This window comes from Schistocerca serialis, chromosome 6, assembly GCF_023864345.2.
Source record: "Schistocerca serialis cubense isolate TAMUIC-IGC-003099 chromosome 6, iqSchSeri2.2, whole genome shotgun sequence".
Classification (NCBI taxonomy): Eukaryota; Metazoa; Arthropoda; class Insecta; order Orthoptera; family Acrididae; genus Schistocerca; species Schistocerca serialis.
This window is the reverse complement of record NC_064643.1, coordinates 688,190,866-688,262,954: the sequence shown is the minus strand read 5'-3', so window position 1 is coordinate 688,262,954 and position 72,089 is coordinate 688,190,866. Positions and strand designations below refer to the sequence as shown.

The following is a 72,089-nucleotide window of genomic DNA, read 5'->3' as shown; positions in this document are numbered from 1 at the left end:
TGTATTGCCAAGTTTAGAGGTGTGTGCAAGAGCATTTCAGACATTATTATTATTTGTTATAAGCACAAAAGCATGCATTTGAAACAAAAATCCAATCAAGATAGGTATCTACATTTAGCTAACCCCAATGTAGAATCATTCAGAAAAATCCAAGCTATCACCACTTATGTGGGTGGTTAAATTATTTAAAAATTTCAGACTATTACAGTATCTGACTGGCATGACCAGATTTTAAAAACAGTAGCCCAAGGATCATAAGTTTATAACATATACATTCCTTGTAAACAATATCAATATTTAAAAGTTCCACATGTAATGCCAAGTTCTGGCAGACCGTTTAAAAAACTGATTTCGAGTTGTAACCAACAAGTAATCATAGCTCTTAAAGTATGCACTTTAACAGTACATGGTTACTGGGTTTGTTTGGTCCAAACTATTACATTGAAAAAAGCAAAACACTGCTGTGTAAAAGTTTTGTATTCCAGTATCTAAGATGAAGTGATCATAGCGCTTAACGTATGCACATTAGAGCCCATTTCAAGAGGTGTTGCTGTGTTAGTTTTATTGTCATTCTGTTAATATTAGGCAATAAACAACATTTTGAAGCAGAAACGTAGCAATGTGGAATTACTGTATGCTTCTACCAACGATTTTTTGAGATATAATCGTCACACACGAGTCGCCCTGCTACTGCCCTTCGTTATCATTCAAACACAAGGATATCTGACTTTCAACGTTTGCTAACAGATGTGTTTACTGTTCTCCAATCACCTTTTGTTTGTGTTCCGATGGCTACATGCATTTCGATTTTGATTTGACAGTTAAATAGGTGCGTTTGTTTTCTTTGTGTCGGAGGAGGCTACGAGAAAGGAGTAATTTAATTAGATGATCACTAAGATTGTTTTAAACACAGATGCAACTGTCAGTAATAGAGAGATCGAGTAAATGACAGTTTACTCTGATTATGCTCTACACCTCACTTCGTTATTGTTTAGTAGGTGTATTTTAGCAGCTGATCAGTGAATTTGCGAGATATCGGGGTGGAGAAGAGTTTGTGCCACTTTAACCCTGGCGAATTTTGCATGGTAACTGGACATGAGCTCAAACCCCCTCCTTACATACCACCTAATTGATTATGTGCACAACGGTAACGAAAGGAATTTATAGTGGACCCTGATAGTTGGTAAAATAAGGAGTGCACGCTCACAATAATTTAAAAAAACTCATTATCTACTCAGTACTGTAAAAGGAAATTTTATCTTAATAAACTTAACTAATGAGGAGGTACTGAATGCAATTGGAGAGAAGAAAAATTTGTGGCTCAACTTGACTAGGAGGGGTCGGTTGGTACGGAATATTCTGAGGCATCAAGAGATCACAAATTTAGTATTGGAGGTCAGCGTGGAGGGTGAAAATCGTAGAGGGAGATGTATACACTAAGCAGATTCAGAAGGATGTAGGTTGCAGTAGGTACTGGGAGATGAAGAAGCTTGCACAGGATAGAGTAGCATGGAGAGCTGCATCAAACCAGTCTCTGGACTGAGGACCACAACAACAACAACAAACAGTAAATGGGATTCTGCAGCTACCGATGAAACGATATGCTGATTAAAAATGACAATGTGATGTATTATACAGTAGAATACAAAGATATTTGTCAATACAAACAGTAGGATAAAGAGTAGGTTATACTGAACTATTAAGAGAATAAGAGTAGGCTCGAGAACAAGGGGCTCCTACCGTCTGTGATGCAATAAAAAAATGGTTCTGAGCACTATGGGACTCAACTTCTGAGGTCATTAGTCCCCTAGAACTTAGAACTAGTTAAACCTAACTAACCTAAGGACATCACAAACATCCATGCCCGAGGCAGGATTCGAACCTGCGACCGTAGCGGTCTTGCGGTTCCAGGCTGCAGCGCCTTTAACCGCACGGCCACTTCGGCGGCTGTGATGCAATAGATTGACGATACTGACTGGAGGTCCTAATGAATCAAATATTGTCCCCCAACTATAAAGCGGTATCCCGATTAGTGGTTAGAGCTCAAATTGGAACACATCGAGATAGAAAAAGGTGGACTTTGTAGCAAAGTTAGGACTTCAGTACAAAAACGATAGGTTCTACAGTGCCGGAGCTGTAACACACTTTACCAGTCCTGAAACCTTCAGCATGTCGTCGCTGCGCAGCGTTTTGATGATGTAGGCGCAAACTTCTGCTGTGCAGAAACTCTGTTTCAATCCGTGTGCTCGAAGGTTGTCCGATAATTCTAAGTTTCGCCGAAAAAGTGCGACTAAGTCGCAATAGCGTCCGATTATTATGAGGATCAGATCCCTAAATACCGTGTGTCCGCGCAATGCAAGACCGAAGCCAACGTTACTCAAATTCCCACTAACTTCGAAAAACCGTGAATCAACATTCAATGCTGATTCCAAAATTCCCCCACCCTATCTTAGAACATCATTCGAGTCAATAGCGACCGTTCCCTAAAATTTCGAGCAGGCCTTTATGATGTCCACTGGCCTGAGTTTAAGTTGACCAATCATGCCTCTGCTCTTCAGCTAGGGGCACTGAACCTGCCCTTCGACCAGCTACGAAAACTACATGCCTAGACCACCGGCCATCCAGTGACAGACAGTCGCTCCCAGTAGGGCATGGTCCACAACTACTCTCAAAATCATGAAGACAATACAGACAGTCGGCGCCAGAAGTGTGTTCCAGACGCGCCGGAACTATAAATACATAAACTCCGGCGACACTCGTACGGCTCACAGGTCGTTCCGCCCTGCATACAATAGGTGAAGTTCGACTGAGGTCAGTCGTCCCAACAGGCGCTCAAGCCCATTGATGTACGACCCGCTCAGTATTTGCAGATGTGCAGCCCCGCCCCGGAACGCAGTGTGCTGCGTCCTCTGGACCTCTCCTTGCAACAGGCCACCCAGTGAAGTAACAGGAAACTAAAAGCAAAACCACATACAGTTCACCATGAATAGTAATAAAGTGAGAAGTACTTTGAGCTATCAGTACAAATACTCAGATTAGAACAGCCTTATTTGTCCCTTTACCACTGTGCAGTGACTTGAAACATTAATAAAATTTGTAAGGTTTTTTTTAAATTACCGCTACCAGTCACAAACTTTGTCAACTATTGTATTACTCATTTATTTAGCGACATGTTTGGAGGAAATACCTCATCTTCAGGCATTACAAAAACTACTTTATAATAAGGCCATACTGATGTTACATAGACTTTTCGTAAATTCTGTGCTCATCTTTTCCTTTCTAGTGTGTCAGTCTCGTTGTGATGCGCTGGAGTGCATCTATTTCCGTGGCTCTCCTGGTCACTGTTCACAAATTGCCACTAGCATAGCAGTAACTGGGAAACACGATCACCAACATTTCTGTAGACTACAGAAATATGTGAATTTGTGAACAGTCACCACGAATTTTCACCATGACGAATTTTCCTAATGTATTCTTCATAAAACTGGTAAACAGTAATGGAATCCTAAACTCAGATTGGAACGTATACCGCAGAGACAGGCTGGACAGTGAAGAGGGAGGCGTGATTATAGCGATAAGAAGTGCAATAGTATCGAAGGAAATTGACGGAGATCCAAAATGTGAAATAATTTGGGTGATGGTCACGGTTAAAGCAGGCTCAGACATGGTTATTGGAGGTCTCTACAGGTCCCACCTGAAAGATTATTTGGAAAATATTTCTAGTAGATATCCCCACCATGTTACAGTTCTGGGTGGAGATTTTAATTCGCCGGATGTAGACTAGGAGACTCAAACGTTCATAACGGGTGGCAGGGACGAAGAATCCAGTGAAACTTTTTTAAGTGCTGAAAACTACCCTGAGCAGTTAAACAGAGAATCGACTCGTGGCGATAAAATATTAGACCTTCTGGTGACAAACAGACCCGAACTATTTGAAACAGTTAACGCAGAACAGGGAATCAGCGATCATAAAGCGGTTACTGCGTCGATGATTTCAGCCGTAAATAGAAATATTAAAAAAGGTAGGAAGATTTTTTTGTTCAGCAAAAGTGATAAAAAGCAGATTTCAGATTACTTGATGGCTCAACACGAAAGTTTTATCTCAAGTACAGATAGTGTTCAGAATCAGTGGAAAAAGTTCAAAACCACCGTACAATATGCGTTAGATGAGTATGTGCCAAGCAAGATCGTAAGAGATGGAAAAGAGCCACCGTGGTACAACAACCGAGTTACAAAACTGCTGCGGAAGCAAAGGGAACTTCACAGCAAACATAACATAGCCGAAGCCTGGCAGACAAACAAAAATTACGCGAAGCGAAATGTAGTGTGAGGAGGGCTATGCGAGAGGCGTTCAATGAATTCGAAAGTAAAGTTCTATGTACTGACGTGACAGAAAATCCTAAGAAATTTTGGTCTTATGTCAAAGCGGTAGGTGGATCAAAACAAAATGTCCAGACACTCTGACCAAAATGGTACTGAAACAGACTAAAGGCCGAAATACTAAATGTCCTTTTCCAAAGCTGTTTCACAGAGGAAGACTGCACTGTAGTTCCTCCTCTAGATTGTCGCACAAATGACAAAATGGTAGATATCGAAATAGACGACAGAGGGATAGAGAAACAATTAAAATCGCTCAAAAGAGGAAAGGCCGCTGGACCTGATGGGATACCAGTTCGATTTTACATAGAGTACGCAAAGGAACTTGTCCCCTTCTTGAAGCGGTGTATCATAGGTCTCTAGAAGGGCGTAGCGTTCCAAAGGATTGGAAAAGGGCACAGGTCATCCCCGTTTTCAAGAAGGGACGTCGAACAGATGTGCAGAACTATAGACCTATATCTCTAACGTCCATCAGTTGTATAATGACTATTCTGGAGACTAGAAATCTACTATGTAGGAAACAGCATGGGTTTCGAAAAAGACGATCGTGTGAAACCCAGCTCGCGCTATTCGTCCACGTGACTCAGACGGCCATAGACACGGGTTCACAGGTAGATGCCGTGTTTCTTGACTTCCGCAAGGCATTCGATGCAGTTCCCCACAGTCGTTCAATGAACAAAGTAAGAGCATATGGACTATCAGACCAATTGTGTGATTGAATTGAGGAGTTCCCAGACAACAGAACGCAGCATGTCATTCTCAATGGAGAGAAGTCTTTCGAAGTAAGAGTGATTTCAGGTGTGCCGCAGTGGAGTGTCGTAGGACCGTTGCTATTCATAACATACATAAATGACTTTGTGAATGACATCGGAAGTTCACTGAGGCTTTTTGCGGATGATGCTGTGGTATATCGAGAGGTTGTAACAATGGAAAATTGTACTGAAATACAGGAGGATCTGCAGCGAATTGACGCATGGTCCGGGGAATGGCAATTGAATCTCAATGTAGACAAGTGTAATGTGCTACGAATACATAGAAAGAAAGATCCCTTATCATTTAGCTACAATATAGCAGGTCAGCAACCGGAAGCAGTTAATTCAATAAATTATCTGGGAGTACGCAATAGGAGTGATTTAAAATGGAATGATCATATAAAGTTGATCGTCGGTAAAGGAGATGCCAGACTGAGATCCATTGGAAGAATCCTAAGGAAATGCAATCCGAAAACAAAGGAAGTAGGTTACAGTACGCTTGTTCGCCCACTGCTTGATTACTGCTCAGCAGTGTGGGATCCGTACCAGATAGGGTTGATAGAAGAGATAGAGAAGATCCAACGGAGAGCAGCGCGCTTCGTTACAGAATCATTTAGTAATTGAGAAAGCGTTACGGAGGTGATAAACTCCAGTGGAAGACTCTGCAGAAGAGACGCTCAGTAGCTCGGTACGGGCTTTTGTTGAAGTTTCGAGAACATACCTTCACCGAGGAGTCAAGCAGTACATTGCTCCCTCCTACGTATATCTCGCGAAGAGACCATGAGGATAATATCAGAGAGATTAGAGCCCACACAGAGGCATACCGACAATCCTTCTTTCCACGAACAATACGAGACTGGAGTAGAAGAGAGAACCGATAGAGGTACTCAAGGTACGCTCCGCCACACACCATCAGGTGGCTTGCGGAGTATGGATGTAGATGTAGAAGCAATTTCGACCGAACCTGAGACACTGAGATTTTCATGATAAATAGTATTTCTTTATGAGTTAAGGTCTATTTTTCTTCCCTCTTACCTCTCTTGCTACCTATATCGTTCTTTTCAGTGCACAAAATAAAAGCACGCATTAATTACGGAATAATAACTGATTTAGCAAACAGTCGTGGCCGCGTATAGGTTGTTACTTTTTGTTTCTGGATGACTGGTGTCAATCTACTACAGATATTAGCATCAGATCTACATTAATTGGTGGTAACAGAAATCCCTGGCCACCAAGGAATGTAGATTTGATGATGATCTCTGTGGCAGATCGAAACCGGTCATCCACAAATAAACTAACAACTTACAAGCGACCAGAGCTGTGTTTATTAACTCAGTTATAGTATTTCTAGATAGCTGTTACCTGTAACAACGTTTCACAAAATGGCGTTGCCCTAATTTATCAATTAGTGATTACATAATTAAAATTAATGGCTTTGCCATCATTGTGAAAATATTCGTTTGTCACAGATGCACTCAATAAAATTAGTCTTCTATTTACGTAGAACAATAGAGGAAATGGTTATTATATGGAAATATTACACAAAAAAATGTGCCAAACGAATACGTGATGAATAAGAGAAACCACGCCAAGGAATAATTCGCAAACTGAGTACATCGCCTTGAAGTTTACTTGCGTGACTTCATTGCCAGTGCTCGATAGCTTTCGTAACAAAATTTCTGAAGCCACTCCATTGAAGGATATTAAGATTTTACGGCGATTTCCATTGCTTCTTGGACTAATTCTGGAAAGAATTAAGGTTTCTGCCGTAGTTACGGACGAGCAGAATGGCACCACAACGTCTCTGGAGGAACCAGTGTACATAATCATTCGTCTCTGTATGAGGTCCTCTGAGAGGAGGATTAGAGGACAGGGGGACGGGAAACGTCTCGAAATTAGTCAGAAATAAGACCAATTTCTTACGTTTATAAATTCAGATGCTTTCATTCCTTTGTCGCATACGATTAACTCACCGTTCATCCTTTGTGAAATAATAACTGCGCAATTTTCTTTTCTCCTTTCTCTGAAAGACCGTCGTATTTGCATTCAGCAAAGAGGCCGGAGCACATTTCTCGCCATTTAGCTCCGACGAGCCTTCATCTGCCGTAGCGATCGTCTTCGTTTAACCAAGATGGACGCCAACTGTGTTGTGCTTTCTGGGGCCGCCAGTTTCACGAAGATCGGTGTCCAGTCCTCAGAGCATTTCTAAAATGGTATGTGTTGAGTAAATAAAGTATCACATCTGTTTGTAGTTTTACGAGTGGGGAGGAAGTGGTAAGGTACTGAGCCCAAATTGCTTTAGAAATGTTGCTTAAAATAATTCACTACACAGGAATTCACTTAAATATTAATACCCAAGAATCTTGTTTTAACTTGCACAGGGGGCATGACACATCCTATGTACTTTATATTACAATTTATAGCGATTGCGTTCTACAAGAAGTAACATTTTAACATTGTGATGACCATCATGAAACAAAGCTGAAACCGCAAATTTTACACATTGACTATAGCTCAGGAAAGGGTTTCGAAACTGACATCAGTTTCTTAGGTCTTAGGTAACAACTATGTAAGTTAATGCCTGAATTAGAAAACTTAACTGCACTTTCGTATAGTTAAATTCCAGAAGAATGAATTTTCAAATTACCATATACTTTAGTAAAACTACTAAAGGACGTTAGAGGAGAGTTTGCTGCAGAGAACAGATTTTAAAAGGAGCAACATTAATTACATAACTTCAGCTAGTGAACACTTTAAATTGAAAGATTAAATACACAAATACCATACGATATAAATCTCAGGCACAAAGCCTCTCCAAACAGTGTCTATCTATAGGAGTTAACGCGTCCCGTTAGAAAGAGTGGTAGTTACAACAAAACCGTAGCGACACCTTACAATGCATTAGCGATTTTCTCTAACTAACATGAACATGAATATAGTAGCTTACTACCTAGGTTAAACAAGACAAATTAAACTCCAAATTAGTTAATAAAACAGCCTGGCTGAAATTGATGACAAGCAAGCTCCACTGTCGAATGGCTGCTTCCTGAGCCTTTAATGAAACGTCAGTCCTTGAGAGGGCCTTTAAAATGCGTTACCAAAAAACAATATTTGGGTAGAAATGCCAGAAGGAGATTTGTTACCACAAGCAACCAGCATAATACTAAATGACGGCAATCATACACTTGTTAAGAGCAATAGTTATTTAGTAGAATGTTAACAAAACGAAGCACTGTTCAGACGTGGACATGAGAATCAACATAACTCGGCTTTCAGATGTAACCAGGGTGCGGGAGCAGTGCAAGTAGTACGAAAGTTCTCACCGCATTCTGGAGGACTCGGTAGAAGGAAACCCCCGGAACATAGCTTATCTACTAAGGTCAGCTAGAATTAACACAGTGGCGACAGCATACAAGAATAAGAATAACTTAAGGCACCCACAGTAGTCTACCACGACGTCACCAGTCCACTGCAGACTCCACAAGGGCGCGCCCTCACACAGTTCCAAAACAGCACAGTGTCTCCTAACCTGCTCTTCAGAACGCTAATATAGCCCTTCGAGACACACGTACCTCCAGCAACGGCAAGGCGATTCATGCTACTACACAAGTGACAGCCACCTTAGACGCACTATGAATATAGTAGCCCAAATAGCCTCCCCCCAGGGGCTCAAGGTCCTTTCGTAAGTGCGTGGCGAGCACGAGGCCCTGAGATATTGCAGCCTTCCTTCTTTTCTGGGCTTCATTCACTTTCACTTCCCCTCCATTCCTGTTCTTGTTCCTTCCCCCTCCTCCCTCTCCTCTCCCTCTCTTGGTGTCCTGGTTTATGTTGGCCCCGGTATCCTCCTGGTTATGATGGCTTTCCGATTTGGTTTTGTTCAGTAATTACCTCATCCTTTTGGCATTCTGTGGTCCCCCTCTGGGTTTGACCTCCATTATTAAATTTCTATTCCATAGTGTGAGCCATTTGGGGAAGAGCACCTTCCCTAGTGTCTCTGGTGTGTGCCCTCCTATTTCCTTCCATCTTTTTCCTTCACGTCATGGTCTGATGCTAGGGTACATAGCCAGGATGGTAGCCAGCCCATGTGGTGGGATCCCTAGGTATCCTTTCGGTTGAGCCCCCGGAAAACACAGCGAACACACGTCTAATACCTGAGCTGTGACCTCCTCATGTAAGCCTAGGAGTGGTTGCTTATCATCCTGGATCATCGGAATTCCCGGCAATGGCCACCCTGCCAGACGGCCCTAGTTGTGGCTGGGTGGCGCCTGTGGGCAGAGCTCCTGATAGAAGTGGGTGGTATCAGGGCAGACGCTATGCAAATGAAATGGATATGGGCCCTGAACTCTGGCCGTTCTTCTATGGGTGTCTCTCTGAATGGAAATGATTCTGTTCATGCTGCTTCTTCTGCCCCTTTGGCCTTCCCTTCCATGGCTACCCCCTGAGAGGAGGGACAGACTCGTTAGCTAGGGGTGAAACCTTTCCTACGCTCTCTGGTTTGCACCACGACTGATTGGGATACATTCACCAATACCAAACCTTTTTATGTGGAACACTTTGAAGACAAATTTGATGAATTGGACTCTCTGAGCAAGATGCAGTCAGGTTTGTTGTTGATCGAAACTGCTTCAGCTGCCCAGTCTGCAGCCCTTTGTGCCTGTGACCATTTTGTCACAATTCCTGTGTCCATTATTCCCCATCAGTCTTTGAATATGGTTCAGGGTGTAGTTTTTCACAGGGACCTCATCCTTCAAACTGATGAGGAACTTAGGAACAATCTAGGACAGTGGGGTGTTCACTTTGTTCAGCGTGTTCATAAGGGCCTGAAGGACCATAGCATTGACACTGGTACCTTTATCCTGGCCTTTGAAGGGTTACCCTCCCGAGGTCAAGATTAAGGTTTATTGACGTGACGTGAAGCCATACATCCCACTACCTATGAGATGATTTAAGTGCTTGCGTTTTGGACACACGTCTTCCCACTGTTCGCAGACCCCTCTCTGTGGTGACTGTGGACGTCCACTTCATGAGGGGAGTTCCTGTGTTCCCCCTCCAGTGTGTGTTAATTGTCATGGCAATCTTTCTCCACGTTCACTGGATTTCCTGGCTTATAAGAAGAAGATATAGGAGTATAAGTCCTCAATTGTGTAACTTACACCGAGTATCGAAGAAGTATGCATGTCTTCATCCTGTGTCTGACATCTAGCTATACTTTAGTTATATCTTGACCCTTTCTTCCCCCTTCCTTCCCCCGGTCCCGAACATCTCTCCTGCCCCTCTCCTGCGGTTACCACACCCTCCCTTCCCAGCGCCGCCTCCTCTCACCAGTCGGAGAAGTGTCCCACTTCTTTAGCGTCTGGTGATCAAGGGCGCCCCTCCCAGGACCCCCCCTTCCCGGCACCTTCCAGGCCAAAGGTCTGCTACCACAGGACAACCACGAGAACCATGGTCTGTGGGCCCCCAGGTCGCCCTCTCTCCTTCTGTTCCAGATACTGCTGCAGCTGGTTCCGTTTTGCAGCACAGCCCTCCTCGATCTCAAACACACAAGAGAAAGAAACGTAAGTCCGGGGTCAAGAAGCCTCTGGTGTCGCCAGTGGTCCCATCCCTACCTTAACACCCTGACGCTGACCTACTGTTCATGGATGTTGATCCCTCCTTGTCAGTGACAGCTGGTGACCCAGTGGCATTGGCTGGCTTTAGCCTGTTCACACCCCATTTGAATTATCATTCTGTGGTTATCCAATGGAATTGTAGTGGCTATTATCGTAACCTTCCAGAGTTGAAATCCCTTGTTTCGTTTTACTCTGCAGCTTGTTTGGTTCTACAGGAATTTCATTTTACTGATGGTCACTCACAGATCCTCCGTGGGTTCCATGCTTTCTGTAGCAATCGGGTCGACCCCCTGTGGGTCTCTGGTGCTGTTTGTACATCGGTCTGCACGGATGTTGCTAACATGTGAATTCCTCTTAAACTACATTGGAAGCAGCTGCTGTTAGGGTCCACCTGGACTCTGAGGCTACAGTTCGCATTCCTTACTCCCTCTTGACAGGACTCTTACTCCTGCTGCCCTAACTGCCCTTCTTCATCAACTTCCTCCTCCCTTCCTTCTTATCAGGGATTTTAATGCTCATCATCCCTTGTGGGGCAGTGCATTTCCTTCTAGTCGTGGTCTTCTCATAGACCAGTTTCTTGCAGACCACGACTTGTGCCTTTTCAATTATGGCTCCCCTACCCATTTCAGTGCTGGTCATGGTACCTTTTCTGCCATTGATCTTCCTTTTTCTCCTCCCTCCCTCCTCCATTCATTACACTGGTCGCCTCACGACGACCTTTGCGATAGTGACAACTTCCCGTTGATTCTCTCTCCCCCTTCCCAATCCCCGATGGACAGGTTACCTCATTGGTCTTTCCAACGCGCCGAATGGCCTCTATATACTGCACAGGTCATTCTTTCTCCCTCTTTGTCTGATGCGTTTGTTCTCACTGCTAGCCTTGCTATCCGAAGCTCATGTGGTAAATTTCGCCACCGGCAAGTCCCGTGGTGGAGTATGGCCATTGACTTTGCCAACCGTGATTGAAGTCGAGCTTTGAAACACTTAAGATGAACCCATCCACTGCCATACTTACTACCTTTAAACGCCTTTGCGCCAAGCCCATTACTTAAATGGAGCAAACGGGTGTGTTGGGAATGCTTTTCTTCCCTCGGTCCTACTGTCCCTATGTCATGGGAATGGGCTACACTTCGCTCTCTCCAAGGTTGCTATCGGCGGTCTACCTTCCCGGGCCTTGCCCTCCCAGATGACCTTTGCACATACACGTTGATTCTCGCCGACCATCTTGCGATCCATTTTGCGACGGCATCAATATCAACCTCCTATCTGGCTGCTTTCCTTCAACAGAAACAGCATTCTGAAGCTTCCACCTTATATTTTACCTCTTGTCAGTCTAAATCTTACAACAAACCTTTTTCTGAATGGGAACTTCTTTCCGCACTTTCTCCTTCTCGTGATATGGCCCCTGACCCAGACTCCATTCATGACCAATTCTTTCAACATCTGAATGCTCTATAACGACATCATCTTCTCCATGTATTTAACTGTATTTGACTCCAGGGTGACTTCCCTCCTCAATGGAGCTATAGCATCATGGTACCCATCCTTAAGCCTGGTAAAAAAAAACATGCTTGTCGAAAGCAATCGGCCAGTTGGTCTGATGATCATTGTTTGCAAGTTACGTGAATGGATGGTAGCCTGTCAGCTCAATTGAGTCCTCTAATCTTGGAATCTAAAGTTCCCTTACCTGTGTGGCTTCCGACAGGGGCAGTCTCCGATCGATCATTTACTTCACTTGGAATCCGCAGATCGGCAGGCTTTTCCCAGCAGCGCCATTTGATTGCAGTATTTTTCGACCTTTGCAAGGCCTATGACACTGCTTGGTGCCATCATCTTACTTGCACTTCATGAGGTGTCTTTGGGGCCCACTCGCGATTGTTATCCGCCAGTTGCTGTTCTATCACTCGTTCAGGGTTGGGATTGGTACTGCATTTAGTTCTCCATGGACCCAAGAGAATGGCATCCCACAGGGCCACAGGGTACCGTATTGAGGGTACTTCTTTCCCTCATTGCTATAGATGGACTTGTGGCCTCCGTCGATCCTTCGGTCACCACTACTCTGTATGTTGATGATTTATGCATTTGGTTTAGTTCCTCTTTGATGACCTCTGCAATGCGGCAGCTCCAGGGTGCTATATGGCGTGTCTCTGCATGGACCCTGTGACACGAGTTTCAATTCTCTCCTTTGAAATCGAGGGTAGTCCCCATCTGTCGCCGTACTATGATCGGAGCTCTACCTTGTTGCACAACGATCAACCATGGTCCCACAGTTTCGTTTCCTGGGTTTGCGTTTCGACAAAAAGCTCACTTGTCTGCCTCATATCAGACTTCAGAAGATAGGATGTTTCCTTAAAATCAATGTCCTTCGCTTTCTTGCCAACACCTCTTGGGCTGCAGATCGTTCCACTCTCTTCCATCTGTATTGGGCTTTAGTGCTGTCTCGCTTGGACTATGGTTGTCAAGTTTATGGTACAGCTGCCCCTTCCACACTGCACCTCAGGGATCTGGTCCATCATCATGGTATCAGTTTGGCCACCAGTGCCTTCCCTACTGGCCTTGTTGATAGTCTCCTAGTTGAAGCTGGGATCCCCCCTTTCTGTTTGATCGTCCCAGCTTCTGGTTTCTTATGCAATCGCTGTCCGTTCCTCTTCCACTTATCCTTCTTATTCTATCCTGTTCCCAGACCAAGGACGCCCTCGGGCGAGTTTACCGGTTGGGCTCCATCTTGAGTCCCTACCATGCTTTTCAGCTTCCTTCTATTTCCGTCTCCCACGTTCCCTCCCCAACACCCCCCCCCCCCCCCTTGGTTACTTTCTCCGCCATGGATTCGGATGGATCTCCACTGAGATCTAAAAGATTCTGTTCCCCCGAAGGTGTTCCGTAGTTTTTTCTGCCAAATTTTTATTGGAGCTTCAGGATGCTGTTATTACACCAATGGCTCTAAATCTGCTGATCATGTGGGATATGCCTTCACGTCCTTTGTTTGCATGGAAAATCATCTCCTGCCAGCTGCATGTGGGATGTTTATTGCGGAATTGTTGGCAATTTCCCAGGCCCTTACCTTTATTAAACAGTCCCAACTCAACCGCGTTTTTTTATGTACTGACTCAGTGAGTGACCTTCAGGGTATTTATCGGTGTTTTTCCCGCGATCCCTTGGTCTCGGCCATCCATGACCATCTCGCTGATCCTCACCTAGCTGCTTGTTTCGTTGACTTCCCTTGGGTCCCTGGCCATGTGGGTCTCCCAGATAATGAGCTTGTTGATCGTTTGGCTGGGGGAGCAGTCACTTACCACCCCTCCCCCTCCTTTCTCCCAACTCTTGGGAGGCTACTCCCCTGTCTAATAAACTTCGTACGATTAAGGTGACACCTGTCCCATGGCGTTCTTCCTTCAGCCTCTCCCATAAAGGCTCGACCACCCTGTGTCGTCTCCACATTGGCCATACCAGGTTGACCCATGGTTTTCTGTTGCGAAATGAGCCACCCCCACTTTCTGGTTGTGGAGCCTTCCAGTCAGTAGCACACATTTTGGTAGAACGCCCCCTTTTTTTGGTTGTGCATACTAAGTACAGACTTCCCCGCACTTTACCTTTAATATTGGCAGACGATCCCCGGATGGTTGAATTGGTTCTCATTTTCCTCCGTGAAAGTGGTTTTTATTTTCAATTATAAGGTTTTTAATCTCCCTCTGGAGCAAGTGTAGGGCAGTGAGGGTAGGGGGTGTCTCCTACTGTAAGCTGTTTTTTGAGATCCCTCGCTCCCCTCCCTGGCCAAGATCCCCTTTCCTCTCCCTTTTATGTTTTTATCGCTTTTTATATTTGGTTAGTCTCCTTTTACAACACGCACTTTTATATTCTAGCGGTTGAACGCTTTTGAATACCAGATGGTCATGCCCGTAATGCTTCAGAGGTGGGATATTCCCTGCCTCTCCCATAGCCTTTGGGTTTCCCACTTGCTGACTTCCCTCCTTTAGTTTTCACCATTGACAACATGACTGCGCTTTTACGCTTTTTAGCCTTTTACCTTTTATCGTTATGACTCTTCTGATACGAAAATCCGTCCGAATGGACCATCTTTGAAACAGGGGACTGATGACCTTGCTGTTCGTCCCTTAAACCCCAACTAACCAACCAACCCAAATAGAGCTGTGGTCGTTACACAAGAAACCTTCTGACAGCAAAATTTCGAAGAACCATTGAATTATCCCAAGAGTTAGAAGGTGCAGCAAAACCATCGCAAAAGAATTTCATAAAACAAGCCGGACGGCTCACTGTTCGTGAAGTACTCGTTTAGCCGTCTGCATGTTAGCAAACCTGCCGCATTCACGTGCTTTGTGAAATATCGACGACAGTAGGAACAAAGCGTAATGCAAACGCATATTCAGTGTGGTGCTCCTAAGTCGGAACACTTGAAAATATAAGTGCAACCAAGCACCAAGTTATTTGCTGTGTCTCCGGCGAAAGGTTCGTCACAATTGGAGCGATAACATCGGTCACGCACCAAAGAGACGCCTGGAGTCAACCTTTCGGAATACTGGAAGAGAAACACACCCTGATGGGTGAAAACATCACATCGTGTCGTCCTGCTTATCAGCGTCTTGGTCCATCTTTATAATGCAGTTCGACAGCAATTCTGCATGACGTGACTAATAACTTCTTGATAGGCATTTTGAGGTATGCTGCAAGCTATGTCACGCAATTCCAGTATTCTGCAGGCTGTGGAGCTGGCGGTCGGTAGAGTACCTGATGTGCTGCATAGGGCGAATTTGCTGGCCCAGACATGGGCGTGAGTTCACTGACATGATCCTCAGAGCACTCAGCGCTGTTCCAGCTTTGTGACACGTACAGTTACCCTGCTGGTAGATACCACCGACGTCGGTGAAGACATTAGGCATAAAAAGCATTCACTTGATTCACAACTGTAATGGCAGCTTTGATTACTACCAATGGTCCATTGAAAGCTAAGGTGAATCTCTCCTATAGCATAATACTGCCCCCACCAGCAACATAGCAACTACGTTACGTAGTACTGTAAATATACCCACTCTATTTCGCAATTTTATTTAAAGGCTTCACTGGTAATTTTAATGGTAATAACGTAAGGGCTTCACCCAAATTTAAACCAAACTAATTCACGCCACCCATAAGGCGACATGAATTACTTTATTTTCATTATGAATGAAAGTAGACGTTTCTGAGAGTGCGCAGAAGCCAGTGGGCAGGCATACGTCGAACGGTCGGCTATGAGCCGTCTCGAGCAGGAAGACGCACTGCTTGACGTGCCCGGATATAGATGAGAGTGCCATTTGCGAGAGGAAATGATAGGTTTCTAGTACCTTCTAGAACAATTTCCGCGAAGTAATACGGTTCCGGTATCAGAAGGCGCGCGGGATTGTGAGTGCCGAGGGCACCTCCCCTGTACAACTTCGATGGCGATATTGCGAGATAGTGGCGTCGAGAGAAAATAGTCCCGCTTGTTCTTAACCCTTCAGGTGAACAAAAATATATGTTACATGTTATCTAAAGCATGTAATTGAGGACAAGGATTAAGAAAACGATCTCCTCTCTATCATTAGCTTATAAAATTAGTAACGAAGTGATTACCACTGCAAGAGAGGAAGAATGAATTGACTGTTGGTGTTAATAACGGTCATCCTCCTTTACCAACTCTGCATTACTGCAGATGACGTGTCACTGAGCACATTTGTTCTGTACGTGCAGTACACGTAAGGCGTCAAGTTGTTTCCACTGCATTGCGTGGAATACGAAGGTTCTGTTATAGTTCATTAACCTGCTGTCTTAAAGTTGATGTCCCCAGCGCAGAAAACAGCCCGTAGGTCGTAGGTTCTGTATCTTGAGGCTGAAACTGACTTTTAGCGAGATTCTGTTCTGAAATAATGTCTCACTTGTTTGGGATGCCACTCGCGTATTTTAATATAGCCACACGAGGAAACTACATGATCTTAACACAACACCTTCTGATACAGCAAAGTACATGATCAAACACAATGTTTACGAAAATGTATCTTTACACTATTTGTGGCACGTGTCTGTGCCTCATGACTACCGGAGTGAATCTTTTAATACTGAATACTGGCCAACACATCCTGCCACAGATAACATGACTGTACATGTCGACTGCCTAATCCAGAGTGACGAACAGCCAGAAACACTTCATGCACCATACCAGAAAAGGCGTGACCCGAACGCTTCCGAAGTGCTTCGTCTGCAATTTCGTCAGTCTTTTGCTTTTGATTTAAATTGTTTTTAATAATTATAAAATGACTGATTGATAGTCAGCTGTTCAGAGATATTTATATTAAAAAGTGAAGTCATTCCAATGAGTAGTTTAAATAATAACAATAGCTATACTTTAACGTTTTGGCGCCCTTGCTCCGAACACAGCAGCCAATCACAGAGCAGTAGCATTATGCAGGCGGTCTTCCTCACGGGAATGGTACCGAATCTAACATCTGTCACAGGTACCTCACACTACATTTCGTCATGTATATACTTCTTGCAACTCCACTGCTCTCGGAAGAGCTTTTTGGAACCTAATGTGATGGCTGACTAAGCCAGAAATATTACATTACTCACCGGTGCGGAGGTACGAATAAATTGGAGGAGAGCGCTGGTTTTGGCGTTGGCGCTTTCGCTCTGGGAAGTTGCTCGGTATCCTTCCTGATTGAGAGACCCATATCTGACCGCTCCTATGAAATGCTAATTTTATTTTGTGAATAAGTACTTTCACAGCACAAATGGTTTTCCAGGCACTGTTCAGTGTGTCTGGAACAGCAGTTGAGTAGCGACAGGTAACTTCACCATTTAATACGCCAGTCAAAGCGTACGCTACGCAGTGATTCTGATTGTGAGATACGAAGTCTAACTGGAACTGTGATGAACTTCAGAGCAACGGTGGAACCGCGTATCACAATCAAGATAGTCTTCTCATCATGGCTAAGTGATTCCTTGCATGTCTCTGTGCTGGTGTGAATTTCCGGTAAGTCTTCAAGATTTTACTGTACGGAAGATGGTAGGAGAGTCGGGTGCAATCAAACGAATCTAAATTCATTGTGTAATGAGGTAATGTCCAGGCTAGCGAGTATTTGCTGTAGTTGCATCATTGAAAGTCCCTAGTGACAGTGTTAAATTAATTGTTTAGCTCTGAGTGAAACCGGTATCTAGATTCTATGTACGCAAAGAAGACAGTTTGTTCTAGAAGGGGCTAACGTATATTCTATTGTTCTATAGAGCCTGATTCACTGCGAAGATAACTTATGAACATGAATGAGAGGTATTCCGGAGGGGCGAGTTTACAACTATTTTCGATAGCACTGTGTGAAGCAAGCTGCAAAAATAATGTCCACCTATCTCAGTATAGCGTTCGTTCACCACCAGTTGCTCTGCATTCAATGGTACTATGTGGACGACGTTAAAAGCAGCGTTGAAGAAAACCATCGTCCATACTTACGACTGCAAAGTCCGCGTAACTCAGATAACAAAATAAACCTGTACATCTCTAGTACTAACGGGCACAAATGGATGCTTCATTCCTACATTGAAAATGTCCGCTCATCGATAGTAATGTTTTTTATTGCCTTTTACTTATGGTATCAACAAGCCCACATCTACGTCGATAGCACATCTACTACTAGTACATGGAGCTTATATCACACGCTAGACAGCCATAAATGCACTGTGTCCAACCCGAAATATTACAAGATTAATATAGTCAATAAAAAATGAGTTTCACACTCGGTCCTTTTCAGTGATTCTTCAAGTGAAGACCCTCGCCAAAAATGTTCTGTAAATATATATTGAACACGCCACGCAGAATTCTGTACAAAGGCCGATAGTTCCACACGCGGTTGTCTCTACAACCAACACTCCAAAATCTCCCAAAACGTCACAGAACTGTCCGTAACTGCATCTGCTTGAACGGCGATATAAACCGAACGCGATTTATCTGTCATTTCTTCATTTTGCAAATAATTTTTTCGGACGCGTCTAACATGACGTTCTCGTCCGGCAGCTAGTCCACGACTGACCGAATGCCCTTGCTTTCAGGGCATATAACTCATCCCAATGCTCGGGAAAGACTTTATTCTCATTGGTTGACCAAAACGAACAGCCAGTCATATTAATCTTTCATGGTCATATTCGCGCTCAATCTGCTTTACTCCAATCAACATTCGCAGATGCATCTACGTCATTTCATGCTGCAAGCAATAACAAAATGTTCCACCAAATCAAGCGAAACGAAAACTAAGGGAAAACTATGCTTGAAATATACTTTAGAACTGATTATCCCCTTATTACGTTTCTGACTGCCTTATTACAAAAGCAAACGCTCATGGACATACACCATCCGCCATTTAGGGGGATTCAGTTTTTCATGACATCCTGGTGGCGTAAGACTTGATTGTTACGTAAGGTGTAATGCAATATAGAATTGACATTTGACGTATGTCCCACGTACACATTGTTTCATTTACTCTCACCCTTAACTTTTAAACAGTCATTTGCATTACGAATGAAAAATTATCGAAAGTTTAGAATTGACAATGTTTATAAAATAAATTCGCACACTAAGAGTGCTATTACTGTTTTCAAATAACAAAGGAAATAAACTGTTATTGTTACTATCTGTATTTCCTTTCTTAAATGTCAGTTAAGTACTTTTTTAATAGGTCTTTTATATCTCCGAAACTATTATAGGTAGCAGGTTTGTCTGAATAATAAAAGGTCATTTAGCAAATTTGGAATAAAACAACTAATTTTTAACGTAGTTACTTAGTTTCTTAGGTGAGGTGAATAAGTGATTTTACTACGCACCACAGTGAGCATTCCCACAGTCCGCTTTAGCGACAGGTGTGGCTATGAGCATACGGCAGACCCCATGCCGGCCATCACCGAACGCTACTGTACTGAAGGCTTCCAAAACAGCTTGCCATAACGTAACAAACATACTGCAAAAATCTGCAGTCGCGTAATAGCTGCGACGCTACGGTGTGTGATCATAAGGCGTGTAAGGGAAGACGTTAGCCTGATACTCCGTAATTTTTGTGCTCTCTGATGAACTACAGGTGCCAAACATTACTGTAATAGCAATCCCTTGCAATTGCACTCGTAACATGTGGTTTATTGGAGGGCACTGCGCCTCTGAAATATATTTTATCACGGTAGGTCTGTGTTCTTATTTTCTGCAGCACCCTGTTTCATTACAATAATACATGGTTGATTTGTTGGCTCCCAAGATTGCTTACATTGAGTAGCATCTAGAGCGGGAGAGCAGGGCTATATTTGAGAGGTCGGGGACTGTGTTACTTACGACACGTAACAAACGTTAGATGGACGTTGGCCCGCAGCGCGCCCGGTTTAATACGATCCATGTGGCGCAGAGACTCTCAAGTGACAAACCACTGGCACCGAGACATTAACACAAGTATGCAACTCATGTTATCTCATTCCAGCATTCGGTTTAGTCATAATGGTAGTCAGCACAGTACATGTTTCGAGCAGCAACTCACGGATGACGGCGTGTCACTTCATGAACGACTTTTTTTGACAAGAAACGTGATTATTTTTTCGATCAGAAAAATCCATTTAGACTGATATAGGTTTAATTTTGATAACCCGCGCCCACTGCTATCCCAGTTGAGTCGATATGGGGATACGTTGCTGACGTCATCTGCGGAGCCACGTGTTCAACAGAGTGCTCTGTGGTCTGCTCCTAACACTTGTGCCTGCAAAAGCGCTTTACGCTGGCGGCAGATCTGCCACATAACGGCAGCTATCCGGCACTACAAGGCTGCCAACTCTCCGACCTTCATGTTCTGTGATGAGGCCCGAACCTCCAACACCTTGTCACGTACCCGTAGTTTCACTGTTCATCAGTCACTTTCCATAACTACTCAAGAATGTAGCACGTGAACAACCGACCACCTTCTCCCTTTCCAAGATGCTCTTTTCAAGGTGCCAGGACATATCTCTATGCCCTTCTCTACATATACATCTGGTCTATTGTATCAGTGGACATCCTCATTTGTTACCCGTATTATTGCTGGAATGATTCCCCGCAAGTCTCTGTTATACTTAAATACTTTCCTTATTGTATCACGTGCCCGCAGAGGCATAATGTTTTGGATCAGCAGCATTTGATAATCGACTACTGAGCAACAGGTTACCAACTGTTGGTCATAGATAAGCACTGCGTTTCCCTGTAACGCTCCAGACTGGACTTTGACAAACTACGATTCTGCCGATATTCTACCTCGTTCCAGATGAAGACAAATGGTCGGCACTTAACACCCAATCTTTGACTGATCGATTCAGCGAAACAGGCGGGTCGTCTGTGGCTGGAGACGTTGTTTGTCTCGACAGCTTCACAACTGCAAAGATAAAAATTGTAACCGCACTGGGTGCACAATCCAAAGACTCGAGTGTCAGTCGAAGGGAGTAGTGTCCATGAGGAACAGGTACAAAGGAACTTGACTGGCACAAAATGATGTATTGCAAAATGCTGAACAGGAATTAATACCAAGATAATAAAATAAACCAACAAACTATTATGAAGTTTGGCGGACAGTCTCACACTGGAATATGTGTAGGTCCCACTTAACTGGTAGAACACCAGAATCAGAAAAAAGAAGCCAGTCTCTCGCAGGAAGCAGTAGTGAAAGAAACATGTTATGGTGCATGTCCTACTTTTACAGAGGTTTTGGCATTCCTTGGTAAACCAGGATCGGATCCACTAACAGATCGAAACAGCTGTCGAAGCCCCGTAAATGAACTTTTCATTAGTTGAAATTACATCGGAAACGAAGAGTCACAAAAAAACTACTCACAGGCCTCATAGGCCGACGTTCAGATTGCGTGACGGAAGTATTTGCGCTTGAGATGATTACACACTGCGAATTATAGAAAAGTAACTGATAAATAAACCTTGCGGTACTAAGTTATGAATCTCTGAAAAAGAGGCACTTCTTTACAATTATACATAATGTGGCCAGTGAGGCCAATGAAAAACAACCCGCTATCGTCAATAAATGAGCAAAATATTGAGGTACACCAACAAGAAAGGAATTTGATGCGAAAATCGAGCTACATTCAGGACGAGTGCTGAACTGAGGACTGTCCCAATGATACAGTACTTTGAAAATATACAGCATTTCATCGAAATTCGTTTGGTTTCAAGACTACATTTTCTACTTAAGTTAAGGGGAGTTAGAAAGGAAAAACAGTTTCTTCACATTTTCGGATTTTAATCTCACTATAAAATTTGCGTTTTTACGAAAGAAATGATATAAATATCACTTATAAACTATCATGCGAATTATTATTTTTTTTTTTTTGATGAAAATGTTAAAATTTTTACATGCATTACTTCAAGATCTGATAAATATCGGTAATTTCTTATATAGAAGTCTGGATTGCTGTGTTATGAAGGTTATTTTACGTGTTTGTGTTAGTAACACTGTCAAAAACAGTATCGAATCGTTTCATGGTATAAACACATATTGTACTTCCAAGTGCTAAATTTTTTCCGAGCAAAAGTGACGAATAGATTGGTAACTTTCTCAAAAAGCAAAGTATGACGCCAAAACGAAGTATTTTTAAGAAACATGGGTCGCATGGTGATAGATTTTCGAATAAATGGAAACATTGTGTTCAACATGTGGCGTGTGAAGTTACAGACAATGAAATACAGGCAAACTCGTCAGTATCTAGCGAAACACCCATTAGTGTTTCGAAGATTAAAATAAAACGTTGTGATACACAGTTATCTCAGAAGGAAAGTGATGTAAATGGTAGGTTAGGTTATTTCCTGATTTACGCCTACTAACAAGGGTGTTAGGTGAATGTGTGTTGTAAAATATGTGGAGGGCCAGTTACTTCACATGAAGACAGTGAGATATCAAATGGACTACCCAGGAAACTTATCATTAATTTGCCCGTTATAAATATACTCATTCATTTTGAAATTCTGATAAGTATAAAGATAATTATTTTGAAGTAAATGCTAGGTGGTTTTATGGATTGAGAGCTGTTGGCAAAGGACACACTTCAGCAGAAACAATGTGTGCCACAAGTATGCAGGATTTATTGGACCTGCTGTGGAACCTGTGGCATGAGTCAATGAATGGTGCTGCAAACGAAGCTGTAGAAATAAATGATGGTATGATTGACATACCAGTAGCTTTTGACGGCATTTGGCAGAAGCATGGCTACAGTTATAAGAATTCTGTTGCTACAGTGACCAGTGCGATACTGGAAAGGTAATAAATTTCCAGATTTTAACGAACATTGTTATAAGTGTAAATCACGGAATGAAGAAGGGCATACCTGTGACAGAAATTCTGAAGGAACAAGTGGTGGTATGGAATCCTCTGCAGTTATTGAAATTTTTAGTCTATCTGTGAACGAAAGGGGTGTTAAACTAAGTTCTTTGGTTATGGAGACTCAGAAGCGTATAACAGTGCAGTTGCCGCTCAGCCTTACAGTGAGAAGATTATCACAAAACTTGAATGTGCTGGTCATGTCCAGACGAAGACGGGCACCAGGTTGAGGAAGTTGAAACAAAGTTTGAGAGACAAGAAACTGTTTGATGATAAAACAATAAGAGGCAGACTGGCAGACAAAATGATTGATGAACTACAGTAATACTATGGGATGGCCCCTAGAGATAATACTGAGGATTTGTTGAAAATGAAGAAGGCAGTATGGGCTACCTTCTTCCATAGACTGCCAACTGATGAAAAACCAATACACCACCTTTGCCCTTTTGGACCTGATCATGGTGTAATTACCACAATACCCAGTACTCATAGATCATACAGCCATAAACATTCCATCCCAGCAGCCTTCATGGATAACATAAAAGCTGTTTACAGAGACCTGGTAACTGCTGAATTGCTGAGAAGTGTCTTCATAATCACTCAAAATCCCAGTGACTCGTTCAATAATCTTGTATGGACTCGCTTACCAAAAAATGTTTGTTGGAATGAAGATACTGTGTGGACTTCGTGCTGCTGTTATTGCTGCTGCTGCTGTTATTGCTGCTGCTGCTGCTGTTATTGCTGCTGCTGCTGCTGTTATTGCTGCTGCTGCTGCTGTTATTGCTGCTGCTGCTGCTGTTATTGCTGCTGCTGTTGCTGTTATTGCTGCTGCTGTTGCTGTTATTGCTGCTGCTGTTGCTGTTATTGCTGCTGCTGTTGCTGTTATTGCTGCTGCTGTTGCTGTTATTGCTGCTGCTGTTGCTGTTATTGCTGCTGCTGTTGCTGTTATTGCTGCTGCTGTTGCTGTTATTGCTGCTGCTGTTGCTGTTATTGCTGCTGCTGTTGCTGTTATTGCTGCTGCTGTTGCTGTTATTGCTGCTGCTGTTGCTGTTATTGCTGCTGCTGTTGCTGTTATTGCTGCTGCTGTTGCTGTTATTGCTGCTGCTGTTGCTGTTATTGCTGCTGCTGTTGCTGTTATTGCTGCTGCTGTTGCTGTTATTGCTGCTGCTGTTGCTGTTATTGCTGCTGCTGTTGCTGTTATTGCTGCTGCTGCTGCTGTTGCTGTTATTGCTGCTGCTGCTGCTGCTGCTGCTGCTGCTGCTGCTGCTGCTGTTATTGCTGCTGCTGTTATTGCTGCTGCTGCTGCTGTTATTGCTGCTGCTGCTGCTGGTGCTGCTGTTATTGCTGCTGCTGCTGCTGCTGCTGCTGTTATTGCTGCTGCTGCTGCTGCTGCTGCTGTTATTGCTGTTATTGCTGTTATTGCTGTTATTGCTGTTATTGCTGTTATTGCTGTTATTGCTGTTATTGCTGTTATTGCTGTTATTGCTGTTATTGCTGTTATTGCTGTTATTGCTGTTATTGCTGTTATTGCTGTTATTGCTGCTGCTGCTGCTGCTGCTGCTGTTATTGCTATTGCTGCTATTTCTGCTGCTATTGCTGCAGTGGCCGAAATGCAATTATTGTAGTTCCGTATGCTCAGAAAACACAGTTTAATGTCCTGTACAAGTTTCATGTCAATTGCTACAGTGGTTCCTGAAATACAGGGAAGCCAAGTCACTGAATATACCATTATCAGGGTAGGGTGTTCCAATTCCCCTTAAGATGGAATCCTGTGGCAGCTTTTGACTAAAAAGCTTATATTTGGAAAGCAGTCATAGTTGTAGATGGGTACATCATTTACATGATTCCACACAGAATCCTGTAGTACCTCTTAAAATTGCGTTTAGGATCGATGTTCTCGTTTACTTTTCAGTTACGTCCAATGTGCTATCTACCAACGCATGACAAATATGCAGTCGATAGTCGAAGTCAACCCATATATTTAACACCTTGTCCGGAACCGCTGCACTCACTATCGTTGCCTTACTGAGTCGCAGTTGAACCAAGAATACTGGAACGAGTGACAAATAGACGGCGTCTTCCAAAAATCCCTCCAAATATCTCACTTCCCGACAGATCGGAGCGTCTGCCTTGTAATGAGAGGTCCGTACGGCCCGTTCCATCATTGAGGTGGGTCATCGTCCGCGCCGATCGCGACATGGGACAAAAAAACTGGCCAACTCGCTAATTCTCTAAGTCCGGTTATCTGCACAATCCGGCAACGCTGTAGACTGCGGCACTTCCTGGAGGAAAACTTGTCCCATGATAGAGAAACACTAGGCTGATTACGCCTGTGGTCTAGCGGTAGCGTGCGTTGTTTCTGTTTGTAGTGTCAGTGGATCGAGAGCAGCTGGCATAAAATATTTTATAGCCTCTTCTGTCTGAATGCTGAAGACGTGAATGTAATGGTAGCGCAGATTCGATCTATTTCGCTTTCTGACACACCGATATCAAAATTTTATCCAGTAACGATTTTGCGGCAGATTTCCTGCAGACTGTCCTTCTCTGGACGCCGTATGCGGCAAAGCTCCGGGATCCATTTTCTGGCTACCGGCAGCGGCCGTGGCGACAGCAGCGGCGCTGCACTCCCACGTTCTTTATCGAAAGCGCCTGCTCCCGCTCATCGCTTTTGATGATTTAAAACGCGTTATTATTAAATGTTGCTCCACAGAAAGTTTCTACGATTTCCATTCACGCTCAAAAGCAACGGAGACAGACGCCCTGATTAGTAGGCGGGTATTATATTACATTAATCGGCAAGAGCTGAGTATGGCCCGAAATTAATTTTATAGACTGGGACGAAATTAAACCACCTCGCTACATTCGATGAATTTATAAATGCTTCATACCTCGTTTCTTTTCCTTTCAAACTCAATTATTTGTGCAACTTTTGGTCAATGTTCGGATGTTTTCGTCAAGCTGGGGTGAGCATCTGTGGTGTAAAGTGTATTACAGTTCTTGTTTCATTCCTTATGGTAACTCTATGCGATAAACTGTGTGAATACCTTGCAATACATGCTCTGTAGCAGTGCAGGAACACTGCACATTTGGAGTTCCATGTACGGGTTCATGAAGTATTTAATGTTGATCGGAAGTCATAGTTAAGGTCATCAGATTTAGACCAGAAAAATTTGTCGTTTTGGAGGTTTCAGAGAACGGAAAGGAATTGCTAACGCCGGTGTTAGAAAACGTCTACAGTTAAATGCTATTGCAAAAATTTAGAAGAGGGAACTATATTAATCAACATGTGCACTCCATAAACAACCTTCTGACATGTTAGACCTATATGACGAACAAAACTCAAATTTATATCGTTGACAGTCGCTTTGAATCTTTTCAGGATCTATTTTACAGTGCAGCACCTTGGCATTTGCAACGCAGACATCCATGATATTAACTTAATTTACTAAGTCGAATCGGACGAAGATTGATGTTTAAAGGCATTCTTCACATTTCGTATAAAGAATTTTTACTAGCCGTTTGCAACTCCATTAATTAAAATGGAAAATAAAAGGTTGTAGTCAGCGGCTTCCACCGAGATTGGAACTGCTATGTCATACAGTACGACCACCGCAACGCACAAGGGAACCTCTTTTTTTTTTTAATTTTGCTTTTTTCTTTTGCTTTTTTGACGATTACCCCTTTTTTTCTCTTATTTTAAAGCCGTTAGGAAAATGGCAATAAAAAAAGAAACTAAGTGCCACCGCCACTTTTCATTCTATAACAAAGAAAAATCTGGTCCACTTCAGGCGTTGGCTCCCAACTAAACCTACCCAAAGAGCTGCCTATATACCAGGGGAAATATGGGAATTCAGGGTTGGGGCCATCATTACAAACAAAACAAAATCTTCCTTTTTCTGAATTTTATTTTTATTTTGATTTTTGTTTTGTTTATTTTTGTTGTGTAATTGATCAGACGCCTTCTGCGCTCCGCTGGTAATATGTTGAGTCACGTCTTCTCGAAATTGGTGTGTTCCGTTCAGTAGTTCAGAAATGTTCATTGGTTCAAACTGCAAACCTTCTTCACTCTTGGCTTAACACATTCCAGCTGCGAGGCGGGTCGTGGAAAGCACTCCCAAGGAAGTTCGAGAAAAATTGTCTGTATTTTGGGTGGCGGACAACGACATAATGACGGTCGTTGAGGTATGTCCAAAAATCGAGTACAGAGTCTACAGTTTGTCCAACTAGGTAGTGAATGGCATGTCCGCGAATCCAATTCACAGCATTGGTCTTTGTCCGAGGAAAATAGTCACGTCCCGGAACTAATAATGAAAGGGGAGTATTCCGATTCAGAATGTCCCGCGTTAGAAAAGCCACAATATGACGAATAACCTCTGAGCTAACGACACACTGGCGACCACATACGGACTATAGTCACTGCGATGTTGCCTGAGCCTCAAAACGCAACCTTAAAACACACAAACAGGTGTTACTTATGTGAAGAACGCCGTTCTTGGAGTCCAGAAATTAATTATACTTTCTGTCATCTTACAGTGGATTCTATCGTACGAGTCTTCGATGTGGAAAACGAATGACAAATGAATCTAGCGAGGTAACGCCGGCGTACACCCGGAAGTAAATGCACTATCAGTGTTGACAAATACTTGCTACGACGCTGCCATTTCTCGGGTCTCTTACGAGGCAGATCTTCAGCGAAATGCTTGCCGTGATTCTCCGATACGGTCCTTCAGAGTGGAGACGCGTGGGAACGTTTGGTTTTTATGCGGCGTTCTCCCCTGATGGTTTCAGACGTCGCCTTGTGGGCTATGTCTACATTTGAGACATTCAATTATCATTAATCCAGAATGATACAAGTTTCAGCTTCCGGCGTGGAAGAAGGCTGTTGACGCCGACATTGTATCATTTCAACGTAGGGAAAGCAAAACGGGTCATTCAATGTTTCTCATTCAACATAAAGCATGTGAGATAATTTTCCGTAACGTTCATAATCCTCTAAAAATACAAACTAAGTAAAAATACATCTGAAGCTTATTCGAATTGAATATAATGTAAGATACCAAACGCTTTGCACCTCGATGTCGAATTTGTCCACGTGCAATCTTTTGCAGCATACAAAAAGAATGTCATGATTACCACGAGACTGAAGAAATATGTTGGTACGGATGGAACCAAGGAGAGACGCAGTAAACGAATATTCGATTCCTCATGGCATTCATTTTATTTGAGACGTAAGAATAGTTAAAGCAGGATATTACTTTCGTTAACACGAAAGATATGCCGCACATATTGATAACGAGGAAGTCTGCGTCTTCGTACGTTTCCTCCTTGAAATCTGCATGCTCTCTTATATACTAAGTAGCCTGATCATTGTTTCAGTAATGTTACTCTCTTGTTTGACGCCGTAACGATGAACAGATTCCAAATGCATGTCTCTGCATGAAAGTAGCTGTTCGAACCCTTCCTGGGTTGCTTTTTGTGTTTTATTGCTCGGAATTCCTGAAGCAGACCACTGTGCCTTCTCCCCTTGTGGGTTAGGTCTCAAAACTAAACCGCTTTTTATCCAATGGCATAATTTATTCAGACAGCATCAGCACAAGACTGTCAAACAAAGCCTTCCATTTACAGTTGCAACACTCTAACCAGCACTGACCGAAGTGTAATCCACGGTCATGGTCCGAAATTAGCAGCTGTCTGCTACTGTGGTAATGTCCGTACTACACTTTCGATTCCGCAGCACCATTTTATCTGGTAACACTGTGTAGTTGCAGAGATGTGCCAGCATGTCTGTCCTCACACTGTCAACTTTATGTATCTCACTTCTCCTGCAGCGTTGATCACGAGGAGCAGAAGTAAATGAGTGTATTCTGCATGACGTAACATTCAGTATTCCCTTCTTTCATACCCACTCTTCATGTGCATCGATACCAAATAGGAATGTGAAAACTCTTGCGAGTGAGAGAATGACAATAACAATCGTAACAAGAACAATCAAATAATGAATGATGTTTATTCCAACGCAGAACGAGAATGGCTTTAAATATAAAAATCTACATCTATATCTATATCCATATCTATTGATCTTTGTGTTGGCACAATGCAAATATATTCTTAGCATTTAGTTACTGAATTTAGTTCGGGATGTTTGCAGAGAAAAGGAAAAGTCGGTACTTCTCTCTAGTGTAATATAATGTGAATCAGCAACTACCCTTTCCTTAGAACACGACTCAAGCAGGTCCCCAAGTAGGTACCAAGGCACTGCTGCATTCTGTTCCCTGACATTGCTCTGATGACGGTTAATGCAGATAGTTCCTATTATGAAATACAAAACGTATTGCAGGTTAGTTCCTAGGATAGTAACATTAAATTGCGTTGTAGACGGCACATGAACGTGACGACTATCCATATTACTCATCAATATAAAAAGACAATATTATGGGAATTTAGCAGCATTACTCAACATGAATTCTGAAATTGGTTGACTGACCGCACAGGTGCTAAACGTCGTCAAGAGTATACGATGTCCTAATCGCATTAGGAATATGAAGATCGTCTTCGACAGCTCGCAACTTTCACATTGCTATCTCCACCCTACTCCAGACAGCCCTCGGTGGAGTTGCACTAAGTTGCCGATGCAATGTAAGGCCTTCAAACCGACAACAGACCACATATTGAAAAATACAAGCGAGTTCTCTTGCAGCGTAAGCTTATTGTAACTAATCTAAAAATTATTGGACAGGAACATTGTCCTATTCAAAGAAAGCTGTCCAGCAGGTCCTCTAATCGCTCCTTGGTACAGTCTTTTGACTATTTAAAATGGTTCCAACAAGTCACCACTAGAAAAAACTGCTCTGTACCGCAATAACTCAAGATGTAAAGTAATACCACGATACTACAAATATCAGGGAACACCTTATCACAGATAAGACTGTCCTTAAGGCTTGTAAGCTCACATTTATTACAATAAATGACATACCTGAAATGTTACCACTCTCATTATTGCGTCAGATTGGTAATGCACGTAGTAAGTTCGTCGTATTCATGATTTCCTCTTCAAAGTAACATACCGTACTTATTATTTAACACAAAATGACATTAAAAATTTAAGTTATTCACGAGCAGCTAGTTGAGAATATGTATGAACTTCAAATGACACGACGAACCGTCTTGATCCGCATATGGATTGAAACCCAGCTCATGCAGACTGAGCAAAGATTTCATTACTGACGGAAACTAACAGTCACTCCTGATTAAGCATACAGAGAGTGATATACCTCGATTTTAGACAGTATCAGTTAGCAAATATCAATTTTAAATTGCATAACGCAAACATGTTTAACAGACGCGAATTCCTACCCATCATCTATTGTCCCTGTTAACGAACTACGAGAGATGTTAAATATTGCTTCTTCACAAGTAACTTACTTGAAATGCCGTGAGGTAAAGCTTTGTGTTGGACACGGATTCGAACCCAGAACCTAATCGGATTGCTATCGAAACACAGTCAAATGTGACATATCGGATTTTCGCGGCAGTAGCTAGATGTTTTAACTGAAATGACGAGAAGAAACATTAATTTTTTCCTTCCCAGGACTCCTACCCGGCACCTATCGCTGTTATATTCTAGAGAAAACTAACGTTAAATACGGGTTTGTTGCGCCAGCAGTGATATGTGAGCATGTTTGAACTAGAAATAATATGACGAAGAGTTCAGCGCTCACTGGGAATAGAGCCCTACACATATCGTTGTTGACTACACACAAAGAGACGTCAGCTACCGAATTTTTCCTCCACCAGCTGCTCAGAATAACATCTTGAACTTACAGTCATCTCGCAAATAGTTCTGTGTTTCACTGGGAGTTAAAAACGTCAGATATCGTTAGTGTTGACAACGAATGAAAATACATTAAAAATCAAAATCCTTATCCACCAGCAGATAGGTGTTCTCATGCTAGAGCTTGATAATACATAATTAAATCTTTAGTGCCGGGCCAGGATTCGATCCCATTGACGCGTAATATGTGGAGATGTTAAGGAATCTGCAGTTTTGAACAAACAACAAATTGTAACCGAGCTGTATTGTCAAGAAGGGATCAAATTCATCGTTAAGGGCGGTCTGAGTTGCATTCCCAGTTCAGAACCAATCTTATCGACATACAGAAGCTCAGATAAAAGATGGGATAAGTGTCCTGTGACCATACATAGCGTTTGTTTCGTCACTTGAAATAAATAACTAGTATAAGAAAGGTTACTGGTGATAGTGTCTACATGTCGCCACTCCAGACTTTATTGTGGTTCAACCTACCGTCTACTTGGTAGAGAAGGAAAATCATCTTTAATGTGAATTTTCAGACCACACTGCCATTACATCTTCTTCACTTGGTGTAGCCAGGAGAGAATGGACTCTGTCTCTCCCTATCTAAAATCATTGACAGAAGTGGGAATCCAACCCAGACCATAGGTATAACAACCTACCATCCTCTTCTCTCATTTTTCTATCGTAACGCCGTTGCGCCACACTGGATGAGAATTCTGACACACAGGCGTCCTGTAGTAATTTGCACCATGTTCAGTAAATTCATTTACTTGGTTGACCGAATCACCATGAACTAGATGCCTCGGCTACCCAGTGCATACATTCCACTCTATATTTTGTAATCACCGAAATAAAATCACGTAACTGCCACCTACACAGAACTGCCAACGGTGTAGGATGCAGAAGTTTAAATAGGAAGTGTTCCTTTCCACTTGAGCTATTCTATTGCGCTATCTGTTACTAGAAAACGTCGCTCAGTCCAAAAGAAAAGCTGTAACTGTTTGTCTCTCAGAAGTCAAGACCTGTCCTTATGCATAATCTCACAGTGCTGTGGAATCAAAAAGTTCTGGAGGAATAGTTGTCGAGCTCTGGAGCTGTTGTAGTTACGTGTCAGCTAGTAGCGTAGATAAGATGTCGCGAGTTCGAATAGATTCAGTGCTACATTTTTAAAACGCAATTCTGCTGTCTGCTGAAGTTGTCAATCTAATGGAACTTTGAACATACTTCCCTTCACTTCTCAACCCAGAGTAGTCGCATGTAGAAAAATGGCTAACTACTGTCATTTTGTTCTGTTCTGGTTTAATAGACAGCAGGCAGCAGATGCCTCTCGAAGATGTGTAGGGAGAGCGCATCGTGCCATAATATGTCGGGAAGGTATTTTCTACATTAGCTGTCGTGTGGTAGTGAGATTTTGTTCTTCTTCAGTCCGCAGGTCGTGGTCGTGCGGTAGCGTTCTCGCTTCCCGCGCCCGGGTTCCCGGGTTCGATTCCCAGCGGTGTCAGCGATTTTCTCTGCCTCGTGATGACTGGGTGTTATGTGATGTCGTTAGGTTTAAGTAGCTCTAAGTTCTAGGGGACTGATGACCATAGATGTTAAGTCCCATAGTGCTCAGAGGCATTTTATTCTTCAAACTTTGTTTGACAGCTTTAAGTCAGAACAAGTTTTCTGCATGCATGTAATCAATAAACTGCACGTGCATTGTCATACTGTCATAGATAACATCAGAGAATTCGCATATATCGTTGATTAATTTCTCTCATGTTTACTATTGTTTTAACAACACTAAAGGAAACCTTACGAAAATTGTGCACTGTATTATAAGAAATGAAATAAAACTAACCACGATAACCTTACGACGAAAGTATGTTTTAATAAAACCGAGTATCTGTACACAAATGTGCCTCTATCGACACGAATTAGTAAAATACTACTCACTTAGATTTTGATTGGGTCTGTGTTTCATTGGTATGCTGTGTCGTACTCAAGAGGTATGCAAATGTGGCATTTCATAAATATAGTTACGTATTCCTAGAAACCCAAAATTCGCTTGTCAGTTGCGGAAAGAGGCGTTACCTGTTGTGCAGCGATTAGAGGACCTGCTGGACAGCTTTCTTTGAATAGGACAATGTTCCTGTCCAATAATTTTTAGATTAGTTACAATAAGCTTACGCTGCAAGAGAACTCGCTTGTATTTTTCAATATGTGGTCTGTTGTCGGTTTGAAGGCCTTACATTGCATCGGCAACTTAGTGCAACTCCACCGAGGGCTGTCTGGAGTAGGGTGGAGATAGCAATGTGAAAGTTGCGAGCTGTCGAAGACGATCTTCATATTCCTAATGCGATTAGGACATCGTATACTCTTGACGACGTTTAGCACCTGTGCGGTCAGTCAACCAATTTCAGAATTCATGTTGAGTAATGCTGCTAAATTCCCATAATATTGTCTTTTTATATTGATGAGTAATATGGATAGTCGTCACGTTCATGTGCCGTCTACAACGCAATTTAATGTTACTATCCTAGGAACTAACCTGCAATACGTTTTGTATTTCATAATAGGAACTATCTGCATTAACCGTCATCAGAGCAATGTCAGGGAACAGAATGCAGCAGTGCCTTGGTACCTACTTGGGGACCTGCTTGAGTCGTGTTCTAAGGAAAGGGTAGTTGCTGATTCACATTATATTACACTAGAGAGAAGTACCGACTTTTCCTTTTCTCTGCAAACATCCCGAACTAAATTCAGTAACTAAATGCTAAGAATATATTTGCATTGTGCCAACACAAAGATCAATAGATATGGATATAGATATAGATGTAGATTTTTATATTTAAAGCCATTCTCGTTCTGCGTTGGAATAAACATCATTCATTATTTGATTGTTCTTGTTACGATTGTTATTGTCATTCTCTCACTCGCAAGAGTTTTCACATTCCTATTTGGTATCGGTGCACATGAAGAGTGGCTATGAAAGAAGGAAATACTGAATGTTACGTCATGCAGAATACACTCATTTACTTCTGCTTCTCGTGATCAACGCTGCAGGAGAAGTGAGATACATAAAGTTGACAGTGTGAGGACAGACATGCTGGCACATCTCTGCAACTACACAGTGTTACCAGATAAAATGGTGCTGCGGAATCGAAAGTGTAGTACGGACATTACCACAGTAGCAGACAGCTGCTAATTTCGGACCATGACCGTGGATTACACTTCGGTCAGTGCTGGTTAGAGTGTTGCAACTGTAAATGGAAGGCTTTGTTTGACAGTCTTGTGCTGATGCTGTCTGAATAAATTATGCCATTGGATAAAAGGCGGTTTAGGTTTGAGACCTAACCCACAAGGGGAGAAGGCACAGTGGTCTGCTTCAGGAATTCCGAGCAATAAAACACAAAAAGCAACTCAGGAAGGGTTCGAACAGCTACTTTCATGCAGAGACATGCATTTGGAATCTGTTCATCGTTACGGCGTCAAACAAGAGAGTAACATTACTGAAACAATGATCAGGCTATTTAGTATATAAGAGAGCATGCAGATTTCAAGGAGGAAACGTACGAAGACGCAGACTTCCTCGTTATCAATATGTGCGGCATATCTTTCGTGTTAACGAAAGTAATATCCTGCTTTAACTATTCTTACGTCTCAAATAAAATGAATGCCATGAGGAATCGAATATTTGTTTACTGCGTCTCTCCTTGGTTCCATCCGTACCAACATATTTCTTCAGTCTCGTGGTAATCATGACATTCTTTTTGCACGCTGCAAAAGATTGCACGTGGACAAATTCGACATCGAGGTGCAAAGCGTTTGGTATCTTACATTATATTCAATTCGAATAAGCTTCAGATGTATTTTTACTTAGTTTGTATTTTTAGAGGATTATGAACGTTACGGAAAATTCTCACATGCTTTATGTTGAATGAGAAACATTGAATGACCCGTTTTGCTTTCCCTACGTTGAAATGATACAATGTCGGCGTCAACAGCCTTCTTCCACGCCGGAAGCTGAAACTTGTATCATTCTGGATTAATGATAATTGAATGTCTCAAATGTAGACATAGCCCACAAGGCGACGTCTGAAACCATCAGGGGAGAACGCCGCATAAAAACCAAACGTTCCCACGCGTCTCCACTCTGAAGGACCGTATCGGAGAATCACGGCAAGCATTTCGCTGAAGATCTGCCTCGTAAGAGACCCGAGAAATGGCAGCGTCGTAGCAAGTATTTGTCAACACTGATAGTGCATTTACTTCCGGGTGTACGCCGGCGTTACCTCGCTAGATTCATTTGTCATTCGTTTTCCACATCGAAGACTCGTACGATAGAATCCACTGTAAGATGACAGAAAGTATAATTAATTTCTGGACTCCAAGAACGGCGTTCTTCACATAAGTAACACCTGTTTGTGTGTTTTAAGGTTGCGTTTTGAGGCTCAGGCAACATCGCAGTGACTATAGTCCGTATGTGGTCGCCAGTGTGTCGTTAGCTCAGAGGTTATTCGTCATATTGTGGCTTTTCTAACGCGGGACATTCTGAATCGGAATACTCCCCTTTCATTATTAGTTCCGGGACGTGACTATTTTCCTCGGACAAAGACCAATGCTGTGAATTGGATTCGCGGACATGCCATTCACTACCTAGTTGGACAAACTGTAGACTCTGTACTCGATTTTTGGACATACCTCAACGACCGTCATTATGTCGTTGTCCGCCACCCAAAATACAGACAATTTTTCTCGAACTTCCTTGGGAGTGCTTTCCACGACCCGCCTCGCAGCTGGAATGTGTTAAGCCAAGAGTGAAGAAGGTTTGCAGTTTGAACCAATGAACATTTCTGAACTACTGAACGGAACACACCAATTTCGAGAAGACGTGACTCAACATATTACCAGCGGAGCGCAGAAGGCGTCTGATCAATTACACAACAAAAATAAACAAAACAAAAATCAAAATAAAAATAAAATTCAGAAAAAGGAAGATTTTGTTTTGTTTGTAGTGATGTCCCTAACCCTGAATTCCCATATTTCCCCTGGTATATAGGCAGCTCTTTGGGTAGGTTTAGTTGGGAGCCAACGCCTGAAGTGGACCAGATTTTTCTTTGTTATAGAATGAAAAGTGGCGGTGGCACTTAGTTTCTTTTTTTATTGCCATTTTCCTAACGGCTTTAAAATAAGAGAAAAAAAGGGGTAATCGTCAAAAAAGCAAAAGAAAAAAGCAAAATTAAAAAAAAAGAGGTTCCCTTGTGCGTTGCGGTGGTCGTACTGTATGACATAGCAGTTCCAATCTCGGTGGAAGCCGCTGACTACAACCTTTTATTTTCCATTTTAATTAATGGAGTTGCAAACGGCTAGTAAAAATTCTTTATACGAAATGTGAAGAATGCCTTTAAACATCAATCTTCGTCCGATTCGACTTAGTAAATTAAGTTAATATCATGGATGTCTGCGTTGCAAATGCCAAGGTGCTGCACTGTAAAATAGATCCTGAAAAGATTCAAAGCGACTGTCAACGATATAAATTTGAGTTTTGTTCGTCATATAGGTCTAACATGTCAGAAGGTTGTTTATGGAGTGCACATGTTGATTAATATAGTTCCCTCTTCTAAATTTTTGCAATAGCATTTAACTGTAGACGTTTTCTAACACCGGCGTTAGCAATTCCTTTCCGTTCTCTGAAACCTCCAAAACGACAAATTTTTCTGGTCTAAATCTGATGACCTTAACTATCACTTCCGATCAACATTAAATACTTCATGAACCCATACATGGAACTCCAAATGTGCAGTGTTCCTGCACTGCTACAGAGCATGTATTGCAAGGTATTCACACAGTTTATCGCATAGAGTTACCATAAGGAATGAAACAAGAACTGTAATACACTTTACACCACAGACGCTCACCCCAGCTTGACGAAAACATCCGAACATTGACCAAAAGTTGCACAAATAATTGAGTTTGAAAGGAAAAGAAACGAGGTATGAAGCATTTATAAATTCATCGAATGTAGCGAGGTGGTTTAATTTCGTCCCAGTCTATAAAATTAATTTCGGGCCATACTCAGCTCTTGCCGATTAATGTAATATAATACCCGCCTACTAATCAGGGCGTCTGTCTCCGTTGCTTTTGAGCGTGAATGGAAATCGTAGAAATTTTCTGTGGAGCAACATTTAATAATAACGCGTTTTAAATCATCAAAAGCGATGAGCGGGAGCAGGCGCTTTCGATAAAGAACGTGGGAGTGCAGCGCCGCTGCTGTCGCCACGGCCGCTGCCGGTAGCCAGAAAATGGATCCCGGAGCTTTGCCGCATACGGCGTCCAGAGGAGGACAGTCTGCAGGAAATCTGCCGCAAAATCGTTACTGGATAAAATTTTGATATCGGTGTGTCAGAAAGCGAAATAGATCGAATCTGCGCTACCATTACATTCACGTCTTCAGCATTCAGACAGAAGAGGCTATAAAATATTTTATGCCAGCTGCTCTCGATCCACTGACACTACAAACAGAAACAACGCACGCTACCGCTAGACCACAGGCGTAATCAGCCTAGTGTTTCTCTATCATGGGACAAGTTTTCCTCCAGGAAGTGCCGCAGTCTACAGCGTTGCCGGATTGTGCAGATAACCGGACTTAGAGAATTAGCGAGTTGGCCAGTTTTTTTGTCCCATGTGCGATCGGCGCGGACTTAGCCTCTGAAGCGGCCGGCCGCCGGTCGAGTTTTATGTCAGTGTACATGATTCCTATTGCACTCGTTACCGTGACAAACGACGCATATTAAATTATTCAAATGGCTCTGAGCACTATGGGACTTAACATCTATGGTCATCAGTCCCCCTAGAACTTAGAACTATTTAAACCTAACTAACCTAAGGACATCAAACAACACCCAGTCATCACGAGGCGGAGAAAATCCCTCACGCCGCCGGAAATCGAACTCGGGAACCCGGGCGCGGGAAGCGAGAACGCTACCGCACGACCACGAGCTGCGGACTGTTAAATTATTCCTCGTGAAGTATCGGAAAAAGCTCAGAGTTTAGGAGAGTGTCTCCCATGCTGTCGTCTGTGCCTGGTGTGTTCTTACGTACTATCCATTAACTATTCCTCTTCAATGCAACGTAGCCTCATCACTGAACTCTAAACCTGAGGGGAAAGTGTCAACTTCCGTCTTCACTCTCTGAATGTATGTAGTGCATTCAGAAACTAGGTTGCACATGTAGTCCCCTTCGGGTAGCAGGAGTGACGCATTGTCAGAAGTGCACATGTTGCTAGTTTCCTGCAGACACTGTACAGGCTTCCGCACGGTCAGGAGGCGCGTTACACGGTACGAGGCAAATGACACAGCAAGTGGAAAGTACTTCGAAACTGAAGTGTACGCGACACTAGATTCTTGTGGTCTAATGGTTTAAATTTCACGCAGTCACCGCAAAAGTGTGATGGCATGTGGATCAAATTCTATGTCGCGTTCAGCTGTAGTGAAATGGTGCAAGCAATTTGGCCAAGAGCACAAATACGTGGGCGATCCAACCAACGTATTTTGTCAAATTGGCGACATTCAGAGGCAGTGATACCAACATTTTACACGATGTCGCCATACCCCACACCTCTGTCCCCCTCCTTTCCCATTCGCATCCCCTTCCCCATCCCACCTGATCCTCAGACTTCTCCTCATGTAAGAGTGTAATTTTTTAGTGTCCCTTAAACTGGAACAGCCAACTGCAATGCTGTCTCACAGTAACCATCTTGAACACATAGGTAACTAGATGACCTGAATATTTTTTTGCTTCTTTTTGAAAAGCATTTATCCCAATAAATTTTGCATTTAGTCTGACTAGCAGTACTTACACAGCTAAAATATGTCAGCAAAACACACACACACACACACACACACACACACACACACACACACACACACACACACACACACACACACACACACTCTAATACCTTCAAAATGACACCACTTCCGCGCAGTTCGAAAGAGGGCTATATAATTTAACAGCCATATTTTGACTGGTTGTCATTTTAGTAGCCACTAAAAATTGTGCAGCCTGCCATAGCATATTATTTAATACATACTAAAATACGAATCTGAGAGTTGCTGGAGAGTGGATGAGTACGCAGAGGGGATGGACATGGCCTCTCACTTCACGGTAGGACTGATGTAGTCACTGGTAGAGAGTGTGACGTCACTAATGAGGATGGGGCTCGAGATACTATGGGTAGAGCACAGACCTGCTCAAGTGACATCACAGGTGTAAAAAATTGGTCCACAGTCAGCATTGATATACTACTAGCTAATATTGCTACTTAATTGCTTTTGAACTATGTCTACTAGAGGTTCCTTAGAACACGACCTGCTGTGTTTGACCAGTCTCCAGTCGCCCTAGTATTCTACCCCACATAACGTAATCAATGTGTTCTTTGAGCAATTTTCAACACAGTCACCGTTAGCACGTCTGAAAACATCTGCACACTTACTCGCTGCACCGAACTCTGACATGCACCAACACACGTTTGCGTATGCGGACTGCTGCCAGCGCCATCGTGCGACAACCGCAGGTCAAATGCACCACTTGGTCATACCCCGAGGTGATTTAAACCGGCAAACCGCCAACCAGAGCGTTGTCTCACATGAATCAGCATTATTCTTAATTTATGAGCATGAGTGTATAAAAAGGACTCAAATTTTTCTTACGTTTTATGTAGCAGTTCTGACCACTCTTAAATGTGACTGAAAAGTGAACACTAACTATTTGTCGGTGCACATACAAATCATATTTTATTGTGATGAACTGAAACAAACCTTGTTCTGCTCACTAGCTTATTGGTATGAATAATATATGAAGTATTTGAGTTCCTTAGTCACGCAGCATTAACTGATAGTGTGAAACCTCCACATAATAACAGTGAAGCTGTTAGCGCTTTGAATAGTGATAGAAGGAATCAACTAACTTAACGCTGAAGTAATTAGCATACTGTTAAAGAGCCTGTGAAATATTTGACATCGTTAGAGTCGCTAAATTACAGTAACATTTAAGACACTCGCTTTCCAAGTTGTCGCCTTAACTGCTTTGGCTATCCCTGCAGAACGTCGACATATTGAAGTTCGGATCTAGTCGTGGTTCGTTTATGGTTAGTCCAAGAGGTTGAGGTACCTGCTCGCTCGAAGAGGGAATTTAGAGTTCGACTGTCGTAACAGTGCCTGTTCCTTCGGACATGCATGCATAAATTAACAGGCACAGCAATAGCGTATTGGCATGGGTCATTCTTTGTTCGACACATCAAATTCATAAAAATTAATGAAAATGGGATATATAACTTTGAAAATTGTTCATGATACCTACTGCTGATCTTTTTTACAGCTTAATTTGCAGTTGTTGGCGAGTATTATCAGAGTAAAAACCATTGTTACATGATGTTGGTAATGACAACATTGCTTGTTCTCAAAAAGCAGTATCAGCTAATCCACTGTACACCTGCAAATCTCCCAAAGCCTGGAATGCATTTAGTATAGCAACAGGATTAGGATGCCTACCGTCATCAAATACTACTCTTGTTATTTGAATGGCGATTCTACATATCAGTAACAGTACGTGTGGGAAGGTGGAGCTGCTGAAACATATCTCCCAGTATCACCATCTTACACAGCACTGGTTCAATTGAATCAGCAGGGATCTAGCTCTTTGGATTAAGTTCATCATTATTTATGTGAACATTTCATCTCTCTGAATAAAACTGCAGCGAATTAGCACACTGAGCAGTGGAAACACACGTTCATATAAGTAAGAAACTGAGAAACTAGGGTTGCTGTGCTTTCCAGTACCCGCTTTCGAAATCAAACGTTGTAGTGATCTCATGCCAGCGTATTAAATCTATCTTGCAATACAAATAGTCTTCAATCGTCTTCTGATCTCTCTAAATTGTTCTGTTACAAAGGATAACTACATGAGATTTCAGTGTAATGGTATACTGAACAGCAATAATACACATTCGTATAGTTATGGTATGAGGTTTGCCGTGCTGTCACACAGAGACTTTGATGGAATATATTACTGAACAGAGGTAACACATATTCGTACAGGTAAGAAATAAGGGTTGGCATGCTTTCAAACACCCACTTTAGAGATAACACAAGCATTGTACCAACTTCATGGTTGGATTTTGAGTTTTAGTCCAGTACAAAGTATTTCTCATCTTCTGCTAATAAGGCTAATATTAACTGACACACAGTAAACTACAGTGCTAAGCAGAAAAGGTAGTGATAGTTCAGACAACCATATAAGCATTCACAACTCAAATAGCTTGATAAGACCAGAAGCTGAGAATGTATATGCAACAGCTTGACAGCTTATCTGCCAAAGGTGATAGTTGGAGTCTGTCGATTGATCCTAAAACTGTGGCTGTAGCACAAGCAGCTGAGGGTGTATGTCAGAAATTGTAGGTGTACGATTGGAGGGTCTCAGCTACCAAGATTACCCTCCATGCTATAGCAAACCTAAAATAAGTTACTCCATGTTGTAGTGAAAGTATAGCAAGTTGCTCTCCATATTACTGCAAAACTGTAGCAATCTGCTGCCTGTTACTGTATATTGACATTGATGCGGACTCCAGTCGTATTATACTATGGAGAAGGCTACACCTGAAAACATTTACATTGGACAAGACACACTCATAAATGGTTGTACTTTAAAATGGCTACTCTGGGAAACGATTGCACTGAAACCTCGTTGCACTAGAAAACTCATACACTGGAAAATGTTTATACAGGAAAATGATCGTGCTAACGATCAGATGCATTGAAAAATGTTTGCATTGGGAACTGGTCACACTGGAAAATGGCATGGAAGGTAATTTGTTACAGTTTAGCTGCAAAAAATGTGCCCATTTGTTACGGTAGCGTATGGCAACTTCTTACAGTTTTGTTGTAACATGGAACAATTGTTTAAGATCCACTATAATAGGCACAACTTGTTATGGTTTTACTATAACAGGGGGCAACTGGTTACAATTGTGGTCTAAACTGGAGGGTAACACGTTACATTGTAACATGGGGCAACTAGGTAGAGTTTTGTTGTAACATGGAGGGCAACTTCTTAAGGCTTAATTGTATAATGGGGCAGCTTCTCACAATTTTCTTTTAACACAATGAACAAATTACTGTAGTTCAATTGTAATGTGTGACATGTTATAGTTTAACTGTAATATGCTTAGATGTAACAGCAGCTGATTCCCACTGTTAAGTTATGGTGTATATACTGTCAAGTTATGGCACATGTACTCTCAGGTTCTGATTTCAGAATATATTTCAGTTCTGAATGCTTATTTGTCTGTGTCAGGCATCACTGTCATGTTGCTTAGAACTGTGGTTTAACCTGGCATTTACATAAGTTACCATTGTCAGGCGATGATGATAACCGTTAGGTTGTTGTTGTTGTTGTTGTTGTGGTCTTCAGTCCTGAGACTGGTTTGATGCAGCTCTCCATGCTGCTCTATCCTGTGCAAGCTTTTTCATCTCCCAGTACCTACTGCAACCTACATCCTTCTGAATCTGCTTAGTGTATTCATCTCTTGGTCTCCCTCTACGATTTTTACCCTCCACGCTGCCCTCCAATACTAAATTGGTAATCCATTGATGCCTCAGAACATGTCCTACCAACCGATCCCTTCTTCTGGTCAAGTTGTGCCACAAACTTCTCTTCTCCCCAATCCTATTCAATACTTCCTCATTAGTTACGTGACCTACCCATCTAATCTTCAGCATTCTTCTGTAGCACCACATTTCGAAAGCTTCTATTCTCTTCTTGTCCAAACTATTTATCGTCCATGTTTCACTTCCATACATGGCTACACTCCATACGAATACTTTCAGAAATGACTTCCTGACACTTAAATCAATACTGGATGTTAACAAATTTCTCTTCTTCAGAAACGCTTTCCTTGCCATTGCCAGCCTACATTTTATATCCTCTCTACTTCGACCATCATCAGTTATTTTGCTCCCCAAATAGCAAAACTCCTTTACTACTTTAAGTGTCTCATTTCCTAATCTAATTCCCTCAGCATCACCCGACTTAATTAGACTACATTCCATTATCCTTGTTTTGCTTTTGTTGATGTTCATCTTATATCCTCCTTTCAAGACACTGTCCATTCCATTCAACTGCTCTTCCAAGTCCTTTGCTGTCTCTGACAGAATTACAGTGTCATCGGCGAACCTCAAAGTTTTTATTTCTTCTCCATGGATTTTAATACCTACTCCGAATTTTTCTTTTGTTTCCTTTACTGCTTGCTCAATATACAGATTGAACAACATCGGGGAGAGGCTACAGCCCTGTCTTACTCCCTTCCCAACCACTGCTTCCCTTTCATGTCCCTCGACTCTTATAACTGCCATCTTGTTTCTGTACAAATTGTAAATAGCCTTTCGCTCCCTGTATTTTACCCCTGCCACCTTTAGAATTTGAAAGAGAGTATTCCAGTCAACATTGTCAAAAGCTTTCTCTAAGTCTACAAATGCTAGAAACGAATGTTTGCCTTTCCTTAATCTTTCTTCTAAGATAAGTCGTAAGGTCAGTATTGCCTCACGTGTTCCAGTGTTTCTACGGAATCCAAACTGATCTTCCCCGAGGTTGGCTTCTACTAGTTTTTCCATTCGTCTGTAGAGAATTCGTGTTAGTATTTTGCAGCTGTGGCTTATTAAACTGATTGTTCTGTAATTTTCACATCTGTCGACACCTGCTTTCTTTGGGATTGGAATTATTATATTCTTCTTGAACTCTGAGGGTATTTCGCCTGTTTCATACATCTTGCTCACCAGACGGGAGAGTTTTGTCAGGACTGGCTCTCCCAAGGCCGTCAGTAGTTCCAATGCAATGTTGTCTACTCCGGGGGCCTTGTTTCGACTCAGGTCTTTCAGTGTTCTGTCAAACTCTTCACGCAGTATCATATCTCCCATTTCATCTACATCCTCTTCCATTTCCATAATATTGTCCTCAAGTACATCGCCCTTGTATAGACCCTCTATATACTCCTTCCACTGTTCTGCTTTCCCTTCTTTGGTTGGAACTGGGTTTCCATCTGAGCTCTTGATATTCATACAAGTGGTTCTCTTCTCTCCAAAGGTCTCTTTAATTTTCCTGTAGGCAGTATCTATCTTACCCCTAGTGAGACAAGCCTCTACATCCTTACATTTGTCCTCTAGCCATCCCTGCTTAGCCATTTTGCACTTCCTGTCGATCTCATTTTTGAGACGTTTGTATTCCTTTTTGCCTGCTTCATTTACTGCATTTTTATATTTTCTCCTTTCATCAATTAAATTCAATATTTCTTCTGTTACCCAAGGATTTCTACTAGCCATCGTCTTTTTACCTACTTGATCCTCTGCTGCCTTCGCTACTTCATCCCTCAAAGCTACCCATTCTTCTTCTACTGTATTTCTTTCCCCCATTCCTGTCAATTGTTCCCTTATGCTCTCCCTGAAACTCTGTACAACCTCTGGTTCTTTCAGTTTATCCAGGTCCCACCTCCTTAAATTCCCACCTTTTTGTAGTTTCTTCAGTTTTAATCTACAGGTCATAACCAATAGATTGTGGTCAGAGTCCACATCTGCCCAACGCCAGTTTTCTTTCTCCTGATAACGACATCCTCTTGATAGTCCCCGCCCGGAGATCCGAATGGGGGACTATTTTACCTCCGGAATATTTTACCCAAGAGGACGCCATCATCATTTAATCATACAGTAAAGCTGCATGCCCTCGGGAAAAGTTACGGCTGTAGTTTTCCCTTGCTTTCAGCCGTTTGCAGTACCAGCACAGCAAGGCCGTTTTGGTTATTGTTACAAGGCCAGATCAGTCAATCATCCAGACTGTTGCCCTTGCCACTACTGAAAAGGCTGCTGCCCCTCTTCAGGAACCACACGTTTGTCTGGCCTCTCAACAGATACCCCTCCGTTGTGGTTGCACCTACGGTACGGCTATCTGTATTGCTGAGGCACGCAAGCCTCCGCACCAACGGCAAGGTCCATGGTTCAGGGGGGAAACGTTAGGTACAGGAAGGAAAAGTAATACCCTAACATGGCATCACTATGATGTCTCAGCAGCTATGAAAGCATTACAAACACTGTTCCTTACCTACCCATATGTGAGGTACTATTGTTTAGTATGCTATTTCATAGAAATCTTACACAGTTTCTACTGTATAATAGCACATGTTGACAAACGTTTTGTGACGCAAGAAAAAGTGAATACACCAGCATGAGGGTTACTACAATGGTTGGAATTATCAGCAGCTGACGCCAAGCATTTTTAGAGCAATACAAATGCAATACCCTAGCAGGGAATCACTCTAATGTTTGGGTGACTTTAAAAAGATAGCAACCCTTGCTTCTTACCTACATGAATGTTCATAATTATTTTTAGTATGCTACTTCATCAAAGTGTTACGTAGTTTCCACTGTGTGACAGCATGATTTAGCGTTATCATCACAAGATGGGAAACGATTTGTACTGAAAAATGCAGGTAACACCCTGGCATGTGGTCACTAAAGTATTTGACTGACTTGAAAAGGGAGTATTTGAAAGCTGAGAAACACTAGTTTCTTACCTGTACCACATGTATGTTACTACTATTCACTATGCTATTTGGGAGACATGTTTAAACACCTCTGACTCCTGAGAAGTTTTTGTTACTGGTAAGAACAATTGCTGTTTGACATATCAACAAAATGTCCATGCTGGTGGTAGGCTTTCTAATCATATGGCTATGCTAAATGTGTTTCAAGCACGGGAAGTAACATAGATGAATGGCGAACTAGTCAATACTGCTTTTTGCGTGCAAACGATGTTGTCAGCGCGAGAACGGTGAGAGTAACACTACTTACTGTGACAACCAAGGTCGATAAGTTAACTCTAAGCTGTACATTAGGTCAGCAGTAGTGTCTATGTATGACTTTCAATGTAACAGATCACAGTTCTACTTACTTTTACGCATCTAGTGTGTCCTGCAAAGATCGATCTATACTCATCTATCATATAATTTATTTATGTAATGGCAATTAGCGAGTTGTGTGTATTATAATAAAAAATACTGTCGATTTAGAGTGAAAATTCTTGATACGTCGGTTCATTGTGCTTGAAAAGTGTAGTAAAAAAATCGAACTATGGAAGTTCACAAGTGCTGTTTCACCTATAAATGAAATCAGTAATGCCAGTACGAAATCAACGTGTTTTCTAATTTTCATGTTACAGAGGAAGTAAGTTGCATCAGTAATTCTTTGTTTTTCCTACTAAAAATCTTAAATTATGCAGAAAATAATAGAAATTTAATTTTGTGCAAAATTAGCTTAATTTTACAATCAGGGGTTGGGTAAATATTTTTGAACACTGCGTGAAAAAAATTCAGATTGTTGGGGTACTATTGAGCACTCCCTTTATGAATGTCCATGTTTTTGCATGGATTGGCAGAACGTTTAGACTGTAGTTTACAGAGACTACGTGACTAAGTGGAAGGATAGTGTTATGTATGTGCGTCACTTTGATGTGTAGTGCAACATTCAATAAAAGCTACTACGCCTACTACAATAATGTATAACTTCCTCTTTGAAGTAGCGAGCGAACAAGCTAGCGGCAACAGGTAGACTCTTACACTAAACACCTGATCCAGCAATGCACAGCCACCAAAGTAATCTTTCATTTGCGATTTGTATTTTAAAATTCACCCCTAATACTGTCCTTATAGTGTAGGAGATATGCTGAAACACCCTGTGCATTCCCTCAGCGTCGAGCAAAGAGAGGGCGATTTTGTCCTGGAAGAGAAAGTGTCACATACAAGGTGGTGAAAACTAATTCTGGCCAGTGTGGATTTATAATCATGTATTGATTTCCGTAACTTGTAATATCTTCTGTCATTCCGTGTGTACAACGCCTCTTTTGATGTACTCTCTTTGACAACAATTTCTATACTGAAATGTATGCCCACTGACAGGCACTTAAATGCGATCTGCAGAGTATCCATGTAGAAACAGATGTATATACACGGGTTGTGTGCCGACAATCATTTTTTGTCTACAGTTTACAAAATTTAATTTGGCATTAGCATGTCAATGCATGAAGGTAGATCCTCAAACAACGACTTTGGAGTCTAACAAGCTATTACTATTTCGAAATCCAATCTATAGTACACTCGAACACTGAATGGGTAAAGACTTAAAATAATCACCTAAAGGTACGCAAAAGTCCGAAACCGGTCGTGTTTTAAATAAATGTAGTTAGGTCTGTTTTGACTGTTAGCACTTTTTCTTCAACGTTACCCTTTGTTCCACGAATGTTTAAATGAGTAGTGAGAGTATACGTCGGAATTAACTGCCGTTATGTAAGCAGAAAGTACAAAACAAACAAGAAGTTTCCCAGAGACAGATTGCTCTGCCCCTTCAAAATCTCAAACTTTACGTGTCTGATATCGATCAGTCAGGGTGCATATTGGCAACTGCCTTCACATTTCTACTTCATGCAGTAGTTGATCATTTCCTGAATTTGGCATGAAACAATATTCTCACACACATTAGAGTTTAAGCCATCTGCTTGAAACATTACTTTCTGGTTGCTGTAAAATGTTGTTAATTCACATATTAAAATATGTACGAACATATTCTAGTAACACAAAAATGAAATGTTTATGAAAATGTTACTTTCCAAACGTAGGCATAGACGTAGACTTTTATTCTTAAAACATGATTATTAGTTCTTAAACTAAGTACTACAATTCTGTTTTTATCCTTCAATGATTACAAAACACTTCTGACTAAAAATAAGATATTTTAAAGGCAGTTGCAACTTCATGTTGGATGTAAATAAGGTGATGAACCAAAACAAACTTAACTTACAACTGTACAGAACACATTTTGGCTACAATACTATGCTCAGCAGCCAAGCACATCAACAAACCCAAGAGAATATAAAATCTATGCAAAGAGAATTGAAAATTTTAAAGGCAGAAATTCGAATTCAACCACTACAAGGTGGCGCATTTGATGTTGACGCCAAAGTCAAGGAACCGGTGCTAGCGTTGCAGACGATGCAAAACAAGGCGATGTCAATACTTGTTAGGAAAACAAGAGATTTTAAAATTCGCTGAGTCTCAACCTACAGTCTTTAAGAAGCTCAGCAAGCCAGACAGAAAGATACTACCAGAGTTACTAAGTGGGGAAAACGACAAATAATGTGGCGTTTCTATCGAGCAGTCAGTACAATTAATTCTTACGCTAAATGAGAATGGAGGTGTGAGAGGAACATGTAACTATTGTACTGTTGTTCATTTTGTGACACAATTGATCTATGGGTGGAAAACATCTTTTCTGCCTGTCCGCCATACATTTCGTAGATTTTGGATTTACCAACACGCTGAGGCACCCAATGGAGCTGGACGATGACTTAACGATGTCTAGTTACACCCAACATTGTAATACTTGAAAATGGCTTAGGCTAAAATCATCATACTAGTATAAAATAATTTGTACAGTCAAATGGTGGGAATAGCATTCAGACATTAGCAAAGGCTTCCCAGATGGCTCCGTTTATGGTCCAGAGTTCTGGTATATTAACATAGAGCCATTACTGAGGCAGCTCCAGTGTGTAACAAACAATAGGCTTTATCGCTTATTCACACGATCTGCTAATTATAGTATCTGGGAACAGAAGAGTTAAATTATAAGTGAACTGAAGGGAAGTTGTTCAAATATTTTGAGTTGGTGTGTAGAAAATAAATTGATACCAAAACACACAACTGTTTTCATGTTATTAACAAGAGAATCATCAAGACCGAGAAACCGCACAACCAACATAAACGAGCAACATTTGAAGAGAAAGAAGTCTAAATTGTGAGTTTATCTTGCAACAACGAAATATCCCACATTATTACGCATCAGATTAAAAAACGGAAATATAAATTTTCAGTGTTTCTGAAAATGCTATCCGACGATTCCCATGTTGATCTCCGTGCCAAATTTCTAGGGGTAGAGCAGGGCGACAACTTTAATGTATCAAACCGAAACATCCCACTTTCATTGCAGATGCGGATTGTACAGGAAACATTGCGTAACTTTTATATGTGACACTTTAGCCGTTGCGTGGCAGTTGGCGCCGTAATAGACAAAATAGAAAATTGATTTAAATAACGGCATTATCTCGAGAAAAATGCACTGATAAAAAAAAGATGGTCAGTTACCTATTTTTTCCCGTGGAATTCGATTGTACAGTGAAAGTGGGATGTTCCTATGTAAGATTTCAAAACAAAATTGGCCTTCCCCCCCCCCCCTCACCCAATGGCTGTGGGGTTGAGGGGTCCACACTAGTATTGAGGACAACGTTTCTAAAAATACAGAACACGAATTTTTCCGTTTCTTAATCCGATACGTGGTTTCGTGATACTTTGTGGTTCAAGATACCAAATCCACTCGAATAGGTACCTAAAATTAAACACGACACCTCGTATATGTACCTAAGGTTAAATATTGGCGAAAATAAAAAAAAAACACACACACACACACACACACACACACACACACACACACACACACACGTACACACACACACGTTTGCTATAGAGGCGTTACAATCCAGAATAAAATAGCAACAAATGCCCAAAGAAACTTTCAGGCGCCTCTAAGCGCAATAAGTACGTAGCACAACGAAGCTCTAAACACTATTGTGGGCTACTTCTCAACATTATGGAATCGTAGAACTAGCACAGGCTGTTTAGGGAGCACAAAGAAGTGTTCTACTAGAGAAAAACACCGACTGAGGTGCTAATAGCGATAACAGGCTAACTACTGCTGGACCAAACAGTAAGGATAAGTGAACAATATTGACTCCAGAAGGGCGAATACGAAAAGGTAAAGAAGATGGTGAGCACAGAAGCAATAACAAGTATGGAAGGCATGCTTTGACAGTGAATGGCAGGAAATCTGTGACAAGACGGTAACAGAGAGCAGACGCTAGACAATATCAGTCAGTATTCGGTCCATATATCATCTGTTTACTGAAAATGTCAACGTACCACATATACTTCTGACTGTGGAACAGTCGGCATCCTGGACCATATACTCTGAGTGTGCCATTAGATAACATTTTACAGACCAAGATTAGAACAGTGGACCAATAGCAAGTGAATAAAGAATTAATAATAAATCTTATCTGTATGCCAGGTGTTTAGAGAGTAGTATGTAGATTTTCGAAATTATTTTGAAGATTATTTTATGTGTATATTTTTTCGTAACACCGTAATCTTTAGCTACACTAACATTCGAAATTATGTTAAAATTTTATCGTTATATTCATTTATATTAATTCATGACGAATATTTGATGTGTTCTTGTATCTAGCTACAAGATGAAAGAAAGTAGCTAATAAATGAATAAGTAAATAAATACCGAAATGTTATTGTGTACTGAAATTTTGCTGAATAACAAGTAATGAGAATTTTGTGTGGAATGACAGGCCCACCACAAATATCCTACACAATGAAACGAAACTTCCTCATTCACATGTTCCGTGTAATAGTGAGCTGTCGTTAGTAGTAGTCCCTTTATACAAGGATATAAGACATGTAAAATTATTTACAAGTTTAGGCCAATTTAAAATAAACTAATTCGTATACACATATACTTACAGACTTCTACTTCCAGAAAATCACTACATTTACTCCTGGTATATAACGCTTCTTTTACAAGTAAATTAGTAAATAATGTAATGCAACACTGTTTACTCATATCTCACTATAAGTCACTGCACATACTATACACATATAGTTTCATAACACTTCTCTCAGCACGCGCGCACACGCGATCTCTGGGCTATTTTCTGTACGGCAAATCCCTATATGCTATCCTGAAAAACTGAGTCAGCAACCCTCTATAATGAGTAATATGTTGAGCTCAGAAAGAGGAAGAGCTGTTAGTATTGTGCTATGCATAGCTTGGATGTAAGTTTTTCTAGGAAAGGAATAAAGAAGGGAAAACCATAGTGTGAAGATGGCATGCAGAATGTTGTATATTTTATAATCACTATTATTTATTTGCATAACATTTCTTTACCAAACCCATACTGTTTTATCTAAGTAATCCTTCAATGTCTAAAATGTATTGCATAACAGGTACTATTTAACAGTCATTTTAAATAAGTGTTTATTTTCCTTTGGTAATTTATCGTACAGTTCTATTTCTTGGTATAAAATGCTGTTATGAGTTGCTGTTTAAATGTAAGTTGAGTGTAGCTCTTGTTCCTTGGTCATGGACAGAGCTGTTTGGGCAGTAATTGCCAATGTCATTTTGGATGTGTACAAGTGACTGGTAAATATATTCACATGGAGCAGTGTAAAATCCCCAGTGTTTTAAACAGATATTTACAATAAGCTCGACTAGTTTTTTCGGTTATTATTCTTATGGCTCCTTTCTGGAGTTTGAAAGTTGTGTTTGTATTTTGTGCATTTGTTTCCCAGAAAAGAATGCCATAGCTAAGAATTGAGTGCATATATGAATAGTATGTAACTAAAAGACACTGCATGTTACACAGATAACAGGATTCTAAGGACATAACATGCTGATGGCATTCTATTTGCAAGTACCTTTGTGTGTTCACAGCACTTCAACTGAGAATCAGTATTCATTCCTATAAATTTGGCATTTGTTACACAGTCTATAGGGGTGCCATGTACATTTAACTGTCACTTTTCTTCAAACTGAAATTCATCCTATTAGTTTTTTCTGTGTTCAATGTCACTATTGCTTATTGACCAACCGTAAACTTCTGTAAGAGTTTCATTTGTTTTCATTGCAAGGAGTTATCTTGTTTTCTCAGTGACAATTATATTGCTGTCACCAGAAAAGAGTTTTTTCACCATGAGTAATACAACTGGGAAAGTGACTGATGTATATCAGGAATAGTTTTGGTCCTAATATGCCAACTTGCAGAACCCCTGTATTAATGTATTTTGTTTTTTTACAAGTATTTTACTAAATCTTAAGATCTATTTGAAGTACATGTTACCTCTGCTCTTTGTACCCTATCTGCTAGGTATCATAGAAACTCGTCATTAACTACCACTCTTATTCCCAATGCTTCTAATTTATTTTGTAGAATCTTGTGGTCGACTGCATCAAAGACCTTAGAAAGATAAAAAATATGCCTGTGATACATTCAACTTTGTCAAGAGCATCAAGTACAACTTACGTAAATTCTACTATGACAGAGTCTGTATTTTTGCCAGTTTGGAAACCAAACTGTGATTCTCTTAAAAGATTGTATTTATACAGGTAGTTCATTAATCTCTCATAATTGTTTCTATTATTTTTAAGAATGGTGACAGCAGTGAAATGGGCTGGTAATTTTCTGTGTATTCTGCATTACCTTTCTTCAGCAGAGGTACAACTCTTGCCTCTTTTAACTGCTCTGGAAAGGTCCCTGATGTGAAGGACTCATTTATTTTATTTGTGAAGGGGCCTTGTTTAATCCCTATGCATTGTTTCAGTACATATATTGGTACTTCGTCTAAGCCTACTGACTTATTTTTTAGTTTTTGAACAGTTTTCTTGACTTCATTCTCTGTGGTTGGAAGTAACACCATTGTATTTAGTGAAACACTATTTACAGGTGTTATATTTTTTTGGGGGAATTTTTGATGCAACTCCTCTGCAACACTTGAGCAATGCTCGTTTCTGCAGTTTGCGAAGTGTTGCGGCTCATTTATTACCTTATCCCGGTCCCTTAGCAGTATGTTACTCTGCATTTGTTTCCTCCCCCAGTTTACTTTTTATAACATCTCAGACTGCTTTGCTTTCATTCTACATTATATATTATTTTGTCATTAAATCACTCTTTTGTAGCAATCAGCACCGTTCTATAGATCCTTCTATATCTATGACAGAAATTTAAGCATTCTAGATCATTGCGACTCTTTCTTGGAATTGAGGTATTTAACTGTTTGGAAGGACCTCTTAATACCTGCTGTTGTCCATCTGTTTTTGTGAGATCTTGATACAGATATGCATACTTTTCAAAGTTCAATTAAAATAATGTGGAGAATTTCATATTCACATTGATTTCCTTATAGACTTCATGCTTGCTTTGTTTTGCTAGTTCTTTTGAAAAAGCTTTTATTTGTATTTCTGATAGATATCGTTTGCACGTGATAAATGTCGTTGCAATGCAATCCTTATTGGACAATAAATGTAAGTCTGATGGTTTCTCTGTCAAATTTAACATCATGGGCATCATGTTATAATGACAAGAATTTCAGCTGTCTGTAGTGGTGAGAAAGGGACCTAATTTGATCGATGTGAGGAAATTAATGATCATGTAAGTTCACAGGTTCTCCCAGTATGTGTAAGTTTCAACAGATGATTTACTGAATCTCTTGCAACATTTTAACACCAATATATTTACTGACAGACGGAAAACTGGGAGATTAGGGCTTTACGTATCATTATAAAGGAATACGGTGACTATAGGTAGCACAGTCACGACTGAAGCAATTAACACACAGAACGCAGTAAATAAAATGCACTACAATACGCTAAATTTGTTACCTAAGCTCTGTATTGAGAAGAGTGTGTGCATGGTAACCGAATGCAACAAAGTAATATTATGATTCTTTTGAATACTTACTCTACGATAATCATAATGGAAAAATTTCATCATAACTGCAGAAATGTGAGCAACTTCTTCCTCCATGTTACGTTACAAGAATTTTACACCGACCTAAATCTGCTCTTCTCGAACAAATACTGTCTGTCACGATCGATTGCGGTATTGAGTACCTCCACCCACATAGTTCATACACCCCCAGACGAGGAAGGCCAACCAAAGACTTAAAAACGTGTTTCAACAGATTCCAAAATAAATACACACTTTGATCAATAACTCGAGCCGACGTTGCGCCAGCGTCGAAAACAACTATGCAGACAACCAAAACCATGAAAGAGACAGAAAATGTGAAATCCATTTCCTTAATGGCTCAAGCTCCATAAGTACTACCATTACTGAAATACGGCATCGAGTATGTAGAACGTAAGATGTTTCATCATTCCATACGTAAATTGGTGTTTCAGTGGCAATTCCATCTAAAGAACGTGCACTATGAAAGTGGTTCTCAAGCTTCTTTGGCGACATAACACTTTTAAAATGCTAAATACTTTACAGAGCCCTAAAATAAGCAAAACCCGCTTTCATGTGCATTCTTTAATTACAATGATTTGATGGAAAACATAAAAATAGGTACATTAAACAGACAAAACACACAGCAATACAGTACACATGTTCTACATCCTGGAGGACCTCCTCATTACGGATCAATTGGAATGAAAGCAAATCTAATCTAATCCAACAAATAACGCTGTACTGATTTCACTGTAAACTGGTCAAATTGTTTACATTTAAAGGGAGGTTCGAAGTTGGTTTCTATTTTTGACAAAGTGTTTCCTATAAGACTTTAAAAATATCCACGTCGGGTTCACCCGCCAGTCTATTGCGGTAATCTGTCTTTGAAACTGCGTATACCGAGAATCCCATTTTGCAGTGGTATGCTTTTGGAAATAGGACAGTCAGCGCATGTGTGGCAAGTTGTGGATATTCACGACACCTGCACCAAAACGCATTAAGTAAGATTGTATTGAGCCACGATTCCATGCCTGAATGTAATGTCATTTCGAAACAGTAGTCGTAGGTTTCGTTGACATGTATTCAGGCTTCTACAAATTCGGTGCATTAGGATTTTGAGCAAATGAATTCGAGTTCCGTATTATGTATGATGTTACGAAACTACACCCCAAAAGCTGCGGGCATATAATGGAGACATCGATAAATTTTTCAGACATTTTATTTGCTAATCTACTGCATCACCAACGAATAAATACGGCCAAAATTCATTTTAAGGCGATTATTTTGTTATTAATATTGAGAATGTAGTATGTTTCCTTCTAAAGACGGGTTTAGCTGATTAATTTTTTCATAAGTATCTGACAAGAAAGCTAGTCTGAACAACAAAGTGACATCGCTCAAAAGATCTTCTAATTTGAAAGGAATGTAACCCATTGAAGCCAGTAATTCAACCCTTATTTCGAATAATCTTGGTAAGGTTTTACCCTGAGATCACTTCGATGTGGGACAGTAGTGCTACATGCCTGCTCCCACAAACTTACCTCAATAGTAAAAACGTGTGGAAGTGAAGAGGGTGTAATTTGAAGTTATTGGTTAATTTTGTACCTCTTCATCAAGAACCACTTCTAGATTTGGCGGCATATTCTTTATCGCTAGTGCGTATATATGCAGGATAAAACAGCTGCAACTGCAGTTTGGGGCTTTACTGTTTATTAATGATAACGCTCCAGCAGTTCCATCACTCATCGCCTAGGCACCATATGCACAAATATCGATAAAATCATTCCAATGGACAGAGTTTATTTCAGAGAAATAGTTGATCATGTTAAAAAAATTCTTTTCTAGTAGTGATAGTTGAGAGATTCGCACATAAGCAAGCATTCTTCAGGTGAATGTTTAAATAGATATCTTAGAATTATCAGCAAGATGGCCAGTCCTGAAACATCAATAGACTCATTTGCAAGACGAATTTGTTGCGTCGATGGCTACCATTTAGTTCCTGTTTAATGTAGCCTGCGAAATCATTAATTCGACCCAAAAAAGTGCCATTCGAATGCCGCGCTGTAGAAAGATAATTTGCAGATTTTTCAACGAGCATACAATGTGTTATTTAACAAGGAAAATCGCCAAGCAGTTGTGCAATTTGAGAAGTTATTTCATTTGCAAAACCTGCTTCGGAAATTAAGTATGCCATATTCAGGTCCCATATGCATGTCATATAGACACTCACTCAAACTCATCAATATTGGCATATTGGTGACATCGGTTTGTGGTTGCCGTGAATTCTATTTCAAGTGCTTCCTTCGAAGACTTGACAACTGAACAGTTGCTGATAAGTTTGAATGTATATACATTTGATGCATATGAGGCCTGAAGACGGGATATTGAATTGCCGAAACTGTCTGTGAAAATAAAACCAAATAACTTCTCTAATTCCACGGCTATTTGACGATTTTCCATGTTACGTATTTGACCAGCCGCTGTCCTGCGTCCATAGTGGATCAACGCGTATATAATGTGTGTGTGTGTGTGTGTGTGCGTGTGTGTGTGTGTGTGTGTGTGTGTGTGTGTGTGTGTGTGTGTATAATCTGTCACACGTGGTTTTATTAAATTCCAAGCGATGGTATGCACTTCGTCCATTTGCACGGTGCGATAGCTGACCAAATACGATGCATCCGTGTCCTTTCGATTCACAGTTTGAATCACGTATTTCATACATTTTAACACTTCCGTAATTATTCTTCCTTACATATAAGTTTTTTCTCATAACTCTCTTTGCAGGTGGGGTGTATAGTTTGTCAATCTTGGCGTATGTTAGCAGGTACCATGGAACTATGCGGAAGTAGCTCGTTACATAACATGAGGAGAGATGAGCCATTACAATTAACATATCCGGGACTGGTTTAACTGTGTCTCATTTTCTTCCCACCTCTAGTGAGTCGTTTGGTGTCTTACCACACGAAACTGCGGATTTTAAATCGTTACATCACCTTCTCGAATCTCATAATCTTGATCGAAGGCCTTTGAGATTTGAAGTCGCATATTCTGGATGTGCCACCTTTCAACTATCGATATAAGATTTTGTAGCAACGCTTTTACGTAAATGATTCACTCTATTTTTTTTTAAATCAACAATCTGATTTTACAATATGACAAACAGAATAATATCGCCACGAGACACTAGTTTTTACATACGTAGTCAACAGAAAACACAAATCGTATATACTGCGGTCCGAGAGCAATGTCGAATAGAACTGCGCTTTGAAATCGCCAACTCGAGTAGAAACTGTACTCTATGCTGCACGGCGCGGGTTTATACGGTCCCGGGCAGCGAAGCACAGGTAGCGAAGAGCTGCGCAATCGATCGAGGCAGTTCGAGGTGTCTGTGGATGAGACGTAGACGAAGAGAGGATAGTGGAATGCACGCAGCGTGTATAGATGAGAGAGAAGGCAGCAAAAGGGACAGAAAGGAGGAGGAGGAGGAGGAGGAGGAGGAGGAGGGGGGAGAGGAGAGTGAGGGGGAGAGAGAGGGAGAGGGAGAGAGTGACAGTGCGGCCTCTGTGTGAGTGAGCAGTGGCTAGCGTCGAACGACCGCGTACCTATTTGTACAAGCGAACCTTTTTATTTGTAGTTTCTAATGTTAGCATTATTGTAGATTTAGTGTACTGCTTGTCACTTCACTTTCGGCTACTACGTACTGCGAGAAAAAATAACGTTTACAAAAACAATGTTAATATGATACTTGTATGTTTTTCTCAGTGCTTTGCAAGACTTGATATGCTTTGTTCTTTAGGTTGACATTATTTTGAAGAAGCTGTCGCAAACACGTTGCAGAGCCCCAGCACTCCACCGAGCACACTTTGAGTATCGGTACAGTATATATGTGTGTATAGTAATTACAACGAAAATTAACTTTTTGCTAAAGAATTATTTCTTACAATTTGTGAGACTACGCAACAAAAATCCGCATGTAATGGTGAGTTCCATATCTGTCTATCTACATGGATATTCTGCAAATCACATTTAAGTGCGTGGCAGACGGTTCATAGAACCACCTCCACAATTCTCTATTATTTCAATCTGGTATAGCGCGTGAAAAGAATGAACACCTATATCTTTCCGTACGAACTCTGATTTCCCTTATTTCATCGTCGTGATCGCCCCGCCGTATGTAGGTCGGTGTCAACAAAATATTTTCGCATTCGGTGGAGAAAGTTGGTGATTGGAATTTCGTGATAAGATTCAGTCGCAACGAAAAACACCTTTCTTTTAGTGATTCCAGCCCAAATCCATAGGTAGTAATACAACCGGAAAGAATACAATGATCTCAGGTTTCAAGCTGGCGAAAATTGCGGGAGAGATACTCACTGTAACCTAGTGAGAAGTCTACAATGTCTCCCAAATGGATGTCAAAGAAATTTGTATTACGATACTACAGTGCCTGTCGTGTTCCAAATTGCGATGCAATTCTCCTTCGGACATGACTGCACGTCCGAAAGAACAGGCAGTGTGGTGAAATGAAATGTCGTGTGGCTTGTGCCTCCCGTCGGGTAGACCGTTCGCCTGGTGCAGGTCTTTCGATTTGAAGCCACTTCGGCGACCTGCGCGTCGATGGGGATGAACTGATGATGGTTAGGACAACACAATACCCAGTCCCTAGCGGAGAAAATCTCCGACCCAGCCGGGAATCGAACCCGGGCAATTAGGATTGACAGTCTGTCACGCTGAGTGTGGTGACCGCAGAGGTTACGAAATACATGAAAGTTATTTCCAGTTGCGAATGTGGACAACCATCAGTTTCATAACGGAATGCCGACAGTGAAAATTTGTGCCGCACCAGGACTCGAACCCAGACTTCCCACTTATCGCTAGCAGTCGCTTCACAATTAGGCTATCCGAGCCAGCTAATACTTGGTTTGAGAACCATGAAAGAAGGCTGTATACATAGAAGAGACCTGAAGACACCGGAGGGTTTCAGATTGTTTACATAATGGTAAGACAGACATTTAGAAACCAGGTTTTTAACTGTAAGACATTTCCAGGGGCAGATGTGGACTCTAATCACGGTTTATTGGTTATGGACTTTAGATCAGAACTGAAGAAACTACAGAAAGGTTGGAATTTAAGTAGATGGGACCTGGATAAATTGAAAGAACTAGAGATTTTAGGGTGTTTCAGATGGAGTATTAGGGAACGTCTAAGAAGAACATGGGAAAGGAATACTGTAGAAAAAAGGGTGGGTTTGAGAGACCAAATAGTAAAGGCACTGGGGGATTAAGCATGTAAAAAGATGGGGGCCTGTAGAAATCCTTCGGTAACATAAGAGATATTGAATTTAGTCAATGAAAGGAGAAAATATAAAAAAGCAATAAATGAGGCTGGTGAAAGGAATACAAACGTCTAAATGAGATCAACAGGAAATGCAAAATGACTAAGCAGGAATGGCTAGAGGACAAATGTGAGGATCTAGAAGCGTAAATTATTAGTGGTAGTTCCTGGCTACAGAAAAATTAGAGAGCTTTGGAGAAAAGAGAACCGCCTGTATGAATATCATACGAATATCGAGAGTTCAGATGGTAAACCAGTCCTAAGCATAGAAGGGAAAGGCGAAAGGTGGAAGGAGTATACAGATAGAGGGTCTATACGAGGATGATGAACATGAGAGGAAAGATACGATACTGTGTGAGGTATTTGACAGAGCACTGAAAGACCTAAGTAGAAACAAGGCACCAGAAGTGGACGACATTCCTTCAAAACTAACAATAGACTTAGGAGAGCCAGCCATGACCGGACTCTTCCATTTGGAGAGCAAGATGTATGAGACACATTAAACTCACACTTCACGAAGAGTACAATAATTCCAATTCCGAAGGAAGTAGGTGTCTATGTGTGTGAAAATTACCTAACTATCAGTTGAATGATTCCTGGCTGCAAAATACTGACACGAATTCTTTGCAGACAAATGGGAAAACTGGTAGAAGCCGGCCTTAGGAAGGCCAGTTCGGATTCCATAGAAATGTAGGGACACTCGAGGCAATACTGACCCTACGACTTACCTTGGAAGCTAGGTTCAGGAAAAGCAAACCCACGTATCTATCATTTGTGGACTTAGAAAAAGCTTTTGGCAATGCTGACTGGAATACTCTCTTTCAAATTCTGAAGGTGGCAGGGGTAAGATAAAGGGAGCGAAGGCTGTTTACAGTTTGTACGGGTCATTCCATGTCAAATCAACCAATTGTACTACATGATTTGATCCATGACCTCTGAGATTTGGATGAATTTCCTTTCAGATAATGTACCCACAAACAATAGTTTAAATTTGAAATTTCAAATTTTTCTGACCTTTGGTTTTTGAGTTTCAAGGGTTTAAAAATAAGAAAAACTGTTTTTGATCAATCGATGATTGTTTTAAAATACTGTAGCTTAGAAACTATACAACCTAGAGAGCTCAAACTTGCACCATTGTTTTCCTCTAAAACTTCCCTTCAATTTGATATGAAACATGACTATACTACCTAAATCTGAAAATTTAAACTATTCCAAAAACTTTTTGAAATTTCCGAAATATGTGCCTTCGGAATTTTTATAAAAATTGTATGTGTTGTCCAGTCTAACTGACTGCATGCATGCAAAATTTCAAGATGGGATCTCAATGGGTTCTTGTATAAAATAATGTTTTACTACTGCAATACGCACTAGTGAGGTGAAAAGCAGACTATTTCTAGGCTATGAATACTAAGGTAGGCTTATGTAATTCTAACAAACTTAAATTATTATGTTAACCTTTTTACTGTTTGTTAATTCATATATTGTTGTTTTAATTTAATGTTCATGATTCTTTTAACTATGCATCAGAAGGCAGTGAACACATTATAATTGATAATATACATGCTACAAATTAAAATTTTGAATAAAGCCACTCGCCTTCATCCTTAGTTGTAAATGGCAGAGATTATCTTTTCTTGGTTTTCCAGTGTTATTTGTAATCATTTACAACAAGATCCTTATATTAGAAATTGGGATATAAATAATTTCACTTGGAAAAAAGTCAACTTCTTGATATTTGCATGGATAGAACTGTATTTCTAATACCAATTGGTATTTACAAAGTTAATACACATCGTATTTCTACAACTTAGTGCATAGTGAGGGTAGGTGTAACATAATTTAAATGTGCGTCTTTTATGATCTTTTAAGATATTTATCCAAAGCAAGAGAGGACAACTTAATTTCTTTAGCACTTAAACTGTAGGTTCTTCCTGTAGCTGTTGTTGGATTCGCTGTTCGTAAAAGAGTATTTCCTGGGACATCTAATATCTCTTGGCTGTGGATAGTAAAAATACTAGGCTGGACCCTTTTGGTACATGTCATAGCATTTTTCTTCAGTGCATCCTAGCCACCAAGAGTCATCATACGCTACTGTCACAAAACCAATAGCAGAATTTTCCATATGTGATCGTGTTATTTGGTTAATTGTTGTCATATATTCAAGAGACTCAACCAGACTAAAATGATAAGGGTTGACAGTGATTTGACTCTGTGCAGGGTTTATATGAATGAATGAAACTTTTGTGTTACCACAATCGCTTTTGATTCACTAAACCAAGGAATTAAGTATTCTTTGGTCAGTTCATAGTCCTCTGTTGTGCAATATTCAAAGTCAATTTTTTTTTATGTTTTACATGGCAAATACTTAAAGTGATTTGGGTGCTAAGATTTGTTGGTCATATGACTTTTGTAAGCTGGCTTTAGCAGCTAGCCGCTTAATAGTTCCACCAAGGCCATCACATGCACTCTTGCTATGGGATGTTGCAAAGAACTCCCACGCTGCCTCAACTTCAAAATCAGTTTTATGCAAACACAAATTAAGGAACTTTTTCTTATTTTTATATTGTGCAGCGCTGCCACCAGAAAAGTAGGTATTCTTTTTAAGTGCAAAAAGCAAGGTTTGTTTTATGATTCCTAGCAGCTTTTCCAGAATACACAGGAAGCGACTGTATTATGTTTCAGGCAATCTGATATGAAGACATACTGCAGATGTTTTAGTTTCCCTCCCATTTATAATATATGATGAAAGGATGCAGTGTAGCTTGGGTGGTAGTTCAGTGGAATGATTGTTTTTTATCTTGTACTACAAAAGAGTAGTTTTCTGCAAAGTCACAGTTGACTACTACATGGCCCTGAGTTAAATTGTCCTTGATTTCGCTGTAGTATTCTTTCTGCTGACTAGCTATAAATGAATGAGTTTTTACCTTCATTAGTGTGTCCAAAAACTCATCCATAAAGTGATCAGTACTTTTTACTACAGTTTCTCTCAAACATCTATCTACAGTTACCCACTTTCTTCAGGTAACTTCGTCAATCATATCGTCAGTTAACTTTGCATTCAATAGATCTTTAAGTCTAGAGACACCAGGACATTCTTTACAAATATCCATAAAACATTGTTGCGATGGTAGATTGCACATCATCTTGACTAGGCAGGAATGATAAGATTTCGAAGCAGTTTTATCTGCATCCAAAACAAAATTTTGCATGTTAGCACCATTCATCATGGCTTGTTGTTTTGGTGTAAGGCACACACACAAACAGTATGTGTGCCACTTCTTCCAGCCAGGATAGAGTCCCTTGTTCTTAATTCGCAAGACTTGGAAAACCCAATTTTGTTTGCTGTGAATAATTGGCATATTTCTTGCAAATTTGCCAACATTAGCCTCTTTAGAACCTGGATCTTTCCAGTTATATTTCTTATGGTCACACAATCATTTTTCCCCAGCATCATTCTACTAATGTCGTCAGAACTGTAGAAGTCTTTTACACAGTCAACAATACTCTCATTTAGAGTTCTTCCAGGTTTAGGATTAGGATTTGACAAAATTCCTTTCTCCTTCACTAACAGTTTTACTGCACGAGCCATGTAGTTTGTCACTCCAAATTCTTCTATTTTCTGAGAGCTCCAACTCCTAGGTAAGACACTCAAAATCGTTTAGATTTTCGCTACTTCAAGGTAAAACTACTGCTTCTGTTTTGTGTTCGTCACTAACCTTTTCCCTATATGCATCACATATTTTCATGCCACTAATGATTGCTAAGTCTAGAGAGCACATCCAGTCTGTTACATTTCTTAGTGATTGTACACGGACTTTCTTATGGTGTTCTACTTTAAAAGGGTTACAACATGTAACAGCAACAGTCATCCAATTATTCTGAGATGCCATTTCTGTAAGGTAACAAGTTCTACTATCAAAAAGTAGTATATATATATATATATGTATATATGTATATGTATATATGTATATGTATATATATATATGTATATGTATATGTATATGTGTGTATATGTATATATATGTGTGTATATGTATATATATGTGTGTATATGTATATATATGTGTGTATGTGTATATATATATATGTATATGTGTATATGTATATGTATATATATATATATATATATATGTGTATATGTATATATATATATATATATATGTGTGTGTATATGTGTATATGTATATATATATATATATGTGTGTATATGTATATATATATATATATATATATGTGTGTATATGTATATATATATATATATATGTGTATATGTATATATATATATATGTGTATATGTATATATATATATATATATATATATATATATATATATGTGTATATGTATATATATATATATATGTGTATATGTATATATATATATATATATGTGTATATATATATATATATATATATATGTGTATATGTATATATATATATATATATGTGTATATATATATATATATGTGTATATGTATATATATATATATATATGTGTATATGTATATATATATATGTGTATATGTATATGTATAAACTTAAATAACTACATTTCTATTATTTGGAACATTCTACAAAGAAAAAAGTAAATAATCGTATTTGATGATGTTCGATATATTACCACATACATCACACAGCATACACTAAGACTACACCGCTCTATACTAGATCACTTGGACCACTTAACACTAAAACACAGTACAATATAGAGCACTTTTAAGGTTTCTTGCTATAATTACTTCATACACATTTTAATGTAGGGTTGAGGCTCCACTTATGGCCAGATTAATAACATGTTTTTAGGTTTTATCATGTTTAACTTGTAGAAAATGAAAATATGAGAATATAATACTTAATCTTACCTCTCAATAAATTAAGTTTCTTCTGATGCTTTGAACAACAGGTAGAATACAAAAAAAGATTGTGTCGCTTAAGAAAAATACTATGTATATCAACTTCTAGAACACAGATCTTTTCATAAATGGGACTTCAAACAAGACCAAACAAAGAAATGTTTCTACAGACAATTAAATAGCACATTTCATATTGCTGATTATAATATATGGTAGGACTGGCTGGTATTCCAAAGAAGCTTACAATTGCACCCCATTACATCAAGGTGGCCATAAGTGGCGTAGTGACCAAAACTGGAGCCTTAACCCTATATGAAAATCTCACTTTTTTTATAATAAAAAGTGAATGTCGTATAAAATCGTAAGATTCTTAAGTTTATTATTTTTGTAAATATTTTATACTTGCATTAAAATATCATTTGATGAATTAACAAACAATAAGAGGGTAGTGCTGCATAAAAAGGCCAACATAATAATTTAAGTTTGTTAGAATTACATAGACCTACCTAAATATTCATATCCTAGAAGTAGTCTACTTTTCACCTCACTAGTTTGTATTGTGGTGGTAAAATATTATTTTATACAATAACTCCTTGAGGTCCCATCTTAAAATTTTGCATGCATGCATGTAGTCAGTTAGACTGGACAACACATACAATTTTTATAAAAAATCCGAGGGAACGTATTCTGGAAATTAAAAAAAAATTATTTTGAATAGTTTAAAATTTTCAGATTTAGGTAGCATAGTCATGTTACATATCAAATTCAAGGGAATTTTTAGAGGAAAATAATGGTGCCGGTTTGAGCTCTCTAGGTTGTATAATTTCTGAGCTACAGCATTTTAAAACAATCATCGATTGATCAAAAACGAGGATAATGGAATGTCGTCGAATTAAATCAGGTAATTCTGGGGGAATTAGATTAGGAAACGACACTTATAGTAGATGAGTTTTGCAAGTTGTGGAGCAAAATAACTGAGGTTGGTAGAAGTAGAGAGGATATACACGTAAAATGTAGACTGGCAATGGCACGGAAAGCGATTCTGAAGAAGAGAAATTTGTTAACATTGAGTATCGATTTAAGTGTCAGACTTTTTTGAAAGTATTTGTATGGAGGGTAGCCATTTGTGAAAGTGAAACATGGACGATAAACATTTTAGACAAGAAGAGAATAGAAGCTTTTGAAACATGGTGCTACTGAAGAATGCTGAAGGTCAGGTGGGTTAGTACACGTAACTAATGAGGTACTGAATGGAATTGGGGGCCGGCCCGGGTGGCCGAGCGGTTCTAGGCGCTATAGTCTGGAACCGCGAGACCGCTACGGTCGCAGGTTCGAATCCTGCCTCGGGCATGAATGTGTGTGATGTCCTTAGGTTAGTTAGGTTTAAGTAGTTCTAAGTTCTAGGGGACTGATGACCACAGCAGTTGAGTCCTATAGTGCTCAGAGCCAGTTGAATCATTTTTTTGGATTTGGGGAGATGATCAATTTGTGGCACAACCTGATTAGAAGAACGGTTCGGTTAGTACGACACTTTCCGAGACATCAAGGGATCACCAATTTAAAACTGGATGGAAGTGTGTAGGAGGGTAAAAATCGTAAAAATCGTACAGGGAGACAAAGAGATGAATACACTAAGCAGATTCAGAAGGATGTAGGTTGCAGTAGTTACTCGGAGATGAAGAGTCTTGCAGAGGATAGTCGCATGCAGAGCTGCATCAAACCAGTCTTAGGACTGAAGACCATAACAACAACAAGCAAGCCTCAAGGCCAGACCCAAACTTCGATATCTCTTCAACCACGTGTCTACAACCTATACTCTTATATCCATTATGTTTATTCCCGTGCAAGCGAGACATTTTATTTAGAAGTAGATTGCCCGATGTCGGGCGATAAATACTATGCTGCAATGTCGCTGTTGTTCCAAATTACGATGTAATCTCCAGTGGACATCATTGCAGGTCCAATTTAGTCTTTATCCGCCCACACGGTGCACGCGACTTAAAAGTAAACTATCTTGCCTGTACGGGAAGACGTATAATGGATGCACGACTAAAGGTTGTAGACGCATGGTTCACGACGTATGAAAGTTTGGGCTTCGCCGTAAGCCTAAGGGTAAGGCGACCGCTCGCGATAGGTGGAAAATAAGTCACTGTGATTCCATTATATAGCTGATGGCCGTTCATACACGCAATTAAGAATACATGTCCTTAATGTAGTTCAACTCGTCGGGCAAGACGGTGACATACGAGAATCATAGCACTTGCCATAAGGACTTTGCTCAGTGCAAAAGTTGCACGAAAACTGATGGAAGATTAAGTTTAGTATACGAAAATGTTACAGTTATGGCTCTTACTACATAAAGAAAACATAAGCACAACAGAAACTATACAAATTAGAACATGAACAACGTTGTTATTATCAGAGACTAAGCACAGCCCCTCAAATTTAGAATGAAAAGTACAGTTACTCAGTTTACCATATTTATAGTTTCCTGAAACGCAGTAATTAATAAATTCAATAAGCGAGCGTTTATTCTAAAGTTGTAGACAATATAGAACTTCGGAAATTAATACCGCCGCGCCGGCCGTTGTAGCCGAGCGGTTGTAGGCGCTTCAGATCGGAATCGCGCAGCTGCTACGGCCGCAGGTTCCAATCCCGCGTCGGGCATGGCTGTGTGTGATGTCCTCAGGTTAGTCAGGTTTAAGTAGTTCGAAGTCTAGGGAACTGATGACCTCAGCTGTTAAGTCCCATAGTGCTTACAGCCATTTTTTTTTTTTTTAAGTTCCATCGCATTCGGGGTAGGCGTTGCGCGTCCTATCTGAGACGGTCTGTTGGAGCGAGAGGGGCAGGGCGCAAACGGCACTAGAGACACAACCCCCCCCCCCCCCCCCAGCGGACAAAGCTGGCCAGACGAACAGTTACCGAGCCTCGCCTGCTGTCTAATGATGAAACGAGACGCGGCCGCTCCATCAGCAAGGCGCCGGCTTCGAGTTCTCCAGGCGCAGTGATTAAGGAGTTTATCGAAGTGAGGGTGTTGGAGATCTTAATGAGCAGGGAAGGAGCTTCCGCTTTAAACGAGGCTTTCAAACCGACACTCAGTAAATTAAGACCTCGCTAATCCATCGGAATCGATAAACCTGAGAAGATGCACGTTTCACTGAGTTACAGCATGGTCGACTAGAAATCAGTGTGAAACGGCCAAAGATATACACCTACATCTACATTTAAACAATTACCATGCAATTCCCAGTTAAATGCATGGCAGATGGTTTGGAGCACCACCTTCAGATTTTTTCTCAACCATTCCAGTTTCAAGTAACATTTAAGATTAATAAATACCTAATTCTTTCCGTGTAAGGTCTGTTTCCACTTATTTTACTACGATAGTAATATCTCCCGATGTTAGAGGGAACAAAAATTATTTCAGTATTCGGAGGAGATGGTTTAGAAATGAAATTTCACGAAAAGATATGACAACAACGAAAAACACTGTTATAGTTATGGGCACCACAACTCGGATATCATATGAAAGGCTTATTTAAATTGTGGTACAAGTCCATTTTTGTTCATTGTGAGATACAGAGTCCTAAAGTTAAATGAGTGCTGAAGAATCTGCATTTGAGATACCAGAAATATCCAACCATATGGCTTCTTACTAGAGATGAACCTTTCTTTCTGTTTGTTTGGATCATTAATTACAGGAGCATTATAGGCAGAAAAGTGGAGGTAATGGACTTGCACCACTCTTTACCCCTCTTTAGCGACAATACAGTCTGAACGTTTTCCATCTCATATATGGATCCTAACTGGTAAGGATCGGGTACTACACAGCATTACTCCAGAAGAAAACGGAAAAGCGTGACGTAGGCAGTCTTTTTAGAAGAATTACTGCTTTCTATTGTCAGAACCTTTAGACGATGCACTATTTGTTTAGCCTTCTGCACAACTACTTCAGTGCGATGTTTTCAATCTAAATGGGCTACTCACTGGACCTCCTATATTTGATAGTTTAGAAACAGCAGGGGGATTATAACACTTCCTTGGAGAACGCCAGATATCATTACTTCTGGACATGTATTCCATTATACCCTGCACAAGCGCTACACAGACCGTGTTGATGATTCACTAAAAGTGTCTGATTAGATGTAAGAGGGAGCCTAAAGATCCCATCTTGCCAAGTAAAATGAACAGCTGAATAAAATAAATTCAATACATTTTTGAGTATTCACTGAGTTGACAAAAGTCTTGGGATAGTTCCTAATATCGTGTTTGACATCTTTATTTTCCCGGCATAGTGGAGCACCTTGACGTAGTATGGACTCAACAAATCGCTGTACCTGCCTTGCAGAAGTACTGAGCCATGCGGCCTCTATAGCCGTGTTGCCGCCACAAGATTTTCTGCACGAACTGACCTCTCCGTAATGTCGCATAGAAGTTCCATGGGATTCACGCCGGGTGATCTGGGTGGCAAAATCGTTCGTTCGAACTGTTCGTAACGCTTTTCAAACCAATCGCGAGTAATTGTGGTCCAGTAACATGGCGCATTTTCATCCAGAAAGATTGCGTCGTTCTCAGAGGATATAAAGTACCTGATTGGCTGCAAATGCTCTTCAGGTAGCCGAACGTAGCCTTCTCCAGTTAATGGTCGGTTCAATTTGATCAGAGGAACCAATCAATTGCTTCTGAACATAGCTCACAGCATTATGGGTCACCACCCAACCTGCACAGTGCCTTCTTGACAACTTGTGGCCATAGCTTCGTAGGGTCTGTGCCACACTCAAACCATACCATGAGTTCTTCCGAACTGAAATCGGGACTCATCTGACCAGGCTACGGTTTTACACTCATCTAGGGTCCAAACGATATGGTCGCAAGCCCAGCAGAGGAGCTGCAGCCGATGTCGTGCTGTTACCGAGGGCACTCGCGCCGATTGTTTCCTGCCTTAGCCCATTAAGGCCAAATTTCGCTCACTTTCTTAACTAATCCGTTCGTCATACGTCCCAGGTTCATTTCTGCGGTTATTTCACGCCTTGTTCAACCGAGCGAGGTGGCGCAGTGGTTCGACACTGGACTCGCATTCGGGAGGACGACGGTTCAATCCCGCGTCCTACCATCCTGATTTAGGTTTTCCGTGATTTCCCTAAATCACTCCAGGCAAATGCCGGGATGGTTCCTCTGAAAGGGCACGGCCGACTTCCTTCCCCATCCTTCCCTAATCCGATGAGACCAATGACCAGGCTGTCTGGTCTCCTTCCCCAAAACCAGTCAACCAACCAACCACGCCTTGTTCCTTGTCTGTCAACAATTAGAACTTCAGACAAACACCGCTGCTCTCGATCGTTAAGTGGTGGCTGTCGGCCACTGCGTTGTCTCTGCTGAGGGCTAATTCCTGAAAATTGGTATTCGCTTCTAGCTCCAACCACCATTCTACGTTCGAAGTCTGTTAATGCCGATAGTACTGCCATAATAAAGTCTGAAACCTTTCCGCGTGACTTGCCTGAGTAGAAATGACACCTCCGCCAGTGCACTGCCGTTTTATACCTCGTGTACGCGGTACTACCACCATATGTATATGAGCAAATCGCTATCCCACGAATTACGTCACCGCAGTGTGTATCGAGTTAGTCAATTCACTGTTTCTGCTAAGCTGTGTCACGTTAGCAGACAGATTTGAGGCCCAGGTGACGGAAATGACTGTCTGGGACGAAAAACAAACAGCGCTAGTCCAAAATTTATAGACACGCCCAAATGAATAATTTATGTACAGATGTATCACAATTAGTGGTGGAAACGCACACCGCTGGAAGTATGCGTTAATAGAAGCAAAGACGTTCGAATAAACATGAGTCCGTTTACGAAATAATAGCAAATATGTATATAATATAATTGCGGTATGAGCCTACTGTCATCCCACGGTATGCAATATCTTAACGTTTACCCCGGCAGTGGTTGCGGGTTCCTATATTACAGTCTATTGAAAGTTATCATAAAAAAGTACACACATTTCGTAACATTGTAAAAATAACAATAATCTTAAGTCACTGTTTCAACTAAAATAACATCACTGACTTTTCGTTTAAAAATAAAAATATTCTGATAAATGCTAAACTTTTCGCGATTTTCGGAAAAAGAAGTACAGACACTCCTGGAATGATGGAAAAAATAAATTACTGCGCGTGTTACACACTTTTCACGTACATTTATTCGTGTTTTTTCACACGTCGGCAAATGGAAAAGCGTAGAATCTCAGCTTCTCCTTCTACCTGCGCATGTGAGCAATCAGCAAGATATTTCTATCGCCGACCAACTTCCGTAACATTACGAAAGCGAAATGCGTTCCTTGAGGATAAAGATGTTTACTGGCTGAACGACCTATTACCTATAAACTTTTATTCTGTATTGGGTCACAAAACAAAAACTATGCTGAAGCTACTCATACACTGACGAAAAGTCATGAGTCACTTCTGGCCTTAAGTGTGTGGTTAACAGCTATCAAATGTAATGTTTAACTGATTATTTGCATTCGATTATTTCTACATTTACGTGAGTGTATTTTTGAGTTTGTGGTACTTTATTCGGAACTCGCCTTGATATCTACGCAACATTTTTACACGGTATGTTGCAGTATCAACAGTGAATGGTTACAGCCTGTTTACGAACGTTGCCAAGTGCAGTAATTAACATGTCGACCCACGAATACACGAACAAAGAACGAAGGAGCTAAGACTGGCCTTTGGTGAAATTTGAGTTAGATTAGACGGAGCCCCAATCGAAAAGTTTACATATCTAATACGTTCATAGTAAAAAGGACGTTATTTGATACTGATTCTCAGCACCTCTCTTCTTTTTTCGATACACTATTACTGTTTTTATGATGAAATTTCACCGCGTGGCCTATACATTCGTATGATACATCAGGAAATAGAACATGCATGCAGGATTTGAGTATTCACATTTGTCAGACCAGAACGCGAAATAGTCCACTGACCTTTCGACGGTAGACCACTACAGGATAGCTCATAATCCAGCAACTTAAACCTGGCGCCAAGGTAATATCTTACTTTCGATTTGTAACCTATGATTAACCCTGACACTCTATCTGCGCCCATGCGTTAGATAAACTAAGGAATCGGGACATTGTGACCACTGAGGAACGGCAGAATGAATGTCGTCTGGTGGGGTACGGACACGTGATGTGGTAAGGACTATTCGTAAGCGGAGCAGTGACGAATGGACAATAATTGTAACGACGATACGAGCTGCCAGTGTGCGTGTCCCTTGATATAAGTGACTGACAAAGGCAGACTGTTACAGCATGGCGCCGGGGAAGATTTAAGGAAACGGAGAGGTTTGTCTGCCTTTCGCGTGCTACTGCCGTCACTATGGCAAGTGGTTGAAGCACAGCGAAACCACGAGTAAGTCACAAGTAGTTAGACTCCATGTCGGAGACTTGCCCGCTCTTAGCCAGGTAGTGCGGCGGTGTGTGGCAGATCTCACGACAGAGTACAGTGCTAGGTCAAGGTCAAATGTTTCGATACACACTATTCATCGTCAAGTTTAGAACGTGTGACTCCGCGGCAGGGAGCCTGTTTGTGTCACCATGTTGACCTAGCGGAATCGTAAATTGCGACTGCAGCTGGCACGGGATCGTTCTAAACTGACTGTGCACTAACGCAAACGTTTATAGTTCCACTAGGTCGGTGGTAATATTTGGACACGCTGTATTCCAGGAAACCAGTTTTTGGAAACACGCACTGTACCACAGAGGCCGGCCGGTGGGGGCAGTATTATGCAGTGGGGGACTTTCATCTGGGCTTCCAACGATCCTGCGGTAGTAACTCAATACGCCACGAAAGCTGTGGTCTACCCGCAGACTACCTGAAACACTCCTTCGACAAAGACTAGGTTTCTTCCAACAGGACAGTTGTTCGTGTCACAAAATTAGAATAACTGTACAACAGTCTTTTGAGAAGTATGACATTGCATTCACGTGGAGTGTTCACCACCAAATTCACTTGATCTGTACCCGATGGAGCACGTGTGGGACGCTATCGGGTGCCAGCCTCGTGCCCACAATCCACCGGCACATAGTTTAAAGGAAGCGCGCGACCTGTGCCTAGGCATTTCTTGCGACATATCTCAGGAAGCCTGCCAACAATTCGTCGAATTGGTGCCACGCAGAATCTGTGTTGCACTGTGTTTCAAAGGTGTATCAACATGCTATCAAGCGACATTAACGTTTCGGCACGTCAGTGTACAATACATGTAGAGAGTCGTTCAATAAGTAATGCCCCAAATTAAAAAAAAAAAAGCCATTAATACACATGACAAACGTGCATGTTGGTGCTCCATATTTTATGTTTGTTCTGTGTGCCGGT

General features: G+C 41.0%; 1 protein-coding gene and 1 non-coding gene across 2 annotated transcripts; one reads left to right on the top strand and one right to left on the bottom strand.

Annotated features, from left to right (window-relative positions):
- Positions 1 to 21,007: 21,007 nt before the first annotated feature.
- Positions 21,008 to 25,254, bottom strand: LOC126485033 (ice-structuring glycoprotein-like). The gene is made up of 3 exons (XM_050108638.1): positions 25,182 to 25,254; positions 23,761 to 24,672; positions 21,008 to 21,129 (listed from the first exon to the last, which is right to left on the bottom strand). The coding sequence occupies exons 1-3, from the start codon at positions 25,252 to 25,254 to the stop codon at positions 21,008 to 21,010; spliced, it is 1,107 nt and encodes a 368-aa protein (XP_049964595.1).
- A 39,723-nt stretch (positions 25,255 to 64,977) lies between these two features.
- Trnas-gga (transfer RNA serine (anticodon GGA)) lies at positions 64,978 to 65,061 on the top strand. Its single transcript is given in 2 exon segments — positions 64,978 to 65,017; positions 65,027 to 65,061. It is a non-coding gene; the product is annotated as a tRNA-Ser (tRNA).
- The last annotated feature ends 7,028 nt before the right edge of the window (positions 65,062 to 72,089 follow it).

Coding starts and splice junctions, on each gene's coding strand:
- LOC126485033 (XM_050108638.1), bottom strand. CDS start 25,254: ATGACCCACCTCAATGATGGAACGGGCCGTACGGACCTCTCATTACAA. Junction 24,673..25,181: donor ACGCTCCGATCTGTCGGGAA/GTGAGATATTTG, acceptor CGGCCACTGCAG/CAATAGCAGCAGAAATAGCA. Junction 21,130..23,760: donor AGCAATAACAGCAGCACGAA/GTCCACACAGTA, acceptor TTATCTTTGCAG/TTGTGAAGCTGTCGAGACAA.